Genomic DNA, 66,746 nt, shown 5'->3' with positions numbered 1-66,746 from the left:
GACTTATTTCACTTAGAATAACACTCTCCAGTTCCATCCACGTTGCTGCAAAAGGCCATATTTCATTCTTTCTCATTGCCAAGTAGTATTCCATTGTGTATATAAACCACAACTTCTTTATCCATTCATCAGTTGATAGACATTTAGGCTCTTTCCATAATTTGGCTATTGTTGAAAGTGCTACTATAAATATTGGGGTACAAGTGCCCCTATGCATCAGCACTCCTCTATCCCTTGGGTAAATTCCTAGCAGTGCTACTGCTGGGTCATAGGGTAGATCTATTTTTAATTTTTTGAGGAACCTCCACACTGTTTTCCACAGTGGCAGCATCAGTTTGCATTCCCACCAACAGTGCAAGAGGGTTCCTGTTTCTCCACATCCTCTCCAGCATCTATAATCTCCTGATTTGTTCATTTTAGCCACTCTGGCATGAGGTGATATCTCAGTGTGGTTTTGATTTGTATTTCTCTGATGAGGAGTGACATTGAGCATCTTTTCATGAGCCTGTTGGCCATCTGGATGTCTTCTTTAGAGAAGTGTCTATTACATTTTGCTTATTTTGTAATAAAAGCCCTAATAAATATGGGAACTCAGGGAACCAGGCTTCTCACTGTAGGAGAAGAAAAATACAAACAGGGGAAAACCACATTAAATTGACTCAGAATTAGAGGTATCTATGTATATTGATATGCATTCATGATTTAATATATATAGTTGAGCTATATGACATTGCATTCTCTCCCCCCCCCAAAAAAAATAACCTATAATCAGTGACAATTTAGTAGCAATAGCAAACAAAGTACTCAGAGTTTGTTTTCTAAATATCATTCCCCACTAAAAGGGATCAAGGCTTCTTGGGGGAAAACTGCTAATTTCAGGGCTGGGGCAGAGACAGTACTGGATTCTAGAACATCTTGTGTCAGAAACTAAGGAAGTGCACAAAGAATTACGAGATATGTTCAAAAGACCACAGGAATCAGCTGAAAGGCTCTTCATAGCCAAATCTGGGACAAACTGAGTGTCAAAAATGGAAAAATGAATAATATTGCAATCCATTGAATAAGTTTATTCCTTTTGGGGTGATAAAATGTTCTGAATTTAAATAGTGGTGATGGTTGCACAACTCTGTGAATATACGAAAATACACTAAAAAGTGAATAAAATACTATACACTGAATTGTACATGTTACAACAGTGAACTTTATAACATGTAAATTGTGTCTCCATAAAAAATGTGAATGTACAAAGAAATGGGGGGACTCCAAGGAAGGTTATTGCACAAAGTTGTCATTACCTTGCCTTCTTTTTCCCACTCTTTCCTTCCAAACACACATACAAAACAAAAAGGCTTAAAATTGGCACATTTTCTGTCTTTTAAAAGATATTTCATAAAATGCCAATTGTTACATATTTACAGTTTGTTGTTTTAACACCAAGATTTGTCATGCTTCTTAGGTAGTCCTGCTTTGCTGTGTTTCATTCACGAGTATGCACATATATTGCTCATTCCCACATGCTCTTAAAAAATTTCTCAAGCACCCAGTGTTGCAGTCTGCCTATGTTGGCAGTATTTACATCCTGAAAAAAATCTGCCTCTTTTCCCATTGCTGTAAGAAACAGAGCAAAACAAGGCAAAAATCCCACATTACTTTGCCATATTGGTTTCATCAGCTGTCACATAAGAAGCATGTGATTAACTGCCTTTTAAATCAAAGATCAAAAACAGGTGCCTGACTGGAGGCACCTCTATGTAACCAGGAATGTTTTTAACCAGTCTGCCCCGGGAAAGGTACCACGGACCTTCTTAGGATGGTTATGTTAAATTAAAGTCTTTGGGTGTTGTTTGCAAAAGGCTTGTCAGGTTCATACGACAAACAAGGATCAAGCTGGAGGCCTACATAGACATTTGTTCCTTTCTTGACTTGCAAGCCTCCTTAATATTTTTAAAGAATTACAAATGCCCTATTAATCATTTTTTTAAATTTTTCAATAATATTTATCCAATAAAAATATTTAGAAATAAATCTTAGTTGAAGTAACGTATATTTCAGAATGTATTAATGTAAACTGTATATGGATCTGAAATTTGGTTAATGGAATCTATTGCTTAGCAGACCACCCCGAACATGAGTAGTTAATTATCTTTTTTTCTACCAGCTTTAAAGTAGCTAATACATCTTAAATAGATAACGGATAAACAAAATTATGGAACGTTAAGGCTTTGACATTGAATTCTTTGCTAGTATGTTGTTCACTCATTCATTCAAAAAATAGTGTTAACTGGGGTGCCTGGGTGGCTCAGTCCATTAAGCATCTGACTCTTGATTTCAGCTACGGTTTATGGGATGGAGCCCTGCATCAGGCTCTGTGCTAACAGCGTGGAGCTTGCTTGGGATTCTCTCTTTCTCCCTCCCTCTCTGACTCTCTCTCTTTCTCTCAAAATCAATAAATAAACTTAAAAAAATTCTTATTGAGCACCTGATACGTGCTAGACAATAATAAGCAAAAATCAACATAACCCTGGCTCTGATGAATTTCAGAGTCTAGAGGTGAAGATAAAATTTAATCAGGTATTCACAGAAATTAATATGTAATTTCAGACTGAGAGAAGTGTTGAAGGAAAGGAACATGAAAAAACAGAACCTGAGGTAGGTTATAAGAAGGCTTCAATGAGGAGATAAATACTTCAAGGGAAAAAAAAGTAGAGTTGGAGTTCATTGGACTAGGACCAGAGAGAAAAGCATTCTCCAAAGAGGAAACATTTGCAAAGCCCCTGTGGCAGGAGAATGTTGAAGGAAATTTTTAAAAGGCCAGGGAGTTTCAAAAGCAAGGGGAGTGGTACAGGATGAGGCTGGAGAAATCAGTGGAAATCATATTATATAAGCCTTATAGTTCATCTTTAAAAAAAATAAATCTAGTCTTAATTATAATAGCAGTGGGAAGCCATTGAGGAGTTTAATGTAAAGTGATGACAGGATGATTTCTGTGTTTTAAAAAGAGCACTCCACACTCTGGAAAATAGTTTGGCAGTTACTTTCAAACTAAAAATGGACTAACCATACGACCCAGCGATTGCATTCTTGGGCATTTATCCCAGAAAAATGAAGACTTATTTTCACACAGGAATTTGTACATTAATGTTCATAATGGTTTTATTCATATTAGCCAAAAAGTAGAAATTACCCATGCAGTCTTTCAATGAGTGAATGCTTTAACTGTGGTATATCCATACCATAGAATATCACTAAGTAGTTAAAAGGAACAAAACATTGACACACACAATCTTGGATGAAATTCAAGGAAATTATGTTGTGTGGGAAAAAAACCTCAAAATGATACATACTGCATGATTTCATTTGTGTGACCTTCATGAAATAACATAATTATAAAAATGCAGAATAGATTTGTGCTTGCCACTGATAAGTTAGAGATGGGAAGTGGGTGGGTATAGCCATAAAAGGATAATACAAGGGAATCTTCCTATCAGGAAGTCTTGTGGTGATGATATAATCAAATGTCTTGATTGTGGTGGTGGTTACACAAGACTACACATGTGATAAAATTGCATAGAGCTCTACACATGCACACAAACATACATACACACATCAGTGCATGCATAACTGGTAAAATATAAGTAAGCTCTATGGATTGTACCAATGTCAGTTTCTGGGTTTTGATATTGTACTATAGTTGTACATGATGTTGACATTGGGGGAGGCCAGGGTAAGAATGCACAGGCCTTCCCTGTACCTATTGTGAGTCTAAAATTCAAAATAAAAAGGAGCACTCTGTCTACAGAGTAGAAAATGGATTGAATGTAGGTTAAGGTGAATGTGGAAGAAACTACTATGTGATTAGTGTATTAGTCTAGAACAGAGATAAATGATCATGGCTGGAATTGGTTGGTAGCAGCAGGAATAGAGAAAGAATACATCTCAGAAATATTTAGGAGGTACAATTTATGAAATGTATAAAATTTATGGATGGGATGTAGGAGGTTAAGGAGAATGACTTCAAGGGTATTTTGAAGCTAAACTCTGCCCCATATTCCACAGCCTTGAAAATAAATATACATTTAAAACAAGATAGCGGACGCCTGGGTGGCTCAGTCAGTTAAGCATCTAACTTCAGCTCAGGTCATGATCTCTTGGTTCTGGAGTTCAAGCCCCGCATCAGACTCTGTGCTGACAGCTTGGAGCCTGGAGCCTGCTTCAGATTCTGTGTCTCCCTCTCTCTCTGTCCCTCCCCCACTCATACTCTGTCTTTCTCTCTCTCTCTCAAAACTAAACATTAAAAAATTTTTAAAAAAGCAAGATAGCAAAAATTTGGAAGGCACCATTTTTTGATAGAGCATATTCCAGAACCAGAGGTGCTATTGATATGAGGTCACTTAGGGATCTTTCCTAGGTTAAAGTGCACACTAGCATTGTGTGAATATCAATTCATTGCCTCTCAACCCCAATTTATCCTTCATAAAAATTAAGATGGACTCTTTAAATATTTTTCTTTTAGGGACACCTGGGTGGCTCAGTCAGTTAAGCGTCTGGCTTCGGCTCAGGTCATGATCTCATGGTTCTTGAGTTCAAGCTCTGCATCGGGGTCTGTGCTGACAGCTCAGAGCCTGGAGCCTTCTTTGGATTCTGTGTCTCCCTCTCGCTCTGCCCCTCCCCTGCTCGTGCTCTGTCTCTCCCTCAAAGATAAATAAACATTTAAAAAAATATATTTTTCCTTTACCAGTTGGAATGATGTTAAACTTTGTCAGTAGCGGGTGCTGGAGGGATATTGCAGGAGGAAGGGGCTTTTTTTTTTTTTCCTGTTACAGATGCTCCTCTTGGTGGGCTCCTGCAGCACCCATGTCTTCTCCAATGTCCAGCTTCTGTAGTGCTGGCAACTTATCCAGGGCCAGGCTCTTGCAATGCAGGCAGCACCCAAGGGCCAACGGCTTCCTCTGGTACTCTACATTGTCAGAATCTCAGTCTGGAAAGGGAGGCGCCTTTTCTTTGGGTGCTCTATCTCAGCCTTAAGGGCAGTGGCTCCTCCTCATATCTGCTTTTCCCATTTGTAAAAAAATTGCTTAAGTAATCTCTGCACCCACCATGAGGCTTGAAATCAGGACCCTGAGATCAAGAGTCATATACTCTACCAACTGAGCCAGACCGGTGCTCCTGCTTTTCCCATATTCTTTAGCCCTTTTTTTTTTTTTTTTTTTTTTTTTTTTTGGCTTCTAACTATCCATTCCCTCCCTACAGCAATCTCCTGCTATAGTTAATAATTCTTTGTATTAAACTTACCCTATTCAAATTACTCTATGTTTTCTGTGTCCTGATTGAATCCAGACTCATAAAGCCATTCCCATAAGTTTGCTGTTGTGATTCCCTCCAGTTTTGAGCTTTTAATGGCCCATCTATATTTGTCTACAAAGGGCTTCTAGATGTGGGTGACTAATGTATAGAGGTTGCTAAGCTGACCACGTTTGCAATAATATCATGAAAGGACTCAAACCAATGTTGCAAAACTTCCAAACACCTAGAATTGGCTTTGATTTTTATTTCTATTCTATTTTAAATGGATCTTTGATTTTATATTCTTGAAAAATAGAACTTAAAGGAATATTTTCTTTTTTTCTGAAAAAAAGTTTGCATATAAATCTAAACCAACTCATATCAGATTCTTTACACTTAAATGTTTCACTGTGCTACCTTCCACAATACAAAAAGACAAAATTTGAGATGTAATATATTTAAAGCATAAACTATAAATTCAATACTTCAAAATATGTCACAACAACACGAGGAGGAGTTTAGTACATTCCAGGGCAAGGATGGGTGATGACAGATATGAGTACTTCTCTCTGCAGCATGTGATCATGTTATCATTTTTCTCTTTTTTCTTGATTGCCCTGACATTCCTGGGTTGTTGGTTTTTTTTCCCATTCCCTCTCAATTTCCTTTACAGACTCCTCTATCTCTACCCATCTTTTAAAATGTCACTGTTTTCCTGTATTCTGTCCTTGACTCTCATTTCTCATTAGTCCTAGGTAGTTTATCCATTTTTAGGTAATACTTCCTTCATTTATATCTGCAGCCTAGGCCTGTCCCTGAGCTCTAAAGTCCTTTATGTGATCCAACCTCTAGTCTAGGAGTCAGCAGATTAGTCTCTGGACCAAATTCAGCACACTGCCTGTTTTTATAAATAAAGTTTTATTGTAACACAGCTATACCCACTTGTTTACATATTGCCTATGATTGATTTCCTCCTATAATGGCAGAGTTGAATAGTTGTGACAGAGAACACATGGCCTGAAAAACCTATAATATTTATTATCTGGCCCTCCACAGAAAAAAATTTGCTGACCCTAAAATGTATTTCTACAGAGTTTTAGGCATGACTGAGCATGTATTTTTAACGTTTTTTGTTTGTTTGTTTGTTTTAATTTACTTTTGAGACAGAGAGAGACAGAGCATGAATGGTGGAGGGGCAGAGAGAGAGGGAGACACAGAATCGGAAGCAGGCTCCAGGCTCTGAGCCACCAGCCCAGAGCCCGATGCAGGGCTCGAACTCACGGACCGCGAGATCGTGACCTGAGCTGAAGTCGGACGCTTAACCGACTGAGCCACCCAGGCGCCCCTGAGCATGTATTTTTAAACAGTGGAGTAAGCCCACCAACAATAGATTTACCTGCATCTCTCTGTATGAAAGAGGGAGTAAAGATCGACTCGAATTCATAACCAAGCCTCATGGATAAAGACTACAATAGCAAAGTGAAGGAATATTTTTGTTAGCAATTTTGTCATACTGGAGGCATATGGAATATAATGCACAATTCTCATTGCTGTAGAATCACCAAGAGAGCATCTAAAGACAGATTTCCAGACCTCATTCCCAATAATTCTGACTCAGTAAATCTGGGGAGGGGTTTGGGAATGTGAAATTTCAGAATGCCCTCCAAGTAATTCCAGTATGTAGCAACTAAGTAGTCGGAATTTGGAAGTCAAATTGATGTAAAAATCCATAGCCAAGTAAAATGGTCTTTTTATTTCTGATGAATCATTTTAAAAAAGGCCAATTTGCTTCTCTTGATTTACATACTATTTCTGAGTCTCTAGCTTTAGGGAATTACAATAAAGAATTCAAAATCTCTCAGCAATGATTTTGCTCAACCACTCTCCTTGCACTAAGGTTTATGTAATAAAAATTCTACATTTCCATACTGACTGATATTTCCAAAGCTCATCTCTCAACAAGGTAGAATGTAAGACCCAATTTGCTTTATCATACAACTAACTTAGGCTTTATCACACTGAACAAAACTGTCAATCCCATCATCCTACGGTCACTTCCAGTCTGTCTATTCATGCACGCATTCATTCAACAACAATAAAATTTTGAACACTTGCCAGTCATTGTCAGGTACCAGAGGATACAGTAGTGAAGTGGATAAAATTCCTGTCTGCATGGAGCTTACATTCCAGCTGGGGGGAGGGGATGGTGAGTTTCTCCTTAGATGTGCCTTCTGTACAAAATTTTCCTCAGCCTATCCTAGTTTGGATCTTCTAATTACGAATTTTCCTCAAAACTTACTAGAGAAAGGGTAAATTTTGTCTCCTGCACATACCATATCCTGTCTTTTAAAGCTGAATCTGTGGCGATGGTGCTTGTCCATGATGCAGCTGTTAAGACTATACATTAGCTTCATGTTTACACCTTCTTTCTGAAATTCTTTGTGCAGTTGAGTGACTTTTAGGGGTCTTGTCTCAAAAGGATGAGACTCCTTTTGTTTGCGGTTAGCTCTCATGATTAATGAGTGCTTTTCAGTGATTATGACATCAAAATAAACCCAGTGTCTCACTGACTGAAGATCAAAGCCTGCGCCTACAGATTCTCCTTAGTAGGATAACTGTAAAACCTAACAACGAACAGGGACAACAGTTTTGTAAAAGTCAAAGAACATAACAACTAGATGAGACGTTAGAGATGCAGCCCCACCACCTTTTAAAGATCATACGTCTGAGACTCAGAGAGGTCGCCTAGGTTGCCTCAGGTCACACAGCCCAACCGATGGATGTGGAATCAGTGACCAAATCCAAAGTACAATCACACTAGGACTCCTTCTCCTAAAATGTAACGTCTAAATCAGGTCCAGCCTTCTCTCCGCTCCTACCCACCCTCCTTGGCTGTATGAAATTCCTCAACGCTCTTTCCTGAAGAGTCAAGTCATTAAAACTTGAAGTTGGGGCATTCAACAAACAGGTGTCCAGACCACGGACACGGAGTCGGGGAATGTGGGTCTCCACAAGCCGGCCGAGAAGTCTCCAGCTCCCGCTTATAAAGTTTTCTCGGATCGTACGTTCCTCTTTCAGATCCCTGGCTGCGAGGCCAAGATGCCCGCTGTGGCCTCCGACGAAGTTCGGAAATGCCATTTCCTCGCAGAAGCCCGGCCGGGGCGCGCCGGCCGCAGAGCCGGGCGTCCTCGGGCCTGGCGGGCGACAGGGGAGGCCAGGCGCGGGGCTGGGCGGGGCGGCCCCTCGGCGCGCGACTGCCCGCCCCGGCTGCGAGGACCGCGGGCTCGCGAGTCCCGGCGCGGAGCGAGAGGCGCGCGCGGGCCGTGGGGGCTGGGCCGAGGCGGAGCGCGAGACGGCGGTGGCGGCAGGCGCCGCGGGACCAGGCAGCGGCCCCCGCCCCCCGAAGTCCGTCCCCGCGCGGGGCTGGGGAGCTCAGGGCGGGGAAGCCGCGGGGCCGCGCCACGTCCCTCGCCCGCCCCAGAGCGGGTTTTGCAGGCGTCTCCAGGCTGGGGGCTTTTGTGTCTGCGACTCGGGAGCGGCGAGAGCGCAGACCTCCTCCTCAGAGGGCGCTGTGAGTGAGCCGCCAGGGCCCGGCCGCCCGCCTCCTGCCTCCTCTGTCAGCGGCTCCCGAGGCGGCGGCGGCGGCGAAGAAGAAGGAGTGGGAGGAGGCGGCGGCGGCGCACTCGTCCTCCGCACATGCCGGCCCCGGGCGGGGGGCCGCCCCCAGGCCGCGCTCCCGGCCGCCGCCGCTGAGCCCCGCCAGCCCCCGCACGCCGCCCGGCCGCCCGGAGGCCTCGTCTTCCTCCCAAACTTTGCAAAGTCGGCCAGCGTCCCCGCCGCCCTCGGCCGCGCCTCGGCTCGGAGGCTCGCCTCTCAGCCGCAGCGGCCCCGCGAGGAGGAGGAGGAGCCGCCGCCGCAGCATCAAAGAGACCGAATTCCCGCGGCCTGGGGGGGAGTCATGCTTTGCGGTCTGTAATGTCAGCAGAACAGGAGAAGGATCCCATTTCGCTGAAGAGAGTTCGAGGTAACCAGGAAGGGCGCGGGATTGGGGGGACCGGGGTGAGTGCGGTGCGCGGGGGCCGCGTGCCGGGCCGCTGGGAGGCCACGGGGCTCTGTCCGGGCCTAACTCCGCGCCGCCCGCGTCCCGCCTGCGCCCCGGGGCCGAGGCTGCGGTTCCGGGCGCTCAGCCCCCGCGCCCGCTCGCCCCTAGACACCCGCGCGGAGCCCTCGCCTCCTCGACTTTGTGTTAGGCGGCAGTTGAAGCCGCACTCAGCATCCCTCCGTACCCCGCTCTCCTACCTCAGCTCATTCGCAAGACAGCACAATAGGCACCTCGAAGGGTGAGAAAGAAACCACCCCCTGGCAGAGACCACGGACGATGCCCACCCCCCAAAAAGTAAGTTAGACTGCTCAAGAGTTGACGCTTTGAGGAAGGTGTACCGGGCCTTCGCGTCTCTCCCAGCCCCCCTTCCCACCCTCACAGGCAACAAATATACAGCTTATTTTTCTTGGGTTTAAGAGGAGACACTATATAAATGCAAAAGGCATTTTCTTTATTGGCTTATGGGTAAGAATCGAATCACCTAAAATCAATTTTATACGTGATTGGTTTGCTTCTTCCTTGCACCCTAGTTAGGAAATTTTGTGCTGCCTTACTATCTGAGAGAAATCGGAGGGAACGCTGTACCAGACAAAAGATAATGCGTGTAAGTTCACAGATGCCAAATGCCGGAGGGAAATTTGGGGGATATCCTGCAGCTCTGATTTCCAGCTCAAAATAGGGTTAAGGCTGAAAGTCCCAAAGTTGAAATAGCCCTGTTTGTTCATTAAGCAAATATTTATTGAACACGTACTGTGTGCTACGCTCTGTTCTTGGCACTGGGGTGCAACAGTGAACAAAGCAAAAAGAGTCTTCACCCAGCCGGGGCTCACACACTTGTGGGGTAAACAGATGATAAACAAAAGATAGAGATATAGAATACCACATAGTAAGTGCTCTGTAGAAAAACAAAGCAGGTAAAGTGGTTAGAAAATCCATATGAGGATGGAGAGGTATCAATTATGTGTAAGAGGACTCATGTGGAAGGTGATGTTTGAACCAGGACCCAAAGGAAGTGATAAACCACAGCCATATGGATATGTGTGGCAAGAGCAGTCTCAGCAAAAAGAACAGCAAGTGCAAAGGCCCTGGGTCTGGAATTTGCCTCATGTATTCAAGCAACAGCAAAGAAGTTATGGTAACTGGCAGAGAGTGAGCAAAGGGTGAATAGTATGAGCTGAGCAGAAAGGGTGATAAGAGTGATCTGACTTTTGTTTTCAACAGGTTTCTCTGGCTGCTCTGTGGAGAATAGACTGTAGAGAACAAGGGCTGAAGCAGGGAAGCTAGTTAGGAGGCTATTGTAATAGTCCTTTCATCCAAACAGGTTAAAGTGCTTTATAAATCAGTGCTTTATAAAGTAGTAAGGTAAATTTTGCAGTTGACTTAAGTGATGTAGAGATCAAGAACCACAGTCATTCATCTATGTTTTTGTTCCATGCGACTAGAGATTAAACATCTAGAACTGGATTGTGACACAGTGCCAATGTGGTATCCAAAATACATCACTCGAATATTTAGGTAGAGATTGATTTTCTTAGCCATTTAAGCAAAAATGTAATTTAAAGCAGAATATTGTTTTTAAGGCCTAATAAGCACAATCTTTCATTGAGTGAAGGTTTTCTATTTCAGCTTTCTTTTCTGTTTGTGGTTTTGAGTGGCCAAACACTTTAAGGAATAGACCTTTCTGAGATACAATTATTCCTCTGATATTTTTACCATATTATTTTGCCTTTTATTATAAATGACTTTGGGGTTGAAGGAAAAGAAAGAGGGCTCTCAAGTTTATACCTTTGAACTCAATTATCAGTCTTAATCAAATGTAATTTTAAATAAAATGGATGAGTATTTTATTGTGGGTCAAGAACACAGATCCATCTTTATTTTGTTCCAGCTACTGGTTTTAAGTTTGGTGCCTTAGCTGTTGGGAGTTGGCTCAGGTGTCAGCTCAGGAATATGCTGCGAGTTAAGTACCAGAATAAAAGACAAAGCACTTTTTAAAATAAAAAGTCAATATGAGGAGGGATTTTTACAATAAGTCACTTTGTAGTGACTATAACATTCATTTTAAAAACATTTTTGGATTAATTTATAAAAGGTACCAGAATTTCTACGTGAGCTCTTTTGAAGCCCAGTTCTGCTGAACTTCACTGCCCTGAAACTTTTTGTTGTAATTTATATCCTAAGACTACATGCAGGATGTGGTCTTTGCAGAACATAAACTGTGAGCAGTGCTTCTTAAACTGTTTCCCATCCACTCATGTATACAGACAGACTTTTAAATAGTTACGTATTTATTTCATGGGTATTATAAAAAATACAAGATATAGAACTTCTCATTTAGGATAAGGCTAAGATACATACACCAGAGTTTCAGTTTGAAGAAATTATTAAGAAAATAACATGATAGATGGAACTCAGATGTGGCAAAATTATGACAACATAAATGACTAAGGACTTTACAGTATTATATTCTTTAGACCAAAAGTATCATATCCCCTGGGATGCTTATTAAAAATGTGAGTTTTAGGGGGCGCCTGGGTGGCTCAGTCAGTTGAGCATCCAACTTCAGCTCAGGTCATGATCTCAATGGTCCATGAGTTCGAGCCCTGCATCGGGCTCTGTGCTGACAGCTCGGAGCCTGGAGCCTGCTTCGGATTCTGTGTCTCCTTCTCTCTCTGCACCTCCCCTGCTCACACTCTGTCTCTCTCTCAAAAATAAATGAACATTTAAAAATTTTAATAAAAAAAGTGTAAGTTTTTGGCTCCACAGAATCAGGATTTCAGGGAAATTTTTCTGTATCTTTAACAAGATCCCCTGGTGTTCCTTAGGCCCACTAAGGTTTGAGAATTGCTGTTGTTAGACGTAGATTGAAAAGGTGAATGGACCCGAGGAAGCTGATTTGTGGTCTTTCACACAAATGGTCTTTCACACAAATTTGTGGTCTTTCACACAAATGTGGTCCTGATATTTTAATATTAGATTCAGAATTGCTATTTAGTGGCAAAGTGTCTTACTCCTATTTTTTACCAGTTCTTTCCTTCCCCCAGCCCTCAACCCTTGATTATAAGAAAGATCCCCGAGGAGAGACGCCTAGGTGGCTCAGTTGGTTAAGAGTCTTGATTTTGGCTCAAGTCATCTCACAATTATTGATGGGATTAGGTTCCTGGGATCGAGCCCCAAGTCCTGCTTGGGCTTCTCTCTTTCCCTCTCTCTCTCTCTCTCTCTCTGCCCCTCCCCTGCTTATGCTGCTGGCTCTCTCTCAAAAAATAAATAAACAAACTTTAAGAAAAAAAAAAAAAAAGAGGGGCACCTGGGTGGCTCAGTTGGTTAAGCATCCAACTTAGGCTCAGGTCATGATCTCACAGCTTGTGGGTTTGAGCCCTACGTCAGGCTCTGTGCTGATAGCTCAAAGCCTGGAGCCTGCTTCAGATTCTGTGTCTCCTTCTCTCTCTGTCCCTCCCCTGCTCGTGCTCTCTCACTCTCTCTTTCTCTCTCAAAATAAACATAAAGAAAAAAGATCCATGAAAATAGGTACAATATCTTGGTTATCTTTCTGTTTCTCCCTTCTTTGCTTTCCCTGTAGTAAATACCAAATAAATGAATCAGTGAATACATGAAGTAACTCATATCTTTATGCTTTCTGATTGTCTATAGCTCCTCATAATACTTTACTGCCTTTTTTTCTTAGATTGTTACTTTTAACCAACATTCCCATTATCCAGTGTTCTTAGAACTCTTGGGGGTGGATCTGATCACAACATCCATTCATGTATTCAGCAAATATTTATAGAGCAGTCATAGTGCCAGACAGTGGGAATATTAAGAAGGCATAACACTGTCTTCAGGAAATCTTCAGACCAGGATACTGACAAGTAGTAGTCAGTTACGAATAACATAAGTACTGTGATCATCTACAGGAAATAAGGGAACATATAACCTACCCTTTTTAAGGAAATCAAGGAATGCCTCCTGGAGAAGAGTTCTAAGAAACAGTGAATATTCCCTTGTGGAAGTTATGTAGAAAGAGCAGCAAAGTAGATGGGTGATTAGAAAAAGGTCCAAAAAATCAGCAGTGGTTTTAAGAAGGCACTTTTGAGAGAAAACCACATGTTAAAGTAGTAAAAATTAAGTGATAAAGATGTGACTTAAGGAAGGTGGTAAACAGAAAGACATAGCCAATAGCTTAGAGAGAGAGAAAGTCAAGAGAAAGTGTCTTTTTATTTCCCTTGAAAAAAGGCCCAAGCATATTTGTATACTTAAAGAAGAACCCAATGTAAAGGGAGAGAGAAGAAGCTGAAAGACAGCAGAAGAGAGGGCAATTCATTAATAAAGCATTCAGTACATGTTTTTAAATATGTATCATGTGCTAGGCACTCAATGTGGGAAGCTGGGATGAGACAGACAAGACTTCCTTCTCATAAGTCAGGTCTCTGCAGGTGAGAGAAGGGGAATAACATCAGGATTTGAAATAAAGAGTCTTACAGAAAAAAAAAGAATGAAGACAAATTTAGAGATGAAGAAGGAAGTTAAGGCATTCATTCCAGATAAAATGTTTTTAACCTGAGTTAGCAGTGACATTGGAGAGGTTAGAATGTGTTTTAGGCTGGGATAATAGCACAGAAATGTCATGAAAGTACAAAAGTAGACTTTACTAAAAAAATGTTGAGTGAATATATGGAGGGTTTGGGTTATGATTGGAGAAGAAACATAACTTATGTACTCACAAAATGGAAGGGAAGAGCCAATGAAAGTCTAAAAGAAAGATTTTGGGGGGATTTTGTTGTTTTGTTTTTTTAATTGGTACATATAAGGGCCACGCAGATTATCAGGAAAGTGAGTATGCCCCCGGGATGTTTCAGTGTACACAGTGGATATACATGGTTTGGAACTGAGGGAAGTGGTCTGAGCCAGAAATAGAGATCTGGAAGTTATCAGTAAACAAGTGAATACTAATTGATGCCTTGGGAATAGATAGCTCACCCGAGAGAGTAAAAAGAGAGAAGAGAAAAGCACTGAGGAAAGCAACTTGGGGAATGCTAATATTTAGGAGACAAAAGGGAAAAAAGGACCCTGAAAAGCAGAATGTGAAGGAGTAGCCTGAGAGGTAGAAGAGAAAAACAGTAAAGATAATATAAAAGGAGTGGATTTATGAGAGGGAGATAAATGAATTTTGTTTTTAACATGTTGATTGAAAGGTATCTATCTGTGAGATGTCCAGTATGCTCTTTCTCCCGCATTCCCTATCTTGGTGAACATCATTTATTCAGTAACCCATCTTCCACTCCCACCCAGCACTGTCCCAAAGTCCTAGAATATCTGTGTCCTTATTGTGTTTTGAATCCACCATCTCTTTGACCTTTCCACAACCACTCCTTTAGTTCAGATTTTCTCTCTTTGATTATTATCATAGCAGCTCTCACTGGTTTCCTGGCCTCCTGTTTTGTCCCTCTAAATCCATTTTCCACATCACCACTGGTGATAAATAACTACTATCTATTGAGTACTTACCAAGCAGTTTGTTAACTGGTTTAAATTGATCATCTTACTTAATCCTCTCAATAACCCTTTGAGTTAGATGTTATCATCATTCATAGTTGAGGAACTGATGCTTAGAGAGGTTAAGTAACACGTGATTAAGTAACACATTCAAATTTACCCAGCTAGTAAGTGGCAAAACTAGAGCTGACCTCCAGGGCTAAAAGTCTTACCCACTGTGTTCCATTGCCATAGTGCTCCAAAACACAATTCATGTTACTCTTTTTGTAAAATTATTAATTTTTTTAATGTTTATTTATTTTTGAGACAGAGACAGAGTGTGAGTAGGGGAGGAGCAAAGAGATAGGGAGACACAGAATCTGAAACAGGCTCCAGGCTCTTAGCTGTCAGCACAGAGCCCGATGCGGGGCTCAAACCCACAAACCACAAGATGTTAGACTCAACAGACTGAGCCACGCAGGCGCTCCTGTAAAATTCTTTAGTGGTTCCCCATTGTCTCTGGATAAAAATCCAGCCTTCTTGTATTGACCCTTTTTTATTTGGTCCAGGCCTACCCCTTAATTCTCCAACCTTCATATTCCATGAAATGCTCTCCTGTGCTCCAGGTCTGTAGATGTTGCAATGGTTTCTTTTGCCTTTAAAACTTTCTTTGCACATTCTGTTCCTTCTGCTAGGCTTGCCCACTCTTTTTCCCACCTTTCATAGAATACTCATCCTCAAGGCATCAGCTCTGTTGAAAACTCCTGGATGGGGGCGCCTGGGTGGCTCAGTTGGTTAAGCATCCGACTTCAGCTCAGGTCATGATCTCACAGTCTGTGAGTTCGAGCCCTGGGTCAGGCTCTGTGCTGACAGCTCAGAGCCTGTAGCCTGCTTCAAATTCTGTGTCTCCCTCTCTCTCTGCCCCTTCCCCGCTCATGCTCTGTCTCTCTCTGTCTCAAAAATAAATTTAAAAAAACATTAAAAAAATTAAAAAAAAAAAAAAAGAAAATTCCCAGGATGTCTTTCCTGATACTCCTCCTTCAGTCATTATTATATGGGACTTCCTTATGTTCCTTCAACATCCTGTGCTCATCTGTATCATAGTGTTTATCTCATTACATTTAGTTCCAAAAAAAGGAAGAAAAATTGTTTCTTCTAGATTATGGGATCCTTATAGAGAGCAATTACTGTTTTTATTTCTACACTTAAATAAACTCAACAGATGTTTCTGAAATCTAATTTGATAAATGTTAACAAAGAGGTTTCAGTAAATTCAGGTAATTTAGTCTTCCTAGTTTGCTTTCCCCAGAGGTGTGGAGGAGTTACCTCTTGGGAAGATAAATAATTCTCTCTTTAACACTCTTATTCCAGGCAACTCAAGGGGTCTAAGTCATCTTTACCTTCAAGGTATCCTAATGCATTGTCAAGAGTGATTTTGGGTCTCCTTTCCTATTCCCAGTCTCCATAGACATGCTAATAGCAATATTGAGAATTAGTACAGCATTTGTCTCTGACTGCTGGGTGTCTTATCCCATTTCTCCTGTTTACTAACTGTGTGGTCCTTGGCAAGTTATTTAAACTCTGTGCATCAGTTTCCTGTAAAATGAGGATAACACTGGTTACAGAGTTATTTAAAGGATTTAAATACAGAGTTGTTTAAAGGATTAAATGTGTTAATATACATAAAGCACTTTAAACCTTGCCTGGTTCACTTTATCTGTTTACTTTTAAAATCAGAACTAGAATATACATTCTAAAATATACATTCTAAAATATAAGTAATGTGATCAGCATTCACTTTTAGGTATATTTAATCAATAAGTAAAAGACTGACAGCATATTTTTTCTTGTTTTGATTGGGAGTGGGTATGAACTCAACAGAAATGAAGGTTCTCTCCCTTTACAGGGAAGACTGAACCAAAAGAAAAATTAAAAAAGCAGAAACCCTTCAGATTTTATAATTTTGCCAAAAAGGACATATACAAACTGTTTATTACATGATTTTTTATGAATATTTGCATTTTTGTTCTCCATTTTTCCTGAATTTTTTAATTTAAAAATTTGGTTCACTTTCTTAATAAAATAAGTTTATTATTAGCGGCATTATTGTAGAGTCAGCTTTGTACACAAATGCCATTTACCCACCCTCCTAAGCTTTACATTTGTTAGCAACTTTAGAACTCATGCACCTCAGCAATAAAAAGATCATTAGTTTGGGGAGAACAGTTGGTACTAGAACCACAAATATTTAAAATCTTAAATCACAGATATTGAGGGTTTTCAGAATTTAATATTTATTACATGCTCAGGTTAATCTAGGATCTGGGCATCACAAAGGGTATAATGGTACTTTCATTCCAGTCATATAAGGCTATTTCACCAAATGCATGAGAAAGTCTTATAATACTATTTTCACATCTTAATTCCTAATATTGTCATTCCATGGTAGAGACTAGTATTACAGAAGTACATGTTGCAGGTGAAGGTAAAGCTGTTAGCTGAGATGTTCACATCCATAGTAAATGATAGAATAAACTGACATTACATCCCAGACTTCTTTGCTGTTATGAAAAACTGATATTGTCCACTGAATGTGTTGATAATGCTGGATATTAGATATTTTGATAGGATGTTAAATACTGTAGAAATTGAAGTGAGCTTATGGTATAGTTTAGTCTAAAGGAAAGCAAAATGGGGGCACCTCGGTGGCTCAGTTGGTTAAGTGTCTGACTCTTAGTTTCTCTTCAGATCATGATCTCATGGTTCATGGGTTCAAGCCCCTAATCAGGCTCCATGTTGATGGTCTGGAGCCTGCTTGGGATTCTCTCTCTCTTTTTTTCCCTGACCCTCCCCTGCTCTCTCTCTCTCTCTCAAAAATAAATAAACTTAAAAAAATAAAGGAAAGCAAAATGAAAACTAGTATTTGAGGGTCCCCATGTGCCAGGCATTGTGTTAAGCACTGCCTTAGTTCAAGCTGCTGTAACAGAATACCATAGACTGAGTGGCTTATAAACAATAGCAATTTATTTGGCACAATTCTGGAGGCTAGAAAGTCCAAGATCAACGTGCCAGCAGATTCTGTATCTGGTGAGGGCCTATTTCCTGGGCAGTCTTCTCATTGTGTTATAACATGTAAGGACCAAAGGAGCTCTTTCAGGTCTATTTCATAAGGACATTAATTCCATTCATCCTAGAGGGCAGAGGTTCTGCCCTCATGACCTAATCACCTTCCAAAGGCCCCACCACCAAGTACCATCAAAGTGGGGATTAGGATTTCAACATGTAAATTTTGGGAAGGACAGACTTGGTTTGTGTCATTTAATCAGCATAGTATATGTACTTAAACCAATATACACATATATTAGAATGCATTCTTATTTGAACTACTCTTGAAACAAATCTGTTTTTGAAGGAAAAAATTATAAAATACGTAAAAAACATTTTTGAAGTATAGTTGGCAACAGTGTTAGATTAGTTTCAGGTGTACAGCATAGTAATTTGACAGCTGTACACATTATACTGTGTTCACCACAAGTGTAGCTACCTTCTGTCACCATACAATGCTATTACGATATTTTTTCTTGTATTCCCTATGCTGTAACTTCATCCCCCTTATTCATTCCATAACTAGAAGCCTGTATCTCCCACTCCCATTCATCCACTTTTCCTTTCCCCCATCCCCCTCCCTTCTGCCAACCACTAGGTCTCTGTATTTGTGGGCCTGTTTCTGCTTTTATTGTTTGTTTTCTTAAATTCCACATACAAATGAAATCACGTGGTATTTGCCTTTTTCTGTCAGGCTGATGTCACTTAGCATAAAGCCCTCTAGGTCCATTGAAATAATGTGGTTATTTGCCTTTTTCTGTCTGGCTTATTTCATTTAGCATAAAGCCGTCTAGGTCCATATGTGCTGTCCTAAATGGCAAGCTCTCATTCTTTTTTATTGCTGAGTAATATTCCACTGTGTGTGCACATGTGTGTTTGTATCCCATCTTCTTTATCCGTTCCTCCAGCATTAGACACTTACGTTGCTTCCATATCTTGGTAAATAATGCTGCAATAAACCTAAGGGTGCATATATCTTTTAGAATTAGTGGTGTTTGTTTTCTTTGAGTAAATACTCAGTAGTGGAATTACTGGATCCTGTGGTATTTCTATTTTTAAATATTTGAGAAACCTCCATAGTGTTTTCCACAGTGGCTGCACCAATTTGCACATAAACTAGCAGGGCCCAAGAGTTCTTTTTTCTCCACATCCTCACTGGCACTTATTATTTCTTGTCTCTTTGATATTAACCATTCTGACCAGTGTAAGGTGATACCTCATTGTGGTTTTGATTTGCAGTTTTCTGATTATTAGTGATGTAGAGCATCTTTTCATGGTCTGTTGGCCGTCTGTATGTCTCCTCTGAAAAAACATTTTTGTATTCTGCCCATTTTTTAATTGGGTTATTTGGTTTAATAGTGTTGAGTTGTATAAGTGTTCTATATATTTTAGATATTGAACCCTTATGAGATAAATCATTATATATATCTTCTCCCATTCAGCAGGTTTTCTTTTCCTTTTGTTGATGGTTTCCTGCACTGTGCAAAAGCTTTTTTTGTGTGTTAAGTCCCAATAGTTTATTCTCGCTTTTGTTTCCCTTGCTTTAGGAGACATATCTAGAAAAATGTTGCTGTGGCTGCAGAGAAATTGCTGCCTATTTTCTTTTAGGAGTTTTGTAGGTTTAGGTCTCACATTTAGGTCTTTAATCCATTTTAAGTTTGTTTTTGTGTATAGTGTGAGAAAGTGGTCCCATTTCATTATTTTTCATGTAGCTGTGCAGTTTTCCCAGCCCTATTTATTGAAGAGTCTATCGTTTTGCCATTATGTATTCTTATGTCCTGTGTAGATTAATTGGCCATATTAGCATGGGTTTATTTCTAGGCTTTCTATTTTGTTCTTTTGATCTATGTGTCTATTTTGGTGCCAGTACCATATTGTTTTTATTACTACAGCTATTGTGGTTTAGCTTGAAATCTGGGATTATGATACCTCCAGCTTTGTTCTTACTCAAGATTGCTCAGCTCTTTGGGGTCTTTTGTGATTCCATACAAACTTTGGAATTATTCTAGTTCTCTGAAAAATGCTATTGGCATTTGATAGGGATTGCATTGAATCTGTTGATGGCTTTGGGCAGTATGGACATTGTAACAATGTTAAGCCTTCATTCCATGAACATGGAGTATCTTTCCAATTGTTTGTGTCATCTTCAATTTTTTTCAACAGTGTTTTCATAGTTTGCAGAGTAAAGGTCTTTCACCTCCTTGATTAAATCTACTCCTGGTGTTTTACTCTTTTTGGTATAATTATAAATGGAATTGTTTTCTTCATTTCTCTTTCTGCTAAGTTGTTACTAGTTTATAGGAACACAACTGATTTCTGAGTGTTAATTTTGTATCCTGCAACTTTACTGAATTCATCTATTACTTCTAATAGTTTTTTGGTGGAGTCTTTCAAGGTTTTCTATGTATAGTATCACATGTTTTCTGCAAATAGTGATGTTGTAACTTCTTCCTTACCAGTTTGGATTCCTTTTATGTCTTTTTCTTGTCTGGCTGCTATGGCTGGGACGTCCAGTACAATGGTGAATAAAAGCACTGGGCATGGACATCCCTGTCTTTTTCCTGATCTTAGAGGAAAAGCTCTGTTTTTCACCTTTGAGTATGATGTTAGCTTTGGGTTTGTTATGTGTGGTCTTTATTATTTTGAGGTATGTTCCCTCTAAACCCACTTTGTTGAAGGTTTTTATCATGAACAAATGTTGAATTTTGTCAAATGTTGTTTCCGCATCTGTTGAGATGATCATGTGGTTTTTACCCTTCGTTTTGTTAGTGTGGTGTATCATGTTGATTGCTTTGCAGATGTTGAACCATCTTTGCATCCCCAGAACAAATCCCAGTTGATGGTGGTAAGTGATCCTTTTAATGTATTTGAATGCAGTTTACTAATACTTTGCATCTGTGTTCATTGGTGATATCGGTCTGCAGTTGTTTCTTGGTTTCTTTAGTAGTGTGTTTGGTGTTGGTGTCAGGATGATGCTGGATTTTTAGAATGTATTTGGAAACTATCCTTCTATTTTTTGGAATAGTGTGAGGAGAATAGGTGTTAACTCTTCTGTAAGTATGTGGTCGAATTCATCTGTGAATTCATCTGGTCCTGGTCTTTGTGTTTTGGGAGTTTTTTGATTACCAATTCAATTTCATTGTTAATAATTGGTATGTGTTCAGATTTTCTGTTTCTTTTGATTCAGTTTTGGAAGATTGGAAGTTTCTGGAAATATCTATTTCTTCTAGGTTGTCCAGCTTGTTGGCATATAATTTTTTGTAGTAGTCTCTTATAATTCCTTATATTTCTGTGGTATTGGTTGTTACTTCTCCTCTTTCGTTTCTGATTTTGTTTATTTGGATGTTCTCTTTTTTGTTTGTTTGTTTTTGGGGTTTTTTTTGGTTTTTTTTTTAGTTTTGTTTTTGATGAGTCTAGCTAAAGTTTTGTAAGCTTTATGTTTTCAGAGCCAGCTCTAGGTTTCATTGATCTTTCCTTTTGGCCTCCATTTCATCTTTATTTCCATTCTGATCTTTATTACTTCATTCCTTGTACTAAGTTTGGGATTTGTTTGTTCTTTTTAGTCTCTTTGGTTATAAGGTTAGATTGTTTATTTGAGATTTTCCTTATTTCTTGAGGTACGCCTGTATCCATATAAATTTCTTTTCTTAGAACTGCTCTTGCTGTGTCCCCAGGATTTTGGATCATTATGTTTTCATTTCCATTGGGCTCCATGTATTTTTTATTTCCTCTTTGATTTCTTCATTGACCCATTAGTTGTTTAGTAGCATGTTGTTTAGCTGCCACATGTTTGTGCTTTTTCCAGTTTTTTTTTCCTTGTAATTGATACCTAGTTTCATACTGTCGTTGAAAATGATACTTGATATGATTTCAGTCTTCTTAAATTTATTGAGACTTATTTTGTGGCCTAATATGTGACCTATTCTTGTGAATGTTCCCTGTACCCTGAAAAGAATGTGTGTTCTGTTATTTTGGATGGAATGTTTTGTATATATCTTTAAGTCCATCTGGTCTAATGTATTGTTCAAAGACACTGTTTCCTTATTAATTTTCTGCCTTGATGATCTATCCATTGATACAAGTGGGGTATTAAAGTCCCCTACTATTATTATATTACTGTCAGTTTATCCCTTTTAATATTTGTCTTATTTAGGTGCTCTAATATTGGGTGCATAGATATTTGCAGTTATCATTTATCATTATGCAATTTATCATTAGTCCTTTGTCATTATGTAATGCCCCTCTTTGTTCTTTGTTACAGTCTTTGTTTTAAAGTCTGTTTTTTGTTTATTTGTTTTGCTTTCATTTGCTTGGAATATTAATTTTCTATCCCTTCACTTTCAATTTGTATGTATCTTTAGGTCTGAAATGAGTCTTTTGTAGGCAGCATATAGAAGGGTCTTGTTTTTTAAATCCACTCCATTACCCTGTGTCTTTTTGTTGGAGTATTTAGACCATTTACATACAGTTTTGTAAGTATATACTTACTACCATTTTGTTAATTGTTTTCTGGTTGTTTTTGTAGTTTTTTTTATTCCTTTTTCTCTTGCTCTTTCCTTGTGATGAGGACTTTCTTCAGTGTCATACTTGGCTTTCTTTCTCTTTATTTTTTGTTTATCTATTACAGGTTTTTGGTTTGTGGTTACCATGAGGTCCGTAAATAACATCCTAAGAATATAGTAGTCTATAATAATTTCATGGTCAGTTAAATACAAACACATTTTTTAAATTTTTTAAAATTTTTTTTTTTAACGTTTATTTATTTTTGAGACAGAGAGAGACAGAGCATGAACGGGTGAGGGTCAGAGAGAGAGACACACACACAGAATCCGAGCCAGGCTCCAGGCTCTGAGCTGTTAGCACAGAGCCCGACGCGGGGCTCGAACTCATGGACCATGAGATCAGGACCTGAGCCGAAGTCAGACGCCCAACCAACCGAGCCACCCAGACGCCTTGAATACAAACACATTTTATAAAAGAACTTCGATTTTATTCCCCCCTCCCCATTTTACATATATGTTTTTATATTTTACATCTTTTTATTCTGTGAGTCCTCTTAACTAATTAAGATACTATTGATTTTACTACTTTAACATCTTTTAGAAGGTTAGTTTAGTGGTGATCAACTCCTTTAACTTTTGTTTGTCTCTCCTTCAATTCTGAATGATAATCTTGCTGGCTAGAGTATTCTTGGTTGTAGGTTTTTTTCCTTTCAGTACTTTGAATATATCATGCCACTCTCTTCTAGCATGCAAAATTTCTGCTGAAAAATCAGCTGATAGCTTGTGGTATTTCCTTTGTATGTAACCATTTTCACTTCTATTGCTGCTTTTAAAATTCTCTATCTTTAACCTTTGACATTTTAATTATTATATGTCATTGTGTGGATCTCCTTGGGTTTATCTTGTTAAGCATTCTGTATGATTCCTGAACCTGGATGCCTGTTTCCTTCCCCAGTTTAGGGAAGTTTTCAACTCTTATTTCTTCAAATAAGCTTTCTGCCCTTTTTCTCTCTCTTCTCCTTTGGGGACCCCTATAATGCAAATGTTTGTTCACTTGATGTTGCCCAAGAGATCCTTTAACCTATCTTCATTTTTTGTTTGTTTGTTTTTTCTTTTTGCTATTCATCTTAGGTGCTTTCCATTAACCTGTCTTCTAGATTACTGATCCATTCTTCTGCATCCTCTACTGTTGATTCCCTCTAGTTTTTGTAGTCTTCGACTCTGATTTTTTTTTTTTTTTTTGTATTTTCTGTCTCTGTTGAAGCCCTCACTGAGTTCTTCCACTCTTCTCTCCAGTCCAGTGAGCATTTTTATGACCATTACTTTGAACTCTTTATGAGGCATATTGCTTATCTCCAGTTACAAATGGATTTCATATAAAAAAAATCTTTAATTTTTAAAATCTTTAGATGGGGAAAAAAGTTCCTTGTTTAACAGATTAGACTCTCCTGTAAGACTATGAAAGGACATATAACTTCAACTTCCAGCTCTAAAAAAAAAAAGGTTAAAGGGTAAAAAGAGGTAAGAGAATTATTCTGCTTAATTGAGATTAAGTGGCATAATGTAATAATATCTAAAGAGAGAAAATTCCTTAGCTTTCTTAAAATGAGAGAGGCTTCTTGTTCTATTTTCGTCATCATCCTCCCACAGTCTATTCCCCTTGTGCATTCAGAGTTTACTGGGCAGGTAGGAGTTAAGAGATGAGATAAAGAAATTCAGGTATTAACAAATTAAAAGTATCACAGTAGCTGGTGTTAATAATATGCTTTGGCAGTTCCCATTTTCTTGGTTCTCTACCCCACAGTTCTCAGCTCCTGACTGAATAGTCATGGTTTACCTTGCAGAATTAGCAGCAGCAAATATGTAGAGCATCTAGAGAAAAGTTGTGGTACCAAAAGTTCTCAGGGTAACGTAAGTGACTAGCTTAATAACCACCACTTTCCCGTAACCTGGATTCTAACCTTTCACTTTATTTTTAAAGAGAATCATGGAAGTTCTTGGTAGCTTGTATTCTAATTAGCCCTGATGACTATGAATCTGATCTAACATAATGATTACTCCTAGAGAAGAACCATCAGTATTACAGGTAGCAGCAAGAAGGACCTGGGTAATGCCAAGAGTCAGAACCATTGAAAGTATTATGTAGTTAACTCTTTAGATCAATAATAAATGGAGCAACAGACACCAATGGGAACTTGAAGATTTGCTTTATGGAGGGAAATGTTAGAAAAAGTCAGTTTCTAAAAAGAATTTTAGTTCATTTTACTCACAGATTAATTGAAAATAGTAAGTTTATTTAAATGACTGCCAATGTCAGAGCCTTTCCTTACAGTGAACATAAGCAGTTATTACTAAATTTTTGGAAAGTGAACAAAGATGGTAGATACCATTAAGAGTACATTTTTCCCATCTTTAAATTACAGCATTTTAATTTTAAAATTATAATCATTTAGTATTAATGCTGTGAGTGCTAATTTATATATTCTAGATTGGAGATTAGAGATTAATTTATTAGTAATTGTTTTTATTTTTAGGAATTACATTTTTCTATTTATATTTTTGTTATAATGAAATAACCATGACAGATATTAGGAGGTATAGGACTTTGATGTTTAGAACCTTTGTTTATTTATATAACCACTTTATTATTTGGCCTCTAAAATCATTGCTAATTCTTTTCCCCTACCAAACTCATCAAAATTTCTAGGTATTCAGATTTGAGAACAACACATTTCCCTGCTCAGCATGTCAGTATATACTGTTAAAGAAAAGTGAATACAGTTTGTTAATATGTAATCATCAGTTCATTTTATATAGGTTACTGAATAAGTTATAAATTAGTAATAGATTCAGTCATTCCTGAACCATCAGATTTTGAATCAATGACTTTGAGGGGTAGACTGGATCTCACTATTAGTTCTTTACATACCATCTAATGAAATGGGATCACTGCCACATCAAAGAATTTAAAAATAGGAGTTCCTTTAGTTTGAACCACAAGTTTTCATTTTTGTCTTTTGTGTTCTGCTGAGTAAGACAGTATGTGTATAAGATTTTAGGGAGGCAAACTAGTACCTTAGAAGTATATAAATCTAGTTTTATCTAAACAATCAAAAGAAAAATAAATAAATTAGAGTTCGTCAAATTAAAAACATATGTGTGTCAAAGGACACTATCAAAGTGAAAAGACAACCCACAGATTGGAAGAAAATATTTTTATAAATCTTATAACTGATAAGAGTCTAGTATCCAGACTACATAAAAAATTCTTACAACTTACCAACAAAAAACATAAATAACCTAACTAAAAAATAGACAAATGACTAGACTAGTCATTTCTTCAAAGAAAAGATATATAGGGGTGCCTGGATGGCTCAGTCGGTTAAGCGTCCGACTTCTTCCTAGGTCATGATCTTGCAGTTTGTGAGTTCAAGCCCCGCGTCGGGCTGTGTGCTGACAGCTCGGAGCCTTGAACGTGCTTCAGATTTCTGTGTCCCCCTCTCTCTCTGCTCCTCCCCTGCTCATGCTCTGTGTCTGTCTCTCAAAAATAAATAAATGTAAAAAAAAATTTTTTTAAAGAAAAGATATATATATATAGATATAGATATATATATATATATAAATGATCAATAAATACATGAAAAGATGCTCAACTTCATTAGTAATTATGAAAATGCAAATTAAAACCACAATGAGATACTAGTTTATGCTCACTAGAATGACAGTACTTAAAGAAACAACAGGAAATAAGTGTTGGGGAGGATGTGAAGAAATTGGAACCCTCAGACTTACCTGGGAATATATAATATTGCAGCCACTATGGAAAACAGTTGGGCAGTTCTCAAAACATTAGACTTGGAGATACCATATAGCCCAGTGATTCAATTACTAGCTATATACCCCAGATAATTGAAAACATGTTCATATATAAAAAAAAAAAAAAAAAAAAAAAAATTTATAAAAAACTTAAAGCAGAAAAATTTTTAAAAAAAAAAAAAAAAAAAAAAAAAAAAAAAAACTTGTACATAAATATTCAGCAGCATTATTCTTAGTAACCAAAAAGTAGAAACAGCCCAGAATGCACTGTCTGCCCTTGGAAGCTACTGATGATTTACAGAATTTTGAGAATTCTTACTAATAACCCCAAGTCTGGGGAGAAGCAAATTCAATGAGTACTCTTATCTTCTCATTCTTTTCAGTAAGGAAAAAATGAGTAAAACAAAAAGTTTTTTGTTTTTTGTTTTTTGTTTTTTGTTTTTTGTTTTTTTAAAAAAAGGACTAATCTCTGGTACAAGTTTCCAGGAATACACTGAATCAGAGAACACAGGGAAACCATCCCATGTGAATGGGTTACTCTACCCCCCAGCTAGGTAGATGTGCACTTAACAAAAAGTCAGAATTAAGAACCTGGATGTTCCAAGGAAACACAACAGGTTAATCTTACTAATATAGGCAAGCATTCTAAAAAGATATTAGTATGTTCAGTCATATAAAAATGATAACATATAAAAGTGAATAAGGTAGCTTTATTTCAGGAATGTCATTCTTGAGTTGAACACTAAAATAATTTAAAGGGAAAAAAATCACATGATTATCTCAATAGATATAGCATATAAGCAATAGAAGAAAGTCAGAAAGTCACCTATGTTAAATCAGAGCAGGTAAAAGATCTAGGCAGGGTTGTAAGATAAAAATAAAAGCAGAGGCACCTGGGTGGCTCAGTCGGTTAAGCGTCCAATTTCAGCTCAGGTCATTATCTCACAGTTCATGAGTTTGAGCCCTGCACTGAGCTCCTACACCAACAGTGCAGAATCTGCCTAGGATTCTCTCTCTGCCTGTCCCCCACTTACATATGCGCGTGTGTGCTTTCTCTCTTTCTCTCTCTCTCTCTCAAAATAATAAGCGTAAAACTAAACAAAAAAAAAAAAAAAAAAAGCATAACTGTGCAAACATACTATAGCAAACTAATGAACTAACAACAAAAAAAAAAGAAATAGCATGTAGAAGATGAAGACCTATAACCTAAAAGACAGAAGGAAATACATGTACTTCAAGTGCTAGACCTTAATAAAAACAAAAAATGAAAAAAATGAGATCTCAAAGACAGGATGATAATTCAGCAGATTAAAGGTGAATTGCAGGGGCACCTTGGTGGCTCAATTGGTTAAGCGTTTGTTCAACGTAGGCTCAGGTTTTGATCTCATGGTTCATGAGTTCGAGCCCTACATCAGGCTCTATGCAGGCAGCTCATAACCTGGAGCCTACTTCAGTTTCTGTTTCTCCTCTCTCTCTTTGCTCCCAGGGATCCCTCCCTCTCTCTCTGTCTCAAAAATAAAATAAACATTAAAGAAAAAAACAAAAAAAACTTACTGTGTGAGCGCCTGTGTGGCTCAATTGGTTAAGCATCTCACTTCAGCTCAGGCCATGACCTTGGGGTTCATGGGTTTGAACCCCACTTTGGGCTGTCAGCATGGAGCCTGCTTGGGATCCTCTGTCTTCCTCTTTCTCTGTCCCTCCACTACTTGTGCATGCTCGCCCCACCCCCCCAAAAGTAAATAAACATTAAAAAAATTTTTTTTAACTTCTCTTATGGTAAAGAAACATTTAATGTACTCTTTAGTTTCACTTCTTTTTTCCTTTGTTAAATTCTAATTAACTTAAAATTTAATGCTTTTATTTAAAAAATAGTATCCTATCTTTCTAAAGGTATTACTATTGCTCTATATACACGGAAGGAAAAGTAGGTAGATAATAAGCTAGATGTCTGGAATAATGTTAACTTAGTAGTAATGACAGTTTCTGGCTGGTGGGACTTGAGATGTGTATGTATCAGTCAGAGTCTAGCCAGGCCATATCAGTTGTTTTTAACAGAAAGAATTTAGTAAAAAGGTATTGTTAATAGACATTAAACTGAAGTGGCAAAAATAGGCCACTAAAGTTTTCACAGAGATATCAACTATGGGAAACAGCTACCATTCCTAAGGCTGTGGGACAAAGGAAAGAAGTTGAAATTATTAGAATATATAAATTCACAGGAGAGGTCCTGTGGAGGTTAAACTCAGATATCTGAGAATGGGAGTACTGCTTAGGCTAGTTAATGCCTCTGGACCTGGAATGTGGACCCTGTGGGCCTAAGACTCAAATACCTGGTGCTGATGTTTCTGAGGAGGGCACAACAGGGCTGTTTGGGATAATAAGTGAGGTTAAAAAAAAATGTTATTTTGTTCCAGGTGGCTAGCCAGAATAGGGAATACTCTACCCACTTTTTAGAAATCTTCCTCTTTGTCTCTCAGTGTAGGACTTTTGAAAGTTTTTATTCATACTGATCTTGTACATTTTTAGAATTTATTGCTACCCATTTTAGTTTAGTTTTGTTCCTATAAATGAAGCATTTCTTCTGCTGTATCTTTTGACTGGTTTTAGTTTGTACATAAGAAAGCTTTTTAATATTAAATATTAATTTAACATCCAGAATCCTTACTGAATTTTGTTGTTTGTCAGTTTTCCACCTTCACAGTATTTAAACTTCTCTAAATAGCTCTTACAGAAATCTGCTTTGCATTTTGTTTAGGTGGTTGGACTATGTCCAACATACTGATTTCTCTTTATTGCTAAGTACCATTTCTTTTCCTGAACTATTATTGTAAAATAGTGATCTCCCTGCTTTTTCCCCTGTCCCATCTCTAATTCATTCTGAACACAATTGCTAATATAATATTTTTAAAACTTAAATCATATCACTTTCCTACTCAGAACCTTTAAATGATCATCCACTGTTCTTCAGATAAAATTCAGGTTCCTTAGCATAAGCTACAAGGCTCTGTGTCTTAGTCTGCATGGTCTACAAGAACAAAAATCATAGACTGGGTGGCTTAAACAACAGAAATTAATTTTCTCACAGTTTGGCGGCTGGGAAGTCCAAGATCAAGGTGCTAGCCAGTTCACTTCCTGATGAGTGCTCTCTTTCTCATTTGCAGATGCCCACCGTCTTGCCCATATCCTTACAAGGTCTTTCCTGTATTTGTACTTCATAGGGGGTCTGCAAGCACACTCTTCTTTCTCCTAAGGCCAGTAATCCCATCATAAAGGCCTGATCCTCATGACTGGATGTAACCTTCATTACCTTCCAACGGCCCTATGTCTAAACATCATCATACTGTGCATTAGGGCTTCAAAATAAGAATTTTAGTGGGACACAGTCTACTCTGCTCTAAAATGATCTGGACCCTGCCTGTCTCTAACCTTTTCTAGTGGCACTCTCCAGAGTCCCTTTAACACGCTGACCTCTTTTAAATTTTCCAAACACATCAAGCTTCTTTCTACTTAAGAATCTTGACACATGCAGTTCTCTGCCTAGAGGCTCTTCCTTAGGCTCTTTACTCAGAGATTTGTTTTCCTCCTTTAGGTCCCCGTTTAAATACCCCTTTCTCAGAATCCACATATGTGAGCAGGTCTCCTCTAATTGTCTGTCACCTCACTGAACTTATTTATTAACCTATTACAAATGTGTATCTATATATGTATGTACATAACTTTATTCTTCTGTCTACTTTTTAAATGACCCAGAATCCTCCATAATAAAAAATGTTTTTCTAATGGAAAAAAATTTCTGTTGATAAACTTTAACTTCTTGAATTCAGTCAAGCTTTTGCTTTTGCTTTTGCTTTTGCTTGATCATACACTGTTGAGAAAATAATACTCATGTGCATTGTACTTCAGCAATACCTTTAAGAATTAAAAGGCCACATTCCTTTAATGCCTTAATTCCAGTTCTAAGAATGATTTGTACATGTATTTTAAGACATTTATACATGGATTTTCATTGCAGACAGCAAAGGTTTGGAGCAACCTAAATATCCATCAATGGGGAGGGGGTAGTTCAATGAATTAGATTATAATCATACTATGAAATACTACTGAGTTATTAGGGGATGGAGCTGTTCAGTATGTAATGATATGGAATGATTTCCAAGTAGAAAGAAAATGTACAGTGGCATTGTGTATAGAGCGTCTGCCATCGTGTGTGTACACCCCACAAAAGGTACTATATTGAAATTTTATCTAGATTGTCTTTTGAAAGATAGGGCAGAAACTAGTGGCTGCTTTCAGGGATAGGAAACCAGATGACTAAAGATTCAAGGGTGGCATGGAGACTTTCTTTCTCAATGAAAGAGTAGTAAAAAAATACCATGGGAGTAGAGATGAATGACTGTTTCTGACTGAAATTATGGGGAAGACTTTTTGAAAAGCAAAGATATTTTTTAAAAACTTAGTATTGCTTTTATCTAACAAAAACAGAACTCATATTAACAGGTAATTATGATAGATATTGCTGTGAGAGATATAAAATGATTTCAGTTACAAGTGGAAATGTTATCTGGATTTTATTTGCTTTTAGGTGGTGATAGTGGACTGGATGGGTTAGGAGGACCAGGTGTACAACTAGGAAGCCCAGATAAGAAAAAACGCAAGACAAATACACAGGTAAATTGACATTTTCTTTGATAACCATTTTTGTTCACTGATACGATCAGGCTAATGAGGTAAATTTAAATTTGGTCATGGATTTTTTTCCCCTCCTCATTTGTAACCTAATAGTGAATTTTGCAGTGATTTTTTTTTTTTTTTTTTAATTCTGTAACTAGTGGCTATTGTTGGCCTATAGGCCTAGAGTGGATATTGCAAGAGGGAAGTGTAGGCAGACAAATTAAAATGTTTATTCTTAAAACTAACTTAAACAGCACAGATGCCTGTAGTTTTAGTAAAAGATTTAAAATATATGAACATAGGTTTAGCCTGAAGCAATATTTAGCTGTTATAATAATTTAGTAGTATGTACATATCATTGAGCAGTCATGGGGGAGGCATCTTTTGTGTACAACATGTGGTTGAATAAATAGTTATCAAAACAGGCTTTTGTGGCTTTATCTTCTGTAAATTTGAAGCACTCTTTTTATTCTAAAGACTGCAAGTAAGTATTTTGTGTGTAAGGATTATTTTTTTCCATTTTGGCCACCATCTCTTAAAATTACAGTGTGACTAAAACTGGAAGTTTATTTTTCCATTCTGAGGCCGAGAGCATAGTGCTTGGGGAATACTTTAATAGCTACTCCCTGAAGTTAAGCCAGTAAAAAAACTTAGAGCCTGTTTATTGTTACTTAATTTTATGGTTTTTTGGGGGGTGTAACAGGTACTTTTAGTTAGAATTTTAAGTGAAAAATTCCAGAACTAAAGTTAAGCATATTAAATGCAAATTATGTAATTAAGCTTCTTTTGAAGGTTAATAAATACCTTTGAAATTTGAAGTAACAATGAATTTGAGCTCAGAAAAGCATGCCTTATTTTCTTTCCTAAATGGAAGAAATCTATACATTTTAATCATTAAATATAAGTAAATATAAAACTTATTTGGAATTGAAAAGTCAGATGAATTAAATTTTCATAAGACATAGCAAGAAAAATTTGATTAAAACTAGGTTCTTACATGTTAAGATAACAATTTTAATGACTTCTTTGCTCAAAACATGTATTTTACTCTACATTCTCATTTCAGGGGCCTTCTTTTCCTCCATTGTCTGAGTATGCTCCACCACCGAATCCAAACTCTGACCATCTAGTGGCTGCTAATCCATTTGATGACAACTATAATACTATTTCCTATAAACCACTACCTTCATCAAATCCATATCTTGGCCCTGGTTATCCTGGCTTTGGAGGCTATAGCACATTCAGAATGCCACCTCACGTTCCTCCAAGAATGTCTTCCCCATACTGTGGTCCTTACTCACTCAGGAATCAGCCACACCCATTTCCTCAGAATCCTTTGGGCATGGGTTTTAATCGACCTCATGCTTTTAACTTTGGGCCACATGATAATTCAAGCTTTGGAAATCCATCTTATAATAATGCACTAAGTCAGAATGTTAACATGCCTAATCAACATTTTAGACAAAATCCTGCTGAAAACTTCAATCAGATTCCTCCACAGAATACTAACCAAGTATCTAACCCTGACTTGGCATCTAACTTTGTCCCTGGAAATAATTCAAATTTTACTTCTCCATTAGAATCTAATCATTCTTTTATTCCTCCCCCAAACACTTTTGGTCAAGCAAAAGCACCACCCCAAAAACAAGACTTTAGCCAAGGAGCAACCAAAAACACTAATCAAAATTCCTCTGCTCATCCACCTCACTTAAATATGGATGACACAGTGAATCAGAGTAATATTGAATTAAAAAATGTTAATCGAAACAGTGCAGTAAATCAAGAGAATAGCCGTTCCAGTACCACAGAAGCTACAAATAACAGCCATGCAAATGGGACACAGAATAAGCCGCGACAACCTAGAGGTGCCCCAGATGTGTGCACCACTGAAAAAAGCAATAAATCCTCTCTCCACCCAAGCCGTCATGGCCATTCTTCTTCTGACCCAGTGTATCCTTGTGGAATTTGTACAAATGAAGTGAATGATGATCAGGATGCCATCTTATGTGAAGCCTCTTGTCAGAAATGGTTTCATCGGATCTGCACTGGAATGACTGAAACAGCTTATGGCCTCCTAACTGCAGAAGCATCAGCAGTATGGGGCTGTGATACCTGTATGGCTGACAAAGATGTCCAGTTAATGCGTACTCGAGAAACTTTTGGTCCGCCTGCAGTGGGCAGTGATGCTTAATCACAGGCATTAGTTAAAGTGATTTTTTTTCCTGTGTATTTCAGAGGCTCAGTGACACAGGATTTTAATGTTTTACATTATTTTTTTAAATGCACATACAAAAAGATTATTTACCTTTCAGTTTTTGTTAATATTCTACTTCATTACCAGTACAAATTTTGTATTGTCTTTGTTTGCTATCTTAAATGAGAATAATGTATATGGGGGTGCTTTAGAAAGTACTATACAAATAAATGTTAGTTGTCGTTGTTGTTGTTAATCATAAACATAAAAGCCTCTTGAATCTTCAAAATAATATATAGCAAATGTAGGCGAGTTTTGACTTTTAAAAGTTAGAATCATTGAAAAATGTACATTGCAGAGCTGAACTTTGGCAATATTACATTAAACAGTTCAAAAAATTTTTCAAGGATCTATTTGACATATGTTTTCAAAAAAGCATATGTAGCTGTAACATGGAAGAAAGCATACATTTTAATGGATGTTTTAAAAAATAATAGAGTATGACACCAGATTTCTCCCCACTAGGGTCCTTGAAATTAATGACTTTCCTATTTTCAAGTCAGTCTTTCCAAGATATCTGTTTGTACAGATAGGAGACAGATGTTAGCATATAGTAGATGCTCAGTAAGTATTTGTTGATTGACTTGTGGATTGTACCACATGAAATTGCTAATACTAGATCAGTTGAAAATTGACTGCAATTAGTAGAGTTGAAGTGAAGTATGTTTCTAGTTGTGCTGTTTAGAATTGTAACAGTGTTATGCCCTTCACTCTTCAATTTCCTTTGATTATTGAGTTTTTTCTTATTGTTTTCCAGACAAATAAATAATATAGTATCCTCAGAAGAATTATGGATACTTCTTTTAATATGATTTCAAGCCAGGACAATACTGCAAATGAGATAGGTGTAAATATCAAGTTGGGCCTACAAGGCTCCGCTGGGGAAAGAACACCACTCAGTGGTGGTTTGAAAAATCTTGTTCTGGGGAATCTGGATTCAAAAATGAGCCTCAGGGGAGATCAGAATCCATCTTAAAGACCAATTAAGAGCCAGGGTGAGAGCTAACTCACAAACAACAATTCAAGGCCTTGAAGCAGACAGGAGCTTCTGTGACTGGGAAAAGTGAAAAGATGAATCCAAGAACATCCTCCTGGGAGATGATCAAGAATGAAGACAGTTGGAGGTGTACTCATTAAGATTCAAAAAAGCAGAAACATATTTTTAGAGTGGATCATGAACTGTGACCAAAAAAAAAAAAAAGATACTATATATGACAATTGATAGCAATTTATACAATATTTGGATATTTTTGAAGCTCCCAAACTTGCACCATCATCGTTGTGACCAAAAATGTTCTGAAGACCATATGGTGATCTGCAAAAGAATAATTACTATTGCTTAAACCCTGGTGAAACGACAGCAGCAGCATATTGCTGAGGAAGTAAAATTATGCATGAAAATTTTGATCAAGAAAGGTCCTTTGGTTAATAAACATGAGCCCACACTTTTACATGACAGCACTTGACCTCACATGTCACAAGCCACGAAAGCAAAGTTAATTCAATTGGGATATTCAATGTCGTCATGTCCATTGTAGTCACCAGACCTTTATCCAATGAACTACCTTCGTTTTCATCATTTGAAGCTTTTTTTTTAAGAAACAACATGTTCTCCAATTAAGAAGTAGTAATTGGAGGATCTGAACAATTTATATATCTGAAAAAATGACAATTTTTTTTAAAATGAAATATTTAATATCTTACTAGAAAGTTATTAATACTCATACATATTTTGATTGAATAAAACTTATTTTTTTAAATACAGTGTTTTAATTTTGACCTACAAAAACAGCAATTTCATATGGTACAAAGTAGTAGAAGGTTTTCTCCATTTACCTGTGACTAGTTAGAGGTGAGTACAAAATATTTTCAATACAGTTGTAAAATATATATCTTTACAGTTTTAGAAAATGAAATGATATAAATTCTAATACTAGGTACTCCTCTGTGTGACATCTTTACCAGTTGAAGCAGGTTAAATGCAGTATTTTTGGCTGACTCTGACATTTGATGTGTTCAGTAGCATACTTGAAAATCCCATTTTGCTTACATTATAGTTTTTATTAGAGATACACAATTTTTTAAATGTTTAAGGATCTAGTCATGTTCTTGAAATCCTAGTAAGTGCTGATTTTTAAGAAATGATGCACTGCATGCTAAATGCTTATTCCTAGCATCAGGTCATGATTTTTTATGATAATACAGTTAGATATTGAGTAGAACCTTACAGTGTTCTCAGGAGTTAACATTTTTCATGGTAGTACTTGCGTTGTACTTATTGTTAAAATTGATTTTGTGGTTTCTTAAGCCATCTGTTGCTTACACTTTCAGTAGTTGTGTGAAAGTGAAGTAACCTCTCCCAAGCTAGTATAAAGATACTTGATTCATATTGAGATTCTTTTCCATTTCCAAGTAGTTGTTTTTAAAAACTTACAGTTGAATTTTTATTCAAGTATTTAGGTCTTCAGAGCACCTTATTTAAATAAGAATCTGTAAATATTCAAAAGAAAACTCATGGTTGACTGACAGTGAGTCACTGAAAAACTATAAAATCATAGTTCATGAATGTTTTCATGTCTTTGAAGTACTTTTCTTTACTAGTTCATTTGTCTCCATATGACACTAAGTCAAAAATTATCTAGACAGTTTTTGATAGGAAAAATGATGAACTATAAGAATGGCCAGGTACCAATTTGTCCAATTTGACCCAAATAAGGCTATTAAACAAATTGTTATGGCTTTGTTAGGACAAGTGATGAGCTTCCCTAAACATTTTTAAATATTCATTGATAGAAAGAAATGTACATAGGTCGAATAGCCTTCCAGTAGCATTGCACATTTTTTTATGTAATCCTTTTCTTTCACTGAAAGGCCTCATCTTGCATGCACACAGATACACACCCACATACACACCCACACAATTGAACAGGAAATCATAGTTTCTCTTACCTTCTCAAGTTTTGTCTAGTTTAACCTGACTGACCCTCAGCAACTAGGCTCTCTCACGACAGCTAGTCATGATAGTTTTAATGCATCAGTTCCTTTCTCAGAACTCACTTTTTATTCATTTCACTGCTTCTAGATGCTACTGGACTCACTAATGCTGAAACAGCTTAGCTTGTAAAAGAAAATTTATTCTTCAGATAGAGTGCTTAGAATTAGATTTGTGATCAGTGTTTTTTTCCTTTGGTGTGAAATACTTTTAGAGTACTGCTATTATGATTCTTGTTAATCCAAATTAGATTATGTACATAAAGCAAGATTTTTCTTGTAATAGTGCTTATTCTTCTTAGAGTAACAATATAAAAAAATCCAATCTTTTTTTTTTTTTTTTTTTTTAGACTCCCATCTCTGCCTACTGGTAGGGAAAAAAACCTCAATAGTGTGAGTCACCATGAATTCTGCTAACTTTAATCATCCAAATAAGTATCAGGAGTCTTCATCTAGTATTCTTTCAAACTTGTTTGTCTTGAACATATTAAGAGTGCTAGTACTTATTGTCCATACTATAGTAATTGTATTTAATAGTAAAAAAAAAAAAAAATGTAAGTAATGGTTTTTTCTAAGGGAGCTCTAAAGAATTTTTGAGTTTCTTTTTTATAGTGTATAGAGGTTTCATATGCATGAACATTTGTGCTATTTTAGATTTTTTTTAATTAAAAAGTTCAGTTAAGAGCATCCAGGCTCCCAAAGTTCATTTGTAAATAGTGGTTTGGAACATTATATAAGATGATTAGATTGTTAGGAAAGCTCATAAAGGCTTATTTAAACCATAATGTAGTTAAGCGATAGTATCATGCTGAACACTCAGTTTTCTTTAGGGAACCAATCAGTGTAGGAAGTAGAAAGAAACAGAGGTCTTCCTTTTTCCTGATGTGATTCAGGTAAGTTTAGTTTCTTGGTGTTAGTGTTTCCTAGTTGCCCTCTTACGTCCTAAACCCTCCGGTGGAATGCTATGTAAGTCAGCTTGCCTCTTCCCTTACTGGATGCCCTGTGCTCCAAAATTCCATATTTTTCCTCCAATCAAAATTCCCATTTCTTTCTGTGGTTATGGCTGGCTAGATTTTAAGGAAAAAGTGTTTTCCACCGAGATGCAAATGAAGATAGTGAAGAAAGTGGGATTAAACATTTTTTTTAAGACTGCTTATTCAGAATGAAGTTTTATCTAATATCTAAGATTTCAGACAATATGACCACATTTCAAGTACTGTAGGAAGCAGTATTTTTATCAAATTGATGGATGCTGTCTTGAGAATACTTCCCAATTTCCTTTAGGTTTTTGGATATTTTCATAGTTTCCTCAACTTTTGAACTCAGAGGTTTCTTCTCATTTCCACATTTTAGTAACTTCCCCCTTTTCTGTATTCTCTTTATCCAGTAGAGCAGTATAGAAGTCACATCTGCATTTTTCCAACTTTTGGTACAGTAGTGGAAGTCTAGAGGTACTCCTGGAGTAAGGAGGCTAAGGCTGGCATTAACATCTCCTAAGACATATGGTCTAGGGGAAATGAAAAATGGCTGTCAATAAGCCAGACATGAATACGTCAGAGGCTGCCTGTATTTCATTGAAAATTTTTAATGAAAACCCGAGATAAGCTTCATCTTTGTCAGTTTGTCAAAATACATTACTTGCAATTATATTAAAACTTATTCTAAATACCTGTACTTTTCTTGTTCTGTAGATGATATAGATGATGTTGCTTGTTAGTTAAAATATCTTTTATAAAAGAAAGTCCTGCTTCTTATCATGATGTATGTGACTTAAATGACTGTTTCATATTAAAACTATTTCTTCCTTATGTACTGTTTACATATACCTCTTTTTGGGATATTAGTTCAGTACTTTTATACAAATCTGAGTGTGTTCCACATTGGTGACATGTATTTTTGCAGTAATTTTTTGTTTTGTTCTTAGAGCATGTCTGAAGTAACACATGCACTAGTGCTGTGGTCTGTGGCAAAATTACTGTAATTCAAATTGGAAAATAAAATGTTTCCAGACTTTGTCCAACATTTATTCCTATGGCAAAGGAAATTACTATGTAATACTAATTATTTCTTATGCTGGTATGTTTAAGCTACTCTATGAAGTATGTGAAACATCAATATTTGTGGATTAGTAGATGGCCTGATGTTTTGAAATGGGAGAGAGCAGTAAAATTTGGTGTTAGCAATTCATAACACTCATAATACAATAAATACTTCTGAAAATTTTGTTTTTCCTCTTACAGTTATAACTTATTAAGGAATTATTATCTTAATTGGTGGTACATATTAGGACTTTTTTTTTTAGCCCATATCATTAAAATTACATTCTAGACTTTGAACCTAGTCTGATATCTTCCAACAAAAGATATCATTCACTTCTTCATAACCAAAATAAGTAGAAATGCTAATCTTCATTTTTTAAGAAACTATTATAATGCCATAAAACTCCTCTAATTTACTTAGAATTTGTAACCATTGATACAAAGACTTGAATGGTGTTTACTTTGTACTATCTGATGAAAAGATTTGTTAATAAAAGTCATAAGGTTTTAAGGAAAAATGTTTAATCTTAGAAAAATGTGAAGCTTTATAAAGCATTTAAGAATACTGCATAGCTTTATAAAGCATTTGTTTGAGAATACAAAAGCATTCTTTTGCCATTAAAACAAGTACACAGAAGAATTGTAATTGATAATGCTTGGCCAGTGCAAATTTGTATTTTTGAAATTATATACTTGAAAGAAAAAGAAAAAAAAAGAATGCTCATGAGTGCTTAAACTGCATATCTTTTTAAATATTCAAATTTTTAGACTTTTATCAATTCAAACTATCCTGAGTAAGGCTTTGCTGTATTAGTGATGTATATTATAAGATAAATGTTTACCTGTGTTATGTTAATGGTATCTCTATACAGCATCATTTTTGGCTTGGTTGTTGTGTGGTGTATTTTGTACACTTGGTTGTCAATTATTGATAGGATTGACATAGCAATAAATCTGATTCAGTTCTTAATATTTAAAAAAATACCATATACCATACTGTGGCATAATTCCATCATATTTTATTTGAATCCCTAATGTTTTCATGGGTCTATTTTGAGGGTTAAAAATTTAGAATTACATGTTAGAAATTTATTTTTTCCTGGTACCTTCAAATACAATCTCTTAGAAATGGGTCTGCTTCTATTTAAATCATAGAGGTTTTAAGAAGTATTAGTATTAATTAATTCAGGAATTGCTTTGTGGAAAAATTTCAAGTATGAAATGACTAGGTTACCCCCAAATTGTTTATTTTCTTTATATGGTTTTGTACAGGTTACAGTTTTCAGAGAAGCAAAATTGGCTTGGTAACTGATTGAATATAGTAGATAATGGATAGTTTGTCTAAGGGCTTCTAAGTATTAAACCAAAAATTCTCAATTCTGAATTATTTTTAATAATTACTATTAATAGTGGTAAGCCAATTTATCTTTTTCTTTTGATTCTTTTAATTTCTTGCTTTTGATCCCTTTCTTTCTTCCTTAAGCACCATGCTAGAATTTAAGAGGAGTTTATCTTCCACATTTTAGTTTTTTTATTCTGCAGATAATTAGTAAGACAAGTAGAAGTTCCACTTTCAAAACAGTCCATGTTATTGTTGGCCATTCTTTTCAGGGTTCATACTAAATGTCATTTGTGCATTGTATAAAGAATGTTATTTATCAGTATTTAGACCTACTATTGGTAAAAATTATGTATGGCAGGCTTTCTTGAACAATATGTGTTGTAAGTTTGTTCCTATAGTGTTATGCTTCAGATTCTTTTAAATAAAGCTAGTTTTCAAAGAGAAAAACAACTGTTTTTTTAAGTGCTTGACTTTCAACAGGACAATCTTAGGTTATAGGTATGAAAGTCTTGGCTTTGGGTAGGAAATGTTCCAGGAAACACTTACCAGGACAACAGCCTATAATTTACCAGGAATTTAATTTTATACTGAGGACCAAACCAATATTTTTGGATAGGTCTTGTTACGTGCATTTTTTCCCCTGTAAAGTTGATACATAACACTGAGCCCTGAGTTTCCTTAGAAAGTCTGAGCATAATCTATCTCTATTTTGATTTTAACAAATTAGGACTTAAGTTCTTTTAATAAAAAATTAATTGGAGAGGAGCTCTACAACCTCACAGCTTAACAATCCCTGAAACAGAAACACCCCTGTAGCAGTATTAAGAAGAAACTTGTCTGAATATAAGATTAAGTTTACAAAAGACCTCCAAAGTTTGCTGGAAACATCCATTACGTGTCTAGACTTACATGGAAAGATGCAAGTGGATCTGTCAGTTGATGCAACTTGATATTCGAGGTAATAGGAATGACAAGATAAAATTATATCAAGATAAGATTTGAATGCATGAAAGTTCTATTTAAATTTATGGAATGATGGGGCACCTGGCCAGCTCAGTTGGAAGAGTGCAGGGCTCTTGATCTTAGGGTTGTGAGTTCAAGCCCCACATTGTGTGTAGAGATTACTTAAGTAAATAAGAACTTAAAAAAGTTTTAAATAAGTGGAAGGAAAAAATCAAAAATGTGTTTATCTTACGTGCTGTAGAAGAAAGATGTACAGAGACTTCCTATAAAATAACATCGTGAGTGGATGCTCTAAAGCACCCCCTGTGTTTGAAGCATAGTATGATAAATATAAAAAGAAAATTGGGTTCAAAACCAAAAAACATATCCAAGGGCAAAATATAATAGGAAGAAATCTTGAACCATGCTGAAGCAGCAGCCTGCCTGACTCTAGGTCCGGAGTAGAAATTTGCAGCCAGAAGTTCTAATCTGACAGGGTAATGAGATCTAAAAGTGCAACTACATTTCAAAGCTTGCAAGATGCAATAACAGTACTTTTTAAAAGAAATGTATACCTTTAGATAATTTTTAAGCCCCAAATATAATGAACTAAGTGTTGATCTCAAGAAGATAAGAAAATTAAAAATGTAAGGAAAGTAGAAGAAAGAAAATAGTAAAAAAAAAAAAAAAATAGGAACTAAAAAACAGGAAAGGAATAATAAAGCCACAAGCAGGTTAGTTTTAAAAAGTTGAATAAAATTGATGATCCTCTGGTGAAACTTTTTTTTTTTTTTTGATGGCAAAAATAACAAGAATGAAAAAGGGGACAAAAAGAGCACTACGTAAAGGCCAAGCTGGTATTCCTCTCTATTGCTGCAGCCACCACTTGTGAAAGGAGGCTAAACAGCAAAACCTACCTCCAGGTGATACGTGGGGCTCCAGCTCATAGGAAGATGTGGGCCCAAGGTTTGCTCAGTTAGTAACTGGTGTCATCAAAGACACTAGTTATCACCAAAGAATTGGTGATAGAAAATCAAAGAATTGAGACATTGAATTAGTATATAACACTTGGCTAAATTGAGGTCTCTAGGACACAATTCAGAGGCAACTTAAAACTTCTAGAAAGGATGAACCCAGAGGAAAGAAAGAAAAAATTAAAGAATATGCCCAGTGTAAATCAAAGTTTCAAAATGCATGAAGAAACTGGATGATAAGACAAACAGCCAACCAATACTTTTTGAAATTTCAATCCACTCAAGATGAAGATATTAGAACAGCCTGAAAAGGACTTTAAGATAAGTATGTTACAGGAACCTGAAAGGCAAACTAAAGAATAAAAATTAAAGTTATGAAACGTGGTAAGTAGACATTCATTCATTTACTCAACATTTGTTGAGTGTTTTTTATGTCAGGCACTGTTCTAGATGCTAAAAATATAGCAGTACATGAAACATAAAAATCACCATTGTTAGGAGGTTGTTATTCTAACGAGAAAATAAGCTATAAAGTAGGTTAGAGAACAAGTGCTATGCACAAATAAAAAAGGATGATAGGGAGTCCTCAGAGTGGTAGGGTAAGAGATGGAAGTTCTTAATTTTTAATAGCTCAGTTAAAAGACACTTAAGTAATGACCTGAAGAAGTAAGGGAGACCATCACACAGATAACTGGGGAAGAGAATTCCAGACACAGGTAACAGCAGGTACAATGACCCTGTGGAAAGCATGCTTGGCACATTTCATATATTTCAAGGAGGCCAGCGTGTCTGGAATGGAGTGAACAGGAGGAAAAGTGACAGGAGATGGGGTTGAAAAATTAACAGAAAACCAGATTATATGGAACTTTGTAGTTCATTGTACAGCTTTTGGCTTTTATTGGAGAGTTTTCAGGGGAGAAGGATCATTCTGAGTGCTGTGTTGAAAAATAGATTCAAGAGGTAGGGAGTTGAAGGAAGAAGACTAGTTAGGAAGCTATTATAATGAATTCCTGTGAGAGATGATGTGATTATAACCACAGAGATAGCAGTGGAAGGAGTAAAATGTGGATCTTGTTTGGTCTTGATTAAAACAAAACACACAGCTGGGGAAAAGTGACTATGAAATTGGATTATATGACATTGGTGATTATTTTAGTTTTGTTATAATAATGACATTGTTTATTTAATAAAACACCTATTTTTAAAAAGATGAATACTGAAATGCTTATGATTCTTCACCTGGCTTAAAAATAGTCCAGAGGGGAGGGGCATCTGGGTGGCTCAGTGGTCAAGCGTCTGACCCCTGATTTCGGCTCAGGTCATTATTTCACAGTCACAGGATCTAGCCCCTTGTCAGGCTCTGCTGCACTGAGCGTGAGGCCTGCTTAAGATTCTCTCTCTCTCTCTCTCTCTCTCTCTCTCTCTCTCTCTCTCCCCCTCCCTGCCACCCTACCTCCCTCTCTACCTCTGCTCCTCTCCCGGACTCACTTTCTCTCTCTCTCAAAAAAAAAAAAAAAAAAAAAAGTCCATCAGGAAGAAAAGGAGCCAAAAAAATCAGTAAGGACATATAAGACTTAATATGATTTTCAAATGTGGCCCAGTTATCACATACAGGAGGATGTTCAAGTGGTAGTTAAGGCGTGTTAGTTCCTTATCTCATTCAAGACATGTAAAGATACTGGATAGTTTCAGATTTTTTAAGAAAAAATAGTGGATTATGTATTTGTTTGTTTAGGAGCGTGCATGCATGCAAGCAAACGGAAAGGCAGAGAGAGAGGGAAGGAGAGGATCTTAAGCAGGCTTCATGCTCACTGTGGAGCCCTAAAAGGGGCTCAATCTCTCAACCATGAGATCATGACCTGAGCAGAAATTGAGTTGGACTCAACCAACTGAGACACCCAGGCACCCCATGAATTCTGTATTTAAAAAGTCATAACTTCTAAGTAAATTTAAAAGTCACAATTAAAAGAATATAAGTACAATATAGCTTCTAAACCAGCAGAGGGCAAAGCAGAATACAGAAAATTTTATCAAGCCAATAGAAGATAGAAAAGCAGCTAAAAAGAAACAGTAAGAAAAATGTACCTAAAACCAAATGTAAATGGATTCAGTTCACCTATATGACACTCTCAGATAAGACCAATGAATTTTTTTTGTCCAAATGACTTTTACAAGAGATACACATAGAAATTTCAAAAGCAAAGGAATGGTTTATGTACAGTGATATTCATTAAGAAGTAGAAAAGCCAAATTCTAAATAACTGTATACTTAAAGTAAGACCTTCTCTATAATGAAAATTATGAAGAATTAAAAAGCTTCATGTCGTATTAAAAAAATGGAAGAAATGACAATTGTTAAGTAAAAAAAAAAGTTTAAAAAGTTACATACAAAATGATCACAATTAGTTTTTAAAATAAACATTTTATATGTCTATGTATACCCACCTGGAGATAATTGTCTGGAATATTATAAAATGTTACTGTGTTTATTCCTGGATAATGGAATAATCCTGGATTTTTTTTTCCTGGATTTTTCTCCTCAGTATTGTCAACAATAAATATGTATTCCTTTGGTCATCAGAAAACATAGTTTAGGGGCGCCTGGGTGGCGCAGTCGGTTAAGCATCCGACTTCAGCCAGGTCACGATCTCGCGGTCCGTGAGTTCGAGCCCCGCGTCAGGCTCTGGGCTGATGGCTCGGAGCCTGGAGCCTGTTTCAGATTCTGTGTCTCCCTCTCTCTCTGCCCCTCCCCCGTTCATGCTCTGTCTCTCTCTGTCCCAAAAATAAATAAAAAACGTTGAAAAAAAAATTAAAAAAAAAAAAAAAAGAAAACATAGTTTAAAAAGAAAAGAATAAACAGATAGCAAAAGGTATAACAGGAAAATGCTAATCAAAGGAAGCCACTATAACAATGTTAGTATCAAACAAAACATAATGTAAGGCTATTATAAAAAAGATAGGAGATAACAAATGTTGGTGAGGATGTGGGAAAGAGGGAATCCTTTTGCACTGTTGGTGGGAATGCCAACTGGTCCAGCCACTACAGTTTCCTCAAAAAATTACAAATAGAACTAACATATGATCCAGCAATCCCAATTCTGGGTATCTATCCAAAGGAAGTGAAATGACTATGTCAAGGAGACAACTGCAACCCCATGTTCATTGCAACATTATTTATAATAGCCAAGGCATGGAAACAACTTAAGTATCCCATCAATGGACGGATGGTAAAAAACAAACAATGTGAATATAATATATTATTCATCCATAAAAGAGAAGGAAATTCTGCCATGTGCACCAACATCGGTGGACTTGAGGGTATTAGACTAAGTGAAATAAGTCAGAGAAGGACAAATACCACATGATATCACTTTCATGTGGAAGCTAAAAAACTGACATCACAGATACAGAAATTGGATTAGCAGTTGCCAGAGGTAGAAGGGTGGGGGTCAAAATGGGTAAGGGGGTCAAAAGCTATCAACTTCAGTTATAAGATAAATAAATTCTGGTGATGTAATATATAGCATGGTGAGTAAAGTTAATAATACTAGTATCATATATTTGAAAGTTGCTAAGAGGATAGATCTTAGAAGTTCTCGCCATAAGAAAAAAAATTGTAACTATGTGAGGTGATGGATGTTAACTAAACTTATTGTGGTGATCATTTCACAATACATATATCAAGTCACCAGGTTATACCCCATGCCATATGTCAGTCATATCTCAATAAAACTGGGAAAACGACTTCTGGTTACACATTTTAAAAATACATGTAAGGACAAAAATATTAATAGGAAGGAGAACATTTTGTAATTATAAAAGGAATGACCCACCAAAATGATCAAACAATCGTGAATACATATGCTTACCACAGAGTTTCAACATAGATGAAACAAAACACAACTACAGGAAGAAAAAAGTAGTAATTGTGTGAGATTTTTAAAGAAATTTGTATCAAAAGTGATAGCTCAAGTATATGTTATATGTTAAATAACAAACATGTATCAAGATCCATTTTGAATATTAAACCAAATGTGGCAAAAACAATAGCATGTTGTTATTTCACATAAAATGAAGTTTAAAGATAGATGGTTCCAGGACTGGTATATTCATCAGCTCAGTATCAGGAAACCATGTAGATTTCTCTGTGGTTCTCTTGGCTTTCCTTTCATGGTTGCAAGATGGTTATCATTGTTCTATATATCATCTTCTCACAGAATAACATCCAAAGCAAGCAGGAAAGGAGGCTCATGTTGCTCTATGTTTATCAAAGAGGAAGATCCATTCTGGAGAAGTTGGCGGTGTAGGAGGACGCTGGGCTCACCGCGTCCTGCTGGTCACTTAGATTCCACTCACATCTGGCTAAATAACCCAGAAAACCGCCAGAAGACTAGCAGAACGGACTCTCTGGAGCCAAGCGCAGACGAGTGACCCACGGAAAAGGGTAGGAAGGGTGGCGAGGTGGTGCGCGCTACACAGACTGGCAGGAGGGAGGTGGGGTGGTGGAGGGGCAGCCCGCCCAGCAAGACAGAGCCCCCAAAGTCTGGCTGGCAAAAGTGGAGGGGCCGGACTGTGTGAGTTCTGACAGCCAGCGGGACATAACATCTGGAATGTTATAAGTCAACAGCTCTGCTTGGAGAGCAGGACAGTGAGAGGACACCAGGAGGGAGAGGTATTGAGCCCTGGAAGACAGCTCAGCTTGGCAGGGAACAAAGGTGCTGGCCAGCGCCATCTCCATCTCCCATCCCCCAGCCGAAATCCCAAAGGGAACCAGTTCCCGTCACCAAACTTGCTTGCACCCCGCAAAAACGCAATGCTGTGCTTCTGTGGATCCATCCCTCCAACGGGTCTGCCTGCTTCCCTCCCAGTGCTGCAGGGCCCCTTCTGAGGGCACCACCAACGACACAGTGAGCTAAGCCTGCCCCTCCCACCCCTGTGCACCTTGCAGATCCACCCTGGCTAATATGCCAGATCCCATCAAAGCAGCACCACAAGCCTGGCAGTGTGCAAGTAGCCCAGACAGGTGCCATACCACTCCACAGTGAGCCCTGCCCCTGGGAGAGGGGAAGATAAGGTACACACCAGTCTGACTGTGGCCCCAGGGGTGGGCTGGGGACAGATATCAGGTCTGATTGCAGCCCCACCCGCCACACAAGTTACTCCAGACAGCACAGAAGTGCCCTGCAGCTCCACGCCACTCCAGGGACTATCCAAAATGACAAAATGGAAGAATTCTCCTCAAAAGAAACTCCAGGAAGTAGCGACAGCTAACGGATTGATCAAAAACGATTTAAGCAATATAACGGAACAAGAATTTAGAATAATAGTCATAAAATTAATTGCTGGGCTTGAAAAAAGTATAGAGGACAGCAGAGAATCCATTGCTACAGAGATCAGGGAACTAAGAAACAGTCATGAGGAGCTAAAAAATGCTATAAATGAGGTGTAAAATAAAATGGAGGCGGCCACAGCTCGGATTGAAGAGGCAGAGGAGAGAATAGGTGAATTAGAAGATAAAATTATGGAAAAAGAGGAAGCTGAGAAAAAGATAAAAAAATCCAGGAGTATGAGGGGAGAATTAGAGAACTAAGTGATGCAATCAAACAGAACAATATCTGTATAATAGGGATTCCGGAAGAGGAAGAGAGAGAGAAAGGGGCTGAAGGGGTACTTGAAGAAATCAGCTGAGAACTTCCCTGATCTGGGGAAGGAAAAAGGCACTGAAATCCAAGTGGCACAGAGAACTCCCTTCAGATGTAACTTGAATCGATCTTCTGCACAACATATCATAGTGAAACTGGCAAAATACAAGGATAAAGAGAAAATTCTGAAAGCAGCTGGGGATAAACATGCTTTAACATATAAATGGAGACCGATAAGACTAGCGGCGGATCTATCTACTGAAACTTGGCAGGCCAGAAAGGAATGGCAGGAAATCTTCAATGTGATGAACAGAAAAAATATGCAGCTGAGAATCCTTTATCCATCAAGTCTGTCATTCAGAATAGGAGAGATAAAGGTCTTCCCAAACAAAAACTGAAGGAATTCATCACCACTAAACCAGCCCTACAAGAGATCCTAAGGGGGACCCTGTGAGACAAAGTACCAGAGACATCACTATAAGCATGAAACCTGCAGACATCACGATGACTCTAAACCCATATCTTTCAATAATAACATTGAATGTAAATGGACTAAATGCTCCAACCAAAAGACATAGGGTATCAGAATGGATAAAAAAAAAACAAGACCTATCTATTTGCTGTCTACAAGAGACTCATTTTAGACCTGAGGACACCTTCAGATTGAAACTGAGGGGATGGAGAACTATCTATCATGCTACTGGAAGTCAAAAGAAAGCTGGAGTAGCCATACTTATATCAGACAAACTAGACTTTAAATTAAAGGCTGTAACAAGAGATGAAGAAGGGCATTATATAATAATTACAGGGTCTATCCATCAGGAAGAGCTAACAATTATAAATGTCTATGCACCGAATACGGAAGCCCCCAAATATATATAACAATTACTCACAAACATAAGCAACCTTATTGATAAGAATGTGGTAATTGCAGGAGACTTTAATACTCCACTTACAACAATGGATAGATCATCTAGACACAGGATCAATAAAGAAACAAGAGCCCTGAATGATATATTGGATCAGATGGACTTGACAGATATATTTAGAACTCTGCGTCCCAAAGCAACAGAATATACTTTCTTCTCGAGTGCACATGGAATCTTCTCCAAGATAGATCACATACTGGGTCACAAAACAGCCCTTCATAAGTTTACAAGAATTGAAATTATACCATGCATACTTTCAGACCACAATGCTATGAAGCTTGAAATCAACCACAGGAAAAAGTCTGGAAAACCTCCAAAAGCATGGAGGTTAAAGAACACCCTACTAAAGAATGAATGGGTCAACAAGGCAATTAGGAAGAAATTTAAAAATATATGGAAACAAACGAAAATGAAAATACAACAATCCAAAAGCTTTGGGATGCAGCGAAGGCAGTCCTGAGAGGAAAATACATTGTAATCAAGGCCTATCTCAAGAAACAAGAAAAATTCCAAATACAAAATCTAACAGTACACCTACGGGAAATAGAAGCAGAACAGCAAAGACACCCCAAACCCAGCAGAAGAGAAATAATAAAGATCAGAGCAGAAATAAACAATATAGAATCTAAAAAAACTGGTGAGCAGACCAATGAAACCAAGAGTTGTTTTTTTGGAAAAAAAAAAAATGATAAACCTCTAGCCAGGCTTCTCAAAAAGAAGAGGAAGATGACCCAAATAGATAAAATCATGAATGAAAATGGAATTATTACAACCAATCCCTCAGAAATACAAACAATTATCAGGGAATACTATGAAAAATTACATGCCAACAAACTGGACAACCTGGAAGATATGGACAAATTCCTAAGCACCCACACACTTCCAAAACTCTAACAGGAAGAAATAGAAAGCTTGAACAGACCCATAACCAGCAAAGAAATGGAAGCAGTTATCAAAAATCTCCCAACAAATAAGAGTCCAGGGCCAGATGGCTTCCCTGGGGAATTCTACCAGACATTTAAAGCAGAGATAATACCTATCCTTCTCAAGCTATTCCAAAAAAGAGAAAGGGAAGGAAAACTTCCAAACTCATTCTATGAAGCCAGCATTACTTTGATTCCTAAACCAGACAGAGACCCAGTAAAAAAAGAGAACTACAGGCCAATATCCCTGATGAATATGGATGCAAAAATTCTCAATAAGATACTAGCAAATCGAATTCAACAGCATATAAAAAGAATTATTCACCATGATCAAGTGGGATTCATTCCTGGGATGCAGGGCTGGTTCAACATTCGCAAATCAATCAACGTGATACATCACATTAATAAAAGAAAAGATAAGAACCATATGATCCTGTCAATCGATGCAGAAAAAGAATTTGACAAAATTCAGCATCCTTTCTTAATAAAAACCCTCGAGAAAGTCAGGGTAGAAGGAACATACTTAAACATCATAAAAGCCATTTATGAAAAGCCCACAGCTAACATCATCCTCAATGGGGAAAAACTGAGAGCTTTTTCCCTGAGATCAGGAACACGACAGGGATGTCCACTCTCACCGCAGTTGTCTAACATAGCGTTGGAAGTTCTAGCATCAGCAATCAGACAACAAAAGGAAATCAAAGGCATCAAAATTGGCAAAGATGAAGTCAAGCTTTCACTTTTTGCAGATGACATGATATTATACATGGAAAATCCGATAGACTCCACCAAAAGTCTGCTAGAACTGATAGATGAATTCAGCAAAGTCGCAGGATACAAAATCAATGTACAGAAATCAGTTGCATTCTTATACACTAATAATGAAGCAACAGAAAGACAAATAAAGAAACTGATCCCATTCACAATTGCACCAAGAAGCATAAAATACCTAGGAATAAACCTAACCAAAGATGTACAAGATCTGTATGCTGAAACTATAGAAAGCTTATGAAGGAAATTGAAGAAGATATAAAGAAATGGAAAAACATTCCGTGCTCATGGGTTGGAAGAATAAATATTGTTAAAATGTCAATACTACCCAAAGCTATCTACACATTCAATGCAATCCCAATCAAAATTGCACCAGCATTCTTCTCGAAGCTAGAACAAACAATCCTAAAATTTGTATGGAACCACAAAAGACCCCGAATAGCCAAGGTAATTTTGAAGAGGAAGACCAAAGCAGGAGGCATCACAATCCCAGACTTTAGCCTCTACCTCAAAGCTGTAATCATCAAGACAGCATGGTATTGGCACAAAAACAGACACATAGACCAATGGAATAGAATAGAAACCCCAGAACTAGACTCACAAAAGTATGGCCAACTAATCTTTGACAAAGCAGGAAAGAATATCCAATGGAAAAAAGACAGTCTCTTTAACAAATGGTGCTGGGAGAACTGGACAGCAACATGCAGAAGAATGAAACTAGACCACTTTCTTACACCATTCACAAAAATAAACTCAAAATGGATAAAGGGCCTGAATGTGAGACAGGAAACCATCAAAACACTACAGGAGAAAGCAGGAAAAAACCTCTCTGATCTCAGACGCAGAAATTTCTTACTTGACACATCCCCAAAGGCAAGGGAATTGAAAGCAAAAATGAACTATTGGGACCTCATGAAGAGAAAAAGCTTCTGCACTGCAAAGGAAACAGTCAACAAAACTAAAAGGCAACCAACAGAATGGGAAAAGATATTTGCAAATGACATATCAGACAAAGGGCTAGTATCCAAAATCTATAAGGAGCTCACCAAACTCCACAACCAAAAAACAAATAATCCAGTGAAGAAATGGGCAGAAAACATGAATAGACACTTCTCTAAAGAAGACATCCAGATGGCCAACAGGCTCATGAAAAGATGCTCAACGTCACTCCTCATCAGGGAAATACAAATCAAAACCACACTCAGATATCACCTCACGCCAGTCAGAGTGGCCGAAATGAACAAATCAGGAGACAATAGATGCTGGAGAGGATGTGGAGAAATGGGAACCCTCTTGCACTGTTGGTGGGAATGCAAACTGGTGTTGCCACTGTGGAAAACAGTGTGGAGGTTCCTCAAAAATTAAAAATAGATCTACCCTATGACCAAGCAGTAGCACTGCTAGGAATTTATCCAAGGGATACAGGAGTGCTGATGCATAGGGGCACTTGTACCCTAATGTTTATAGCAGCACTTTCAACAATAGCCAAATTATGGAAAGAGCCTAAATGTCCAACAACTGATGAATGGATAAAGAAATTGTGGTTTATATACACGATGGAATACTACGTGGCAGTGAGAAAGAATGAAATATGGTCTTTTTAGCTATGTGGATGGAAATGGAGAGTGTGATGCTAAGTGAAATAAGTCATACAGAGAAAGACAGATACCATATGTTTTCACTCTTATGTGGATCCTGAGAAACTTAACAGAAGACCATGGGGGAGGAGAAGGGGAAAAAAAAGTTAGAGAGGGAGGGAGGCAAACATAAGAGACTCTTAAAAACTGAGAACAAACTGAGGGTCTATGGGAGGTGGGAGGGAGGGGAGGGTGGGTGATGGACATTGAGGAGGGCACCTGTTGGGATGAGCACTGGGTGTTGTATGGCAACCAATTTGACAATAAATTTCATATTAAAAAAATTAAAAATTAAAAAAATTTTAAAAAGTTCAAATATCTTAAAAGTTGATAAACTAAGCTTTATCCAAACCACAGAATGTGAGGAAATATTTGAAAAACATATCTGACAAAGGACTTGTATCCAAATATATAAAACATGTTCACAATTCAATAGGAACATAGACTATTTTTAAAAAATATATATTAAAAGACATTAACAGACAATTTAGAAAAGAGTGAAATGCAAAAAAGCACATGGAAAGATGCTTAACATCTTTAGTCACTAGGGAAATGCAACTCAAAAGCATAAAATATACCAACTATTAGATTTGCTAAAATTTATTTAATAGTGCTAATATTATTAAGGGTTGGCAAATATGCAAAGTAACCAAAACTTTCATACACTGCTGGTAGGAACAGAACATTTGTACTTTTGAAATCGTTTGGCAGTTTCTTGTAAAATTAAAGATACACCCACCACTAATCTGCCAAACTGAAGCTGGAATATTCTTGTGTTTGGATGCATCTGCAAGTGAAAAACACCTTTACCTCTGCTTGTGTGAGTGAGATATAATTCTACCTCTAGAATGTACTGATAAATTATAAAGCTCTTAAAATAAAGTAGCACTATTCTGACTGGATTGGAGCATTTGTCCCCTTCTCCCCCGCTTGAGGACATTTGACAACGTCTAGAGATATTTCTGGTTGTCACAACTTGGAGGTGTTTCTGGCATCTGGTGAGTAGAGGCTTGGTGTGCTGCCAAACACCTTACAAGGTCCTGGGTAGCCCTGCATAACCAAGAATCGTCTGCCCTACATGTCAATAAGTGGCAATGGTGAGAAAACTTATTATAGAGACTAAAAAGCATTAATATAAATCTAATAATTTCAAATTTTCCCCAAAATAAAGAAACTAAACAACTAATACTTTAAGTGTGGTAATCTTTTAAGAAAAAAATTATCCTCACAAAAGCTACTAACTCAGAGCCATTTTAAAAAAATAAGAAATCAAGTTCATGCAATCAAATCAGACTTATTTGATAATTTAGGTTTAAAAACCGGCTATACCTTCTTCCTGATTATATTAGTGTGAAGTAAAATACAAATGTACATTTTATTCTTTTAAAGATGTGGATTTGTTTTCTCTTGAAGAGAATAATTAATCTGAACTTCCTACCATTTTCTGTATAGAGTTGATTAAATATACTATCATGACTCCTACATATTTAGGATAAGGAACAATGAAAAATTTTGTTTAATCAAATTGCTTTATAATTCTAACAACATTTTTAATATCAGGAATATATTATGTTCTAAAAGGGTGTTAGTTTAAATGTTAACTTTAAGACCTTGAACTATATTAAGTTGAATTAATTAATTAATAATCTTTGGATGCTCTGATAATTTCTAAGTAATTTAGAATATAACTCTGCATAATTTTCATACATACAGTTTTGGATTGCATTATCTTGGTTATAGAGTGGTTCTGTCTTTGGGTCCTGTTACTGTGAAATTCACAAGCATGAAAGAGATGACTGTGTGACCATATTATGTGTACTTCTGAGCTGTACTGGTCCACTAAATTCTTGTTGCATATGACAGGTAATTCTCAGTGGCCTCTTCCCAGTAGTTTCTGTGAAGTGTAAGTTGTATTCTGTGAATATGAATGATAAAGACTATCCTAGGTGCAATCCTGGCAAGAAATCATGAAGAGAGTAGTTTTATTCTAAAGTATTTGATGCAGAATGTTATAGAAGATAAAAACATGAATGGATGAGGAAAATTATAGAAGTTATGCATAAAGTTAACTTTATTTGCCTTGGTTCATAATATGCACAGGTAAGAAGTCTAAAAAGGAGCAATGAAATATGTTAAAAATTTTGGCAAATTTTACTTTGTGTGTGTGTGTGTGTGTGTGTGTGTGTGTGTGTTTATTTATTTATTTTTGAGAAAGGGAGTGAGCAGGGTAGGTACAGAGAGAGAAGGAGACAGAGAATCTCAAGGAGGCTCCACGTTGTCAGCACAGAGAACCCATGAACCATGAGGTCATGACCTGAGCCGAAACCAAGAGTTGGATGCTTAACCGACTGAGCCACCCAGGCACCCCAAATCTTGCTTAGTTTTTATCATAAGATGATTTTTAAAAATTTAAGATAGGGGCACGTGGGTGGCTTAGATGTTTAAAAGCACCTGACTCTTGGTTTCAGTTCAGGTCATGATCTGGAAGTTTGTGAGATTTGAGCCAAGCCTGCTTGGGATTCTCCCTCTCTCTCTGCCTCTCTCTCTCAATAAAATAAAATAAACATTTAAGAAGATAAAATAAAACATCTTTTAGATGTAAAATATCTTTTTCCAAGAGGTCCCTGGGAAGTCACAAGGATTCATTCTTTTATCTTACAAAAAATAAATAAAAGGTCCAAATATTTTGGATTGCCAGATATGTTTCATATTTCTTAATTGTTTCAACATTATTGTAAGAACTGCATGGAAAGAGTTGTCAAAAGAAAAATTAAATCTTTTCTAGGTCAACCTTTAGGTAAATACTACTTATATAAACATATTTGAGAGATTATGAACTTAATTTGTCAGTGTCCTCACTATCCACAGTATGTTTTTCCCCCTTGGGGGAAACATTGATTAAATGCTTATTAAATAGTTATGTATTGCATCCTCTTAGAGAAGTTTACTCTCCTCATTCTCATTTAGCATCAACCAATCAGTCTCATCATAAGAGGGTATTTCTGTTTTTCTCTCATGCTTGCCTGAAGTCTCTGCTGTAAGCCACAGGTTAGAAATGGGGTCTTCAAGGGAACCTGGGTTAAGTGTCTGACTCTTGATTTTAGCTCAGGTCATGATCTCACAGTTCATGAGTTTGAGCCCTGCATTGGGCTCTGTGCTAACAGCACAGAGCCTGCTTGGGATTCTCTGTCTCTCTCTGCTTCTCTCACTCTCTCCAGATCTCTAATAATTAATTAATTAATTAATTAAATTTTAAAAAACTGGGTCTTCAGTCAAGGTAGAGAATCTTTGAGTCTTGAAGAAAAGATTTTATTAGGTACTTTTCAAGGTACTTGGTTGCTTATATAGTTACTCTTCTAGGTAACTACCGGTAGCTCAAGAAATTAAGACAATGAGCAGTGAAACATGGATGAATCTGAGAAATACTTAAGACTTGGAGATTGATTGGATTTGTACTCTCTTTCAAAGGTATAGTTGTCAAAGTCAACAGCATTCAGTTCAGGAATATTAAAAGCTTCACTATTATTCCTATTCAAGTAGAAAGCTATTTCATGTATGCCAGGATGTGCATCAGAAAAAAATGCTTATGGCGAAGTCCAGGAGAAAAGCCCTGGATCTGTTCAAATGTCTAAATAAAAACAATATTGAGCACTTTACACAAAATCCTATTTAATCCTCTCAACACCCTACAAATAGATATTATTGCCTCTATTTTACAGATTGAGGTAACTAAGATTCAGGGGGGTGAGAAACTTGCTCAAGGTCATACAGTTAATAAAAGTAGAGTTGGGATTCTAACACAATTACCCTGATTTAAAACAATTAATAAATAATTGATAAGTGATTTTTGCCCGAATGCGTGACCTTAGATCCTGAATCCCCTGTTTTTGATAATCCTTCTCTGAACTTCTTCTATCTGCATTTTCTCCAAAAGGCAAAGATGTTGGTTGGAAGGATGTGCCATCTGGCACCCATGCTCCCTCTTCCAGACCATGTTTGGGCTTCCCCAAATCTGTAATCCTTGTCCAGTAGCCCTCGGATGCTTTAGGAACATCATGAGTCTTTTCTCTGGCAAGCCTGCTAAGGGTAGCCTGTGCTGCTGCTGCTTTATTTTTTAATAGAGCTAAAATTGATACATAACATTATTAGCTTCAAGTATACAATATAATAATTTGATCTTTGTATACACTACAAAGCAATCACCACAATAACTCCAGTTCATGTGTTATCATATGATTAACCCCCTTCACCCATTTTGCCTACCTTCCACTCCCTTCCCTTCTGATAACCACCAAACAGTTCTCTGTATCTATGTGTTTTGTTTTGTTTGAGACACGCACACACGTGTGTGTGTGTGTGTTCATTTCATGTAAATGAAATCATACAATATTTGTCTTTCTCTGACTTATTTTACTTAGCATAATACCCTCAAGGTCAAGGTCCACACGTGGTGTTGCAAATGGAAGAATTTCCTTCTTTTTATGGCTGAATAGTATTCCACTGTACATATACCATGTCTTCTTTTTCAATTCATCCATCAATGGACATTTAAGTTCTTTCCATATCTTAGCTAATATAAATAGTGTTGTAATAAACATCAAAGTGATATATCTTTTTTAAATTAGTATTTTCTTCTTTTTCAGATAAATACCCAGAAGTGGTATAGCTGGATCATATGGTAATTGTATCTCTAATTTTTTTAGGAACCTGCATATTATTTTCCATAGTAGCTGCACCAGTTTGCATTCCCATCAACAGTGTATGAAAGTTCCTTTTCCTCCACATCCTCTCCAACACTTGTTATTTCTTGTGTTGTTTTTTTCTTTTCATAACAGTCATTCTAAGAGGTGTGAGGTGATATCACATTGTGGTTTTGACTCGCATCTCCCTGATGATTAGTGATATTGAAGATCTTCTTATGTGTCTGTTGTTCATTTGTATGACTTCTTTGGGAAAATGTCTGTTTAGAAATTCTGTCCATTTTTTAATTGGATTGTTCATTTTATTAGTTTCTGAGTTATTTACATATTTTGGATGTGGATATGTGATTTGCCTTTCATCTTACTGATGGTTTCCTTTGCTGTGCAGAAGCTTTTTAGTTTGATGTAGTCCCACTCATTTATTTTTGCTTTTGTTGCCTTGGCTTGTGGAATAAAATCCAAAAATCCAATGTTAGTATCAATGTCAAGAAACTTACCACCTGTGTTTTCTTGTAGGAGTTTTACAGTTTCAGGTCTTATATTCAAGTATTCAATCCATTTTGAGTTAATTTTTGTTTATGGTGTAAGATAGTGGTCTAATATTCTTTTGTGATATCTAATATCATTCTAATGTGTGGCTGTTCAATTTTCCCAACACTAGTTATTGAAGAGATTGTCCTTTCCCCATTGTATATTCTTGATCATATATTAATTGGCCATATATGTATGGTTTTATTTCTGGGCTGTCTATTCTGTTCCATTGATCTATATGTCTGTTTATGCCAGTACTATACTGTTTTGATTACTATAGTTTTGCAGTGAAGTTCGAAAGTAGGGAGTGTGATGGTTTCAGCTTTGTTCTTCTTTCTCAAGATTGCATTGGTTGGCCTGTACTTCTTGTGTGTATATCCCTTTCCTCAAGGAAAAGCTTTCATTATGAAATATTCCTGCAGAAAATTCCAAGGAGACTAAGAATTTCAAATGTAAACTTGGTCTTCCAAGTTTAAAAAAAATTTTTTTAACATTTATTCATTTTTGAAGACACAGAGAGACAGAGCATGAGTGGGGGAGAGGCAGAGAGAGGGAGACACAGAATCTGAAGTGGCGTCCAGGCTCTGAGCTGTCAGCACAGAGTCCAACGCGGGGCTTGAATTCATGAACCCATGAGATTATGATCTGAGTCAAAGTCAGACGCCTAACCAACTGAGCCACCTAGGCGCTTTGCAGATATTTTAAATTTTTAATTATGCCCAGCCTATCAATTCTCTTTCATGGATTATGCCTTTGGTGTATCTAAATAGTCATCATCAAACTCAAGGCAATCTAGATTTTCTCCTATGTTATTTTCTAAGGGTTTTATAGTTTTTCATTTTATATTTAAATCTGTGATCCATTTTGAGTTCAGTTTTGTGAAAGGTGTAATAGTTATATCTAGATTCACTGTTTTGCATGTGCATGTCTAGTTGTTTCAGGACCATTTGTTGGAAAGACTCTTTTCTCCATTATATTACCTTTGCTCCTTTGTCAAAAATCAGTTGACTATATTCATGTGGGTATATTTCGGGGCTCTCTATTCTGTTCCATTGATTTCTGTGACTATTTTTCTTTGACTACACTGCATTGATTATTTTCTTCCCAAATTGATCTATAGATTCAATGCAATCCCAATCAGAATACTAGCAAGTTATTTTATGAATATTGACAAACTGATTCTACATTTATATGGAGAGGCAAAACACCCAAAATTAGCCAAGACAATACTGAAGGAAAAGAACAAAGTTGAACAATATCCAACTTCAAGATGTGGTACAAGGCTGGCTGTGGCTCCTTGGAGATTTCTAGGAAGCTGGTATGTCTGGCCTCACAAAATGAGCTAAGTACACCCTCTGCCTCTATCTTCTAAAAGAGATTGTAGAGGGGTGTTGGGTGGCTTAGTCAAGTGACTGATTCTTGATTCTGATTCCGATCTCACGCTTTGCGAGATTGAGCTTCATGTCAGGCTCTGTGTTGACAGAGCAGAGCCTGCCTGGGATCGCTTCTCTCCTTCTCTCTCTTCCTCTCCCTTGCTCACATTCTCTCTCCCTCCCAAAATAAAGAAATAAACTTTAAAAAATAAAAGAGATTGTAGAAAATTGGTATAATTTCTTCCTTACATGTTTAGTAGAATTAACGAGTGATCCCATCTAGACATGGTGCTTTCTGTTTGGGAAAATTATGGATTATTGATTCAATTTATTTAATAGATATAGGCCTAGTAAGTTTTATATCTTAGAGAATTGGTCCATTTCATTGAGGTTATCAAAGTTATAGGCATAGAGTTGTTGATAGTATTCCTTTATTATCTTTTTAATATTCATGGGATCTGTAATTATATCCTCTCTTTTATTTCTGATATTAGTAATTTGTGTCCTCTCTCATTTTTTCTTAGTTAGCCTGGCTTGAGGTTTGTCAATTTTATTACTCTTCAAATAACCAACTTTGTTTTATTGATCTTCTCTATTGAGCTCCTGTTTTCAATTTCCTTGATTTTTTTTGCTCCAATTTGTATTCTTTTTTTTTTTTTTCCTGCTTAGATTTTACTCCTGTTTTTCTGGTTGCCTAAAGTAAAAGCTTACATGAATGATTTTATATCTTTCTCTCCTCTAACATATGCATTAACTGCTGTAAATTTCCCTCTAGTCAGTTAAATTTTGATAAAACCCCAGCAAGTTAGAGTCTGGTTAAATAGTTTCATCTGAGGGCATACTTTGATAAGAAGAACAGAATGTTTTGGCCTATTTCAAAATGGTGCCTTTTCTCCTCCCCCTATTGGGAGCACAAGGGGATTTTTCTCTGATATTGACTGTGAAAACCTGGTACAGCTTCAGGAAGTAAAATTTCACAGAAGTGTAGGGGCTCCCTGATGACTGGCTCCTCCTGGAGTTTTTATGTCTGAGGCTTACCCATGGTGAGCTCTGGCAATTTGTCAACTACCGTTCCTGTTTTTCTACCTTGGCACTGGCTCCCATGGAGGTTACTTTTCTGATTGGTTGTGATCCCAATTTTTTTTGGGGGGGGGCAGTGATTTTCTCTGTGACCTCACTTTTTTATGGATCTAAGAAGAATTGTTGAATTTTTACTTTGTTCAGCTTTTTACATAGGATGGAGTGGTAACTTCCAAGCTCTTTATATATTAGATCAGACTTTAAAAAAATTAAATAACTGATATTGTGCTAAAACAATCTAATAGGAAAAATCATCAAGATCTCTACTCTATAAGTGTAAATCTGAAATATATGGACCATAAACAAAAATAAAGGAATAGTCACTGTATACTTTCTACATGAGCTCTACCTATATATTCTTATCTAATTGTCAACCACATTGTCTTTTCCTAAAGCCCAAATTTAAAATAGTAAAATAACAAATACATTTAAAACCTAGTGCCTATATTTTGGTCTGAAATGGTATTCTCCATTAAAAAGCACTAAGAGTTCTTGGAGAATAACTGATTCCATTTCCTAGAGATTAAAAAAAAAAAAAAACAGAAAGAATTTCAAGGTGGGTCTAAATCATCTTGTTCTAAGAATAAAGGATTTTTAAAAGGCTTTTAAAATTCTGGATGGTGTTAAAAATCATAATCAACCTTTCCCAATAGCCAAATATGACAATTTGACCATCAAAAATAAACAAATTATAGTTACTTAATTTTAGGTTAGGAATAAAAAATCAGATTTAATTGTTCATAATGTACATTTTCAATCCCTAAGAACTTCACAATATGTTAGGAGAAAATAGGGACCCTCCTCTACCACAGAGCTAGTTTTTACATTTTTTACTTTAATTTTATATATTTGTCATGTCCAAATAATGCATATATTTGTATATGTACATTATGAATCATAACATAAATAGTACATCCATCACCCAAAATTAGAGAGAGACAGAGAAAGAAAGATATAACTTGGCAATTTCTTTGGTGCTCTCCAATGGCTTGCTCTGACGTAATGAACAGAATCAAACAAAAATGATCTTGGGTGTTCTCTCTGTATCTTCTTGGGGAACCAGACAATATGGCCTAGATCTCTTGTCTCCCCATAAGAAGGACTGCATATGAACTCAGGTGGCCATGGTACTATTACTTTCTTCCAACTAAAGTTTCCCATGTGAGTCAAGTCACATATGAGTCAAGTCCAAAGTATCAAGTCCCCAGATACTGGGTAGTTGACTTTCTTGGACAGGTCTTATAGTTGCACCTAAACCAAGACTAGTGCCCCAGTGATTTCCCTACTGACAAGATTCCTTTTAAGTTTGCCCTGTAAGAAGGGAGAGCCACAGGGGGATGGAATTCCTCTCCTATAATGCAAATTCACACTGAAGATCCAACACATTGCTCTGGCCCCAATGTACTTCTCCTTGAGATGATGGCAGAATGGGGGAAATTGTGTTTTTCTCCTTAGTTTTGTAAGTAGGCTTCCTTTTTCACCAATAAAACCTAACCTTTAACCTAGTGGTTCTTTTTAAATTATTATTATTTTTTAATGTTATTTTTGAGAAAGAGAGAGAGCATGAGTGGTAGAGGGGCAGAGAGAGAGGGAGACACAGAATCGCAAGCAGGTGCCAGGCTCCGCGCTGTCAGCACAGAGCCCCACATGGAGCTTGAACTCAAGAACCACGAGATCATGACCTGAGCTGAAGTGAGATGCTTAACCAACTGAGCCACCCAGGCGCCCTAGCCTAATGGTTCTAACTTTGGTGTGGGCCAGATTTACCTAATGGGCTTCTTAAAACACAGATTGCTGTGTCCCACTACCAGAATTTCTGGGTCAGTAGACCTGCAATGGGGTCTGGGAATTTGCATTTCTAGCAAGTTCCCACATAATACTGTTATTATGGTTAGGTGACCACACTCTGAGAACCTCTATCTTAAATCATGCACTGTGTCTATGTGGAAATCAGCTCTGTTGTCTACCACAAAGGATCCCATTGGCACAAGCTTCACCTAGGAGTTAATCATTGTCCTTTATTCTCCTCTACTTGGTTTTATAGTTTTATTATATATGTAGGAATCCTTAACCAATAGATTTAGTTTTATAAAAGTTTTATAAAAATGGCATTATTTATTAAGGGTCTCATATGATTTATTCTTTTTACTCATCCATCCAGTGTATAGATATAATTAATTCATTTTCACTGTTCTGTGATATCATTGTGTGAATATAACTACTGATGGACATTTGGCTTGTTCTCAGGTTTTTGCTAGGAAATTGCTATGAAAGCTGCTTCTTTAATCATAGAATTAACCTTGCTTTTTGAAAGGACTCAGTCTAGAGGGAACTCTCCCTCCCTTCGACCTTTCCCTAAATTCTAACATCCTCTTCCTGAGACACCAATGGTGTGTCTTCTACCTTGCTAAGTAAGTAATGAACTCAGCTTGTTCAAGTACATGGGCCTCTGTGGTCTTTGGCTGAAGGGTTATATATAAAATATCTTAACATTCCTTGTTGTGCCTTTTGGTGAATACCAGTTCTTAATTTTAGCTCAAGTTTTCAATGTTTTCCCTTTATAGTTGGTGCTTTTATGTCATATTTAAGAATTCCTGTTGGGGCGCCTGGGTGGCTCAGTCGGTTGAGTGACCAACTTCGGCTCAGGTCATGATCTGACGATTTGTGAGTTCGGGCCCCGCGTTGGGCTCTGTGCTCACAGCTCTGAGCCTGGAGCCTGCTTCGGATTCTGTGTCTCCCTCTCTCTCTGCCCCTCCCCTGCTCATGCTCTGTCTCTCTCTGTCTCAGAAATAAACATTAAAAAAAAAAAAAAAGAATTCCTGTCTTACTCTAAGATCATATGGATATATATTTTTAATATTCAAACTTTTGTCTTGAGTTAATCTGAAATTCATTTGTGTGTATGATGCCATATGCATGTAGAAATCTAATCTCATTTTTTCCCATGTGGTAACCATTTCTCCTAGCAGCAATGTATTCAATAGCTATTCCTTTCTGTGCTTTTCCCCACTTGCATGCAGAGCCATCTCTGCCATATATCAAACTTCTATTTATATATGGGTTAAATTAGAGCTTTTCTGTTTTTAAAATGTAATAAGAAATAGTTTAAGACTTTAAGATTGAATGTTTCAAGGCCTGTGAAATACTGTTTAGATAAGTACATAAAACAACGTGTAAAAGTTAATGTTTTATTGGTATCCGTTGATGCAATCATTCAGTAATAAACTTATCAAGTTTTTTTAAAGGATAATTCATTCACAGTGCAGAAAGTTTAGTAAGACTGTGGTAGGCTGGAGAACAATTTAACTGCAGAGGTGTGTATGTGCTTAACAAAGTGATTGCTAACAGATTTTTTTGGAGCCCCAAACAACACAAAGTATCCCTTTTACTATCTTCCATACATACATTTTCTCACTTGTATTTTTACATAGTCAGAGAATCTAGACTTTAAAATTTTATATGAAAGAAATGCATAAATCCTCTCTTTTGGAGCATAGAAAGTCTGAAACAAAATGGTAAGAGTAAGAATAGAACCAAAGGGGAGAGAATGCCAAAAGTAAGGACGAGGGAAAATAAATCTAAGAATGGCTCCCAGTATTCAAAGTTAGAGAACCTTGAGATGATAAACCCCTGACAAAATTGGGTAAGGTACTGAGGGGTGTCCTGTTTGGGGGACAAGATTATATTTTTTTTCTCTCAAGTCTGCTGCTTCTAAACTTTCCTCAGGGAAATTTTCAGGAGGCTTGAAATTTGTGTTAAAAGGCTCCAAAAGTAAAAAGTTAAAAATCCAAATCCAGGGTGACTGGACGGCTCAGTCAATTAAGCGTCTGACTTTTGGTTATGGCTAAGGTCATAATCTCATGGTTCATGAGTTCAAGCCCATCAGACTCTGTGCCGACAGTGTGGAGCCTGCTTAGGATCCTCTCTCTCCCTCTCTCTCTGCCCCTCCCCTGCTCTCTCTCTCAAAATAAATAAACTTTAAACTCCAAATCTGTAGGTGGCAAGTAGTTCATAGGTGCCGAAATTTCATGTAAATTGTGTTCTTATCTTCTTTTTTAAGCATCAGATTCCAGTAACTTATAAACTGAGTCTAGAGAAAGTAGCCTGGAGAAAAATAATTGGAATAGGAGTTAAGAGATCATGATTTTAATCACAATTCTGCCACTCATGTATGTGGGCAGAGGGTTAAGTGTGTGGGCCTCAGATTCCTTAAATATGCAGGATGAACTACATCACTTTCATATCTCCTTCCGGAGCTAAAGTTCTAAGTCTCCTTAAGCAATTGTAAAATGTACCCATGCAAATCCACGCTATCCTACAGCTTAGTTGCAGCCAAGCATTTGTCACATGAGTCATAGAGTTATTCTCCCTAGGTCTCAAACCATGGAGTGAACCCGATCTACACTCTTTTGGTGGCGTTAAGTTTGATAGGATTTGGAGCACTACAAGAGTAAGGCCAAGCTCCCAGGCCAGGATATCGGTCTGATCAGGAAATCTCCAAAACAGGAACACCAAATGATGCTCTGACAGCCTCCATAGTAACAAAAGGCCAGTGCTGCAAGACGCATGGGCTCACACCTGCTTCTCCCAGGTCACTCTTTCCAGTAAGGGCACATCTTTTTCTTTCCTTTTTCTTTCTTTCTTTTCTTTTTTTAAAATTTAATTTTATTTATTTGTTTGTTTATTTATTTATTTATTTAATGTTTATTTTTGAGACAGAGACAGAGCAGGAGCAGAGAAAGGGAAGACACAGGATCCAAAGCAGGCTCCAGTCTTCTAGCTGTCAGCACAGATCCCCATGGGGGCTCGAACCCATGAATCCTAAGATCATCATCTGAGCTGAAGTGGGATGCTTATGGGACTGAGCCACCCAGGCTCCTCCTCCTCCCCCTCCCCCTTTTTTTTTTCCATTCACAGGCGCAAGGCTTTTTTCTTAAGACGAAGGCCTATTTCTTTGGTGATTCACTCAGACCGCAGGTACCGGATAAGAGCCAGAGAGGTGGCATCACTGGCGGCAAGATGCCCCGGCAGTCACAAGAGAAGCTCACGGGGAGATGACAAGGCGGTGGAAGGGGCGCGCCCGGGGCACGCTGGGAACGCAGGGCGCCGCAGCGGGGCCTGACCCGGAAGGGCTGGCGCTTGGTAACCCCGGCTTCCCTAGCAACCGAGCAGGTGCTTGTCCTAAACAGCCGAATCCTCGGTTACTACCGCCTCCCGAGATGCCTCTGCAGGTTAGCGATTACACCTGGCAGCAGACGAAGACTTCGGTGTTTATCTCTGTGCCCCTCCGAGGCGTCTCCGTCAGGGACGCGGACGTGTTTTGCACGGAAAACTATCTGAAGGTAGGAACTCGAGCTGTGCCTGAAGGGCCCTCGGGGACGTGATCCGAAGACTCCATGGGCGCGTTGTTGCAAATAAGCGTCCTAAAATTTAGTTCTATTTTTTCAAACCGAATTCCATCAGGTGACACCTCATCTTTAGACCGATGTCATCAGATCAGACCTTATTCTTATCTAGGATTTCCTCATATGCCTTGTTAATCTTATGGGACCTCGAATAAATTTATAGCAGGCATGTCAAAATGATTTTGGCCCCTATCCCTTTTTTTTTCGTAAAGGCTTAGTCTTTATTTTGTGTAACTAAATTAACCTCCGTTTACCCCCCCTTCTGAATAGGTCAACTTTCCTCCATTTTTATTTGAAGTGTTTCTCTGTGCGCCCATAGATGATGAGAACAGCAAAGCCAAGATTGGGAATGACACTATTATATTCACCTTATATAAAAAAGAAGTGGCCATGTGGGAAACCCTTTCACTGCCAGGTGGTAAGTGTTTTTATTCAAAGGTGTTCATCTGGTTGTGTGTTTTGTATTTTATACCTTTAAAAAAAATTCTCTTTCAAAACAGTTGTTTCTCTAGTAGAAGAAAAATAGGAACATGAACATGGTTTAAAGGATATAGTGCTTCAGCTGACACTTAAGATAAATTACTTAAAGATTGAATAATTCAAAAGTTAGAGCGCATTTGTATTAGTTCTCAAGCAGATGTGAACTTGTATCTTCAGAGGCTAAGGCCTCTTGATATGACCTTATTTTGTGTAGGCATTAACACATCTGGTAATCCCAGGAACACCCTATTAGGTTACCATCCCCTGCCCTGCCAGTTTGTTTTTTGTTTTTTGTTTTTTTGTTTTCTTGTTTGTTTGTTTGTTTGTTTGTTTTTAAAGGTTAGGCTACCGAGGCACAGAAGGGTGGAATAATTGGCACAGGTCACACAACAAGTAAGTGGCAGACTGGAACTGCAGCCCTAGAAGTTTGAGTATAGAGCAGTGATTCTTTGACTTATCTACAAAACTTTTAAATAACACAGATGTCTGAAACTCAGCCTAGTTCAATCAAATCAGTTTATGGGAGTGCGGCACAGGTATCGGTAGTTTCAAAAAAACTTCCCAGGGATTATAATGTACAAAGCTGAGATGCCCTGTTCTCTATTCCCTTAATAAGTACTCTGTTCTTCTACCAAGATTGGCTTTGTGGGTCAGTAATTGCCCTCTACTGCTTTACCTCTATTTCCTTCCTCCCTGTTGTAGTTGTCTTATATTCTAGGGGTTTATGTCTGTTGCCTGAAATTTCTCTTAGGTCTCTGGCGTTAAGCCTTGAGTAGGAATTACTGAGAATGGGGAGGTGAATATCATTCTTGATATTACTCTTTTCTTGGTATTTTGCAGTGGAATTTAATTTTGTAATCCCCAGGACCAGGTAGATTTTTCTCTAAAGTCTGGTGTTCAGCTCAGAAAATATTGGTTAAGGTAGATTACCATACTGAGGTTACTTTAATTCTTTAGTGATTGCCAGACTAACTGAAGAGTTTTTTTTTTTCTTTCCTAACCATGATCTTCCTCTTTTTTACATCTGCTTTCATTGCACATTTACTTGATTCTTCTTTTTCATGGTCTTATGGTCATCCATTCCACACTTTGACCATTTAAACCAAGGTTTAAGAAATATTTTTCTATATAGGACCAGATAGTATTTTGAATATTATGGGCCATATGGTCTCAAAAGCAGCCAATAGACCATTCATGTTTATTGACACTGAAATTTGAATTTTATCTTGTCACAAAATATTATTTTGATTTTTCAACTATTTAAAAATATAAAAATTATTCTTAGCTTGTGTGCTAGAGGAAAATAGGCAGCAGGTCAGATTTGGCCGTAGTTTCCCAACCTCTGATTTACACTAATCAGAACAGTCTTAAAACTAGCTTATATAACAAGTAATTAACATTGATTTTACTTCAGAAACAAGGTTTGAGATTCCTTTAGAAATCAAACTCAGTTACACATGCAATTCAGTGAAATTATTTCTTTAAAAATACTGGTTTTCACATAAATTATGTGGAACTGCAGTCTATATGCCAAGCCTGCCTCATTATTCAAAACATATTTGCTCCATTTTTTCCTCCTGACTTCTTTCTTGGTATATTTTTCATTTTTTAGAAGTGAAAGTAGGTTCTTTGAATTATTTTTGCCCTTAAAGCCGGTCCAGCTGTCTCCATTCTGTTATTAAACAGGAAGTGGGTTGGGGGAGGCTTCAGACTTAATTTTAGTCCTTAAGCCCTAGTCAAGATCTTGAATGAATAAAAATGCCATGCTTTTTTTTTTTTTTT

At 37.3% G+C, this 66,746-nt stretch overlaps 2 protein-coding genes across 5 annotated transcripts in view; both read left to right on the top strand.

Annotated features, from left to right (window-relative positions):
* The first annotated feature begins 9,162 nt into the window (after positions 1–9,162).
* Positions 9,163–38,218, top strand: PYGO1 (pygopus family PHD finger 1). Its single transcript, XM_049613669.1, has 3 exons — positions 9,163–9,307; positions 30,863–30,948; positions 32,018–38,218. Exons 1-3 carry the CDS (start codon positions 9,259–9,261, stop codon positions 33,140–33,142), a joined length of 1,260 nt encoding a protein of 419 aa, XP_049469626.1. The 5' UTR covers positions 9,163–9,258; the 3' UTR covers positions 33,143–38,218.
* A 25,993-nt stretch (positions 38,219–64,211) lies between these two features.
* The window catches only part of DNAAF4 (dynein axonemal assembly factor 4), a 70,254-nt gene continuing 67,719 nt past the window's right edge, over positions 64,212–66,746 (top strand). For all 4 annotated transcript variants that reach the window (XM_049613667.1, XM_049613666.1, XM_049613665.1 and 1 more), the window contains exons 1-2: positions 64,212–64,421; positions 64,755–64,902. In XM_049613667.1, the coding sequence (XP_049469624.1) occupies positions 64,299–64,421; positions 64,755–64,902 (271 nt within the window). In that variant the 5' untranslated portion in view covers positions 64,212–64,298. The remainder of the gene's footprint in view (positions 64,422–64,754; positions 64,903–66,746) is intronic.

Source organism: Panthera uncia, assembly GCF_023721935.1.
Source record: "Panthera uncia isolate 11264 chromosome B3 unlocalized genomic scaffold, Puncia_PCG_1.0 HiC_scaffold_1, whole genome shotgun sequence".
Taxonomy (NCBI): domain Eukaryota; kingdom Metazoa; phylum Chordata; class Mammalia; order Carnivora; family Felidae; genus Panthera; species Panthera uncia.
The sequence above is the reverse complement of the archived record's forward strand: the minus strand, read 5'-3'. Positions and strand labels throughout refer to the sequence as shown.

Coding starts and splice junctions, on each gene's coding strand:
- PYGO1 (XM_049613669.1), top strand. CDS start 9,259: ATGTCAGCAGAACAGGAGAAGGATCCCATTTCGCTGAAGAGAGTTCGA. Junction 9,308..30,862: donor TTCGCTGAAGAGAGTTCGAG/GTAACCAGGAAG, acceptor ATTTGCTTTTAG/GTGGTGATAGTGGACTGGAT. Junction 30,949..32,017: donor AACGCAAGACAAATACACAG/GTAAATTGACAT, acceptor TTCTCATTTCAG/GGGCCTTCTTTTCCTCCATT.